General features: G+C 37.4%; 3 protein-coding genes and 1 long non-coding RNA gene across 4 annotated transcripts; 1 reads left to right on the plus strand and 3 right to left on the minus strand.

Moving 5' to 3' along the window:
• Window positions 1-5,399: 5,399 nt before the first annotated feature.
• LOC110940335 lies at window positions 5,400-8,006 on the plus strand. The gene is made up of 3 exons (XR_002593010.2): window positions 5,400-5,534; window positions 6,400-6,490; window positions 7,776-8,006. It is a non-coding gene; the product is annotated as an uncharacterized LOC110940335 (long non-coding RNA).
• Window positions 8,007-11,565: 3,559 nt separating this feature from the next.
• On the minus strand, window positions 11,566-12,885 carry LOC110880536 (dehydrin HIRD11). The gene is made up of 2 exons (XM_022129048.2): window positions 12,422-12,885; window positions 11,566-11,760 (listed from the first exon to the last, which is right to left on the minus strand). Exon 1 carries the CDS (start codon window positions 12,778-12,780, stop codon window positions 12,445-12,447), a length of 336 nt encoding a protein of 111 aa, XP_021984740.1. The 5' UTR covers window positions 12,781-12,885; the 3' UTR covers window positions 11,566-11,760; window positions 12,422-12,444.
• A 3,905-nt stretch (window positions 12,886-16,790) lies between these two features.
• Window positions 16,791-20,497, minus strand: LOC110880544 (FH protein interacting protein FIP2). Its single transcript, XM_022129053.2, has 11 exons — window positions 20,346-20,497; window positions 19,789-19,898; window positions 19,309-19,443; window positions 18,920-19,075; window positions 18,589-18,672; window positions 18,392-18,438; window positions 18,155-18,228; window positions 17,957-18,015; window positions 17,393-17,452; window positions 17,176-17,256; window positions 16,791-17,040 (listed from the first exon to the last, which is right to left on the minus strand). Exons 1-11 carry the CDS (start codon window positions 20,386-20,388, stop codon window positions 16,987-16,989), a joined length of 903 nt encoding a protein of 300 aa, XP_021984745.1. The 5' UTR covers window positions 20,389-20,497; the 3' UTR covers window positions 16,791-16,986.
• Window positions 20,498-28,073: 7,576 nt separating this feature from the next.
• Window positions 28,074-34,654, minus strand: LOC110880551 (co-chaperone protein p23-2). Its single transcript, XM_022129060.2, has 6 exons — window positions 34,498-34,654; window positions 31,617-31,797; window positions 30,337-30,496; window positions 30,210-30,232; window positions 28,626-28,671; window positions 28,074-28,448 (listed from the first exon to the last, which is right to left on the minus strand). Exons 1-6 carry the CDS (start codon window positions 34,518-34,520, stop codon window positions 28,417-28,419), a joined length of 465 nt encoding a protein of 154 aa, XP_021984752.1. The 5' UTR covers window positions 34,521-34,654; the 3' UTR covers window positions 28,074-28,416.
• Window positions 34,655-72,089: the final 37,435 nt, after the last annotated feature.

Raw genomic sequence — 72,089 nt, forward strand, 5'->3', positions numbered from 1 at the left:
CTTGATCTCTACGCTTCCACTTCGATCCGATGATTTTTCGTCTAGCTGATGTCCTTTTTTCGTCTGATATGTCCCTTCTGTCGTATATGTCTCTTTCTGCGTCTGATCTCCTCTTTTTCTATTTCATAGGGCAGCCTCCAAATTGATGTATATAAATGTCTTCTCCCCTCAAAAGATATATATTCGTAACATAATAAATCCATCTCCCTGGCCATGCGATATGCACATCAATGAAAACAAGAAGTGAGTCGGCCTCATGTGGTGTATGGTTCTCCAAACAACAGCTCAATAGCCTAGTTCAATGAAGATGATGGCAACTTGGTAATATAGTAAATTCATAAGGGCTCAATTGGTATTTCACATCTAAAACAATCTCAAGCCTTTTCTTTACTTTTGTCGTGACATCCTAACTTCAACAGTAACATCATGGCAACACACTAATATTTGAGGTTTATTTGTTACTTTCCACTTTGTGCCTCAAATAATATACTGTATCCTTTTTTTAATGATAATGATATTGGCAGCCTTTTCGTCCGTCTATTTCCTCAATTCAGAAAATAGCTGCAATTATACTTTGGTTCCTGACGCCCTATTCTGCTCAACTGGTTAATTATTTTTTTATTACTCGTTTTCGCTTTATTTGCACCCGGATCTGGCAAATAGGGTTGTTCAGGAGCCGAGCCGAACCGAGCGGACCTTTGCTCGTGCTTGGTTTGTTTTCAAACCGAACCGAGCGGAGCGGCTCATTTAAAACCGAGCATCAAATCAAGCGAGCATTTTTCGAGCAGTAAAAATTCCGAGCGAACGTCGAGCGAAGTTCGAGCGATTTGGACAACCGCGTCGCCCAATTTAAATTTGCTGAGAGAGATAGTGACAATGTTGGGTTTCAAATTTTTCTGTCTTTAAAAACATGCACATTTCATGGCATAATATTTTTCTTATAAATAACATTGTTGTGGCTGACGAGGCGATTATCATATTGCACGAACAATTCCGTTGAGAGCAGGAGACGATCGACTTAGGGTAACAACATGAAACATTGAGGCGATGAACAGACTGTCGTTTATCGGTTTAGGGTTTAGCTTTTAGTTTTGATTTTAAATTTTTATTGGCGTGATTGGGCTAGTACGTATAGATATAGTTGTAAATTTGTATATAGTTGACCAAAATCTAATAGACTGGTACATATAAAACTATAAATTTAATTTATATTTAAGTATATATGTATGTGTAAGTATGTGTATATATAGGTGTATGTGTGTATATATATGTATAATTTATATTTGTGTATATACATGTTTATAGATGTATGTATATATGTATATGTATATATATACTAATTAAAATTATAATTCGAACCGAACCGAGCCGAGCGGACCTTTGCTCATGCTTGGCTCGTTTACAAACTGAACCGAGCAGAGCGGCTCGTTTACAACCGAGCGTCAAATCGAACGAGCATTTTCCGATCAATTTCCGAACGAGCGTCGAGCGAGCGACGAGTGGCGAGCGATTTGAACGGCCCTACTGGCAAAACACAAAAGAATATATAACAACACTAAAAACTCAAAAGAATAAAATAAAAACTATACAATAAGAATACATTTTACATGGGACAAATATGTGTATTTTACCCCACATCAGCATGCAATTATACAAGTCAGTCATCTGATTAGCGCATGAATTAAAGACTTAGCATGACCACAAGACTACGGGTGCAGCGCTACTCCTATAACGCTATACATGTTAAGGGGATGCTCGTACGAAGTTAATGACAAGTGAATCACATAAGAATGTTCCAAGAATACAAATCAAGTATCACGTATAGTATTTGATGCATGAAGATCTCAAGTACAAGTAAAGAATACACAATAGATATTTCAAAGAGCAATACGACTATATGAATAAATGTTCAAACTTGATTGGTTTTTTGGTTTTAGATATAAAGTATTAAATGTTAAGAAAAATAACTAACATGTGATAGGAAACTTGATAGGTACTTATGGATTGATATATATGTGATAGGAATCACAAGTAGGAAAGTTATGACGTGACTTAAGGGGAAAGGGGTTGAACCGTTTTTTTATCTTTTAATAAAAGACCAAGGTGTGTTTTAGATAAATTTTTTTTGTTGTTTTATTTAAGAGTAAATTACAAGTTTTGTCCTTTATGTTTACACTCTTTTGCAGACGGTGTCCTTTAGCGTAAAATTTAACAAGTTCTGTACTTAATGTTCTAAAATCTTGTATGTTCTGTCCTTTAGGCAAAATCTAGATAGATTTTTTGGTTAAGTATGGTCATGTGCCTTGTATATAAGGGCATTATTGACATTTTTCCCTTCCAAGGGCTATTTTGTAAAAGAATTTTATTTGGGGACTATTTTATACCAAACTTAAAAAAATAAACTCTCTCTCTCTCTCTCTCTCTCTCTTCTCTCTCTTTACCACACATAAATTTAGGGTTCATACAATGATATTTTCAGTAAAACAACGATTCATTTATTTGTTGTTGAGAGCAAACCTGAAAGGGAACAAAAAATGAAACAATTTATGACTCTGCACAACAACTATGAAGATAATCTTCAAATCTCCACAAAAATAGGTAGCTTTTCTGCTGATACAGGGCATTCAGAAACCATAGTACCAACTAAAAGATTAGTAACATTTTCATCTTCATTCGAAAAAGAAGTATAGATCAAGACCAAACACCAAAAACAAATTAATTAAAATACTCCAAATTGTAAAGCACCTCATCATATACAGATTCCACCAGTTCATAAACCTAATTAACCAACTAACACCTGATTGAAAAAATAAAACACCAAACCTGAATCAACTTTCAATAATTTCTTACAACAGGACCTAAAACAAATTGCAATACATAATATAATTCTCAGAACAATATGTCCAGATTCAAATCTAATTAGTTAATAAAGAACAAATTAGGGATAAAACTTTTAAAAAAGTAACAAAGCACATAATAACCTAATGAATCCACAACTTTTTGTCACCACTGGAAATGAATCGGAACCCTCCACCTGCGTGTAATGGTCACAACTTTGTCGTCACTTCAAATTCCACGAAATTCAATCAGCAACACAAAACTTTGACGGATCAATAAAAATCGGGCAAGGTGGTTTTGGGAGGTGGTGGCAGGTAGGGGCAATGGGCAAGGTGGTTTTGGGAGGGTGGTGGCGGTGGTAAAGAGAAAGTGGTAAAGAGAAAGAGGGAGAGAGGAGGTTCAGTTATAGAAGAAAGAGAGTTTATATTTTTGTTTTTTGTTTTTAAGTTTGTTACAAAACAGTCTCCAAATAAAATTCTTTTATAAAATAGCCCTTGGAAGGGTAAAATGTCAAGAATGCCCTCATGTGCAAGGCACATGACCATACTTAACCAAAAAATCTAACAAGGTTCGGCCTAAAGGACAGAACGTGCAAGATTTTAGAACATTAAGTACAGAACTTGGCAACTTTAGCGCTAAACGACACCTCCTGCAAAAGGGTATAAACATAGAGGACAAAACTTGTAATTTACTCTTTATTTAATGATTAGGAGAAATCGAAATAGGGAGGGTTTGAACTTTGATGGTATTTTGTTATTACTTTAATTACTTATGATGGTTTTTTATGTTGTTTACTTGAAAATTTGTTTGTTAATGTGATAGGAAGTTAGGAACTATGAAATGATTGTTTGAAAACTACAATTGACCTAACCCGATCCGATCTGATCCGACCCGCTACGAAACTTTGTTTGTTTATGTTTACTTGTTTTACATGACACGGCACCATCCGACCCGCTATGAACCGAATTTTTTTATATAGCTAGGGCCTAAAATCTTTAAAAAAAAATTCTGCACCCCATGAAATTTTTTTTGGGTTCGCCATTTGTTGTGGGGTGGAAGGTGGTGGTAAGTGGGAAAGAGAAAGATATGTGAGAAATTATATATTTTTTTATTTTTTATTTTTTTAAATGGTTGTATATTAATGTTATTTACACAATTAGTCTCTGGAAAAGTAAATTGACGAAAATTCCCTCATGGATAAGGCACATTACCGAATTTAACAAAAAAAAAATAATTGGGTTAGGCGCAAACGACATAACGTGTAAGATTTTTAAACATTAAATACAAAACTCATCAATTTTAAAGACAAAAGGCACCGCTTGAAATTTGATATAAAGATAAAGGATAAAACTTGCAATTCACTCTTAATCCAACTTAGAGGGTGTTTGATGTTGAGTTTTGAAAATAGATTATGCGTTTTGAATAATTAGACTCAGATAATTAGTTGTAACAAAACGTGCTACAGAAAGATAGTGTTTGGATTTGATTATGTTGTTTGATATCACAATAATCAGATAATCAACTATTTGATTGTTTGAAAAATATATATATTTTGATCTCTACAAAACGTAAAAAATCAGTTTTTGGATTATCACGTTTTCCTACAGTAAGTGGTGACCTACTTTTGGATTATCACATTTTGATCTCTACAAAACGTATAAATCAGTTCTTATTAATGTTTTACCAAACACTCAAAATAGATTTTTTGCGATTTCAAAACATAAGAGCAGGCGGGGTGGTGCGTGATACCACCCCATCACGCGTTAATCCATCACGGAACACCGTCGCTGCCCCTATCATCACGCGTGGAAAACTTAACGCGTTGAATGTGAAACGCGTTGGAAATTCAAAAAATGACCGTTGATGGGTGACCGTTGGGGGGTAAAAATGAACCGTTGGGTTTTTTTTTTTTTTTTGAATGTTATATAAATCTAGTTTAACCCAATACATTTCATATCAAAATTTATCCAACTCACTTCAAAAAATCATAAAATTCTCCAATTGATTTCAAGAAATATTTTTACAAGAAACATGGAAGGTTCAAGCAAGAGAGGTGGAGGTTCGAAAAAAAGAGGTTCGGGTACGAAGAAAAATCCCGTAAGACCCAAGGTTCGAGCGAAACTTGGCGAGCCGACGCGCTTTAGGTTGCAAGACGAACCCGACCAAGTCCCACCCTTTCAAACCCAACAATATCCACCCTTTCAATCGCAAACGTATCAAAACCAACCGTTCGTCCCACCGTTTCAACCTCACCAATTTCAACCCCAAACGTATCAAACCCAACCCCACCAACTCGACCCACTACTAGAAACCAACACCGTCATCCATCATTGTAACACCCCAAAATTCGAATTATTAAATTCGTTAGCATGTTGCCATGTTTAATAAAATGAGATACAATAACTAAGTTAATAAACCTAGTTAAATGCCTATTAGATAAGCTCAATGATGAAACTTGTGGCATTTATGATAGTAAGTTAAACTTGAGGGACTTAGAGTGCCAAACTTGGAAGTTTAATTTATTAAAACAAAAATCACACACACACCCACACAAGGTGTGCGTGTGATCGAGCAGTAGAAAAGGGGAAGGGGTGTAAACCCTAACCCACATGAAATCATCAAATTGGAAATGGATTTGAGGGTTAATTGGATGCATGAACCAAGATTTATGATCACTCAAGCGTTCTTGACACCAAGTAAGTCGAATTTTGCATATTGGTGATGTTTGATTTAGTGGGTTTAGTGTAATTCGTGAATGTAATGCTAAATCTAGTATGAATGATGGTTGCTATGGCTGTGTAGACATCAAGATATGTTAAATTTTGAATATGAACATGGATTAGGCAAAACCCACTTGCATGTCAAGGAATGGCTAGAAATTTTGAGGTTTCTACATGTTAATTTGGTTGTTGTTGATGATCTTGTTATGAATAATTGATGTCACAACCATATGTTCATAGTTAGGATGAAATATTGTTATGAACTTGATTGATTGTTAATAAGCTATGTGAAGAATTAGTAGGAATCACGCTTTAAAAGCTTGTACATAATGTGTTACAAATGCGAAACCCGCCAAGTGTTCGATGAAATGCCTAAGAGAACAAATTGTGAAATTATATGAAAGTTGTGGGTAAGTATGTATAGAAAGTGTTTGTAGTCGTTAGCAAAATAATATGTTAAGTGTGCTTACGACGGAGTTCATATGAGAATTCGGATTGAATGTATGGTTTGGTAAAATTATGCATTAGGAACTTGTACCTTATGCTTCAATGGTGTGATGCTCGCCATGTATTTGATGCGCTAGATTTATGGTAATTAAAAGTGAATGCGTATGAGTGTGAAATGAATAGCTTATTGGTAAACGATAATGTTGGAGTTATGTCGTGAACGTATGTAAGATAATAACTTTGATTAAGTGAATGTTGAACAATGTGGTTGTTAGTTCATGTTTATCTATGATAAAGTTCGACTATTAAGAGTCTATGTAGTTAAAAGTTGGAAATGGATGTGATATGAATGAACATGCGGACTAACTATGATATGGGCATAATGACTTGAAAGGATAGGAATCCCAAATTGACATGGACTCAAGTATGGAAAGCTAACGGGTCAAGCGGAGGTGAGGAAGCTAGCATGAACACTAACGCTTAAGGTAAGTGATTCCGTAATCACTTCTTAGTTGTTTATGTAATGTTATATGCAATTTAATTATATGTGATAATTGAGGTCGAATAGGAATGAATTGTATGATGTCAATGAAGTATTAAACGGATCTTAGTTTTGATCCGAGCAAGGTAGGTGTGATTAAGAAATTGTAGCTAAGTAGTGGAATTGGTTACTTATGTAAGGAATTCCTTTGTTATTAAGGATAGAGCATAGTTGACTAAAATGCCCTTGATAGGTATATCGGGCAAACGACCTTAGAAGTCGTTTGGAAACGAGCTATTCGATTAGAGTAATGTCTTGGACAAGTATGAAAGCGAAGTATAGGGTTTGGTATGTCATAGTCCACTTAATGCGCAAATACCCATAACGGGTCAAAAATAAGCCTTTGAGCGAAAATGGGTTAAGAGGATGCAAGACGTCTGAGAATTTAATCTTTTATGATAGGTGCCGATGAAATTATTAAAGTTCATATGAGATTGAGGTCAAATAAACAGATTATGTTGATAAATGCACGAACGGGTCAAATAGTTAGAAGATGATAATATGTCGAATGCACGTAAGTTAAGAATTTCCTTAATCCGGAGGTAGGATTTTAAGTTAATATGATAGAATGTGAATTTACAAGCATGTAGGAAGAAACGGGAGGTTAAACGGGTAAACGGTTCAAAAGTTATGCGAGTTTTAGTGCGTTCGAACGACGAAAACAACACAGCAGGAAAACTGATTTTCGAGAGGCCGTAGCCTACGCCCAAGTAGGCCGTCGCCTACGACCCCTGGAAAGTCAGTTTTTGCTGACGGGTTATTTTGCTGCCTACGGAGGTTTTTGGCTACGTGTAAATGCAAGGGCCGTCGCCTACGACCCCTAGGGCCGTCGCCGACGCCCTCCCCATGTCCAAAAAGCTGAAATTTAGTTATTTATGTTAATTATGCATCGTAGGCTTCGGTATATTACCCATGGTTTATGGCGAGCCTTCCAATCATGATTTCGAGTGTTCCCTTGACGCTTATGAGTTGTAAACCTAAGTCTAAGACCCATGTAAATATTGTATGATTATGTAAAGATGTAGGAAAGGTATGTACGTATGTAGTTGTGTATGTATGTATGTGTAAAGACATGTATGAGTGTATGCATGTAAGTAAGGTTGTAGGAAAGGTATGTATGTATGCAGATGTGTATGTATGTTTGTATGTAAGTACGTATGTATGCATGAATTGATATGTTAGAATTTTAACGTTACTAATTATGCGTTTGAGGTTGGTATGTAATGCAGGAATGAGTACATCGGATTCTTATGAAATTTAAGCCGAATCCGGAACAAGAGAAGGAGAAGGGTTATTCGAATGGATCAAGTTACATTATCGAACGTTATTCAATCTTTAATTATTTGAGATTAATGTTATATGATGTTGTCATTGACTAATGGCTAAGTTGTATGTGATGCCCACAGGTACTACACGGACTTCTTCTGCTGCTAAGGAAGTGAAGCGGACGTAGATCGAGTCAAGAGCAAGGATTGTACGGATAGATCAGTCACATAGTTGAAGTATATAATGTCTAGAAATCTAAATTTTAGTATGAATGTTGTGAATTCTTTTATAGAACGTTTAACATTTTTAGAATTTGGAACCTTCGTGAAAGTAATGTCGTTAATAAGGAAAGAAATTTTAAAGCTTTTTTTCCGCTGCGTCATTTTTAAGGTTAAACGTGTTAGGGTGTAAGAATCATTTTGCAAACGCGTATCGTGAACCACAACAAAGTCTTGACGACGATGAAGATGATGATTACGTTCAAGAACAACAACAATAACAAGAGGAAGAAGAAGAAAATGATGACGTTCAAGAAATCGTCCCAACCGTCCGACAACAATGGACGAGCGAGGAGGAGGTGTCCTTGGTGCAGGCGTATTTGCACATCTCGGAGAGCAGGAAACATGCCAACGAGCAAAGAAAGGATGCGTTTTGGAGCCGGGTCATTAATCATTTTAGGCAACTTCCCGGTGCAAGGATACGAAACATGGACCAAATGACGTCGAAGTGGACGGATTTGAACGGGAAAATTAGTAAGTTCAACTCGTGTTTCATTCAAAAGGTATGTTTTTTATTAAAGTTTAAATCTTTTAAAAAACAGTTTTTATTTTTTAAAAAAACAAAACAGTTTAAAAAAAAACAGAAACAATTTTTAAAAAAATAAACAAAACAGTTTTATAAAAAAAATAACAGAAACACTTTTAAAAAAACAGAACAGTTTTATAAAAAAAAAGAAACAGTTTAAAAATAAAATAAAACAGAAACAGTTAAAAAAACAGAACAGTTTTTTTTTAAATAACATAAAACTGTTTTTTTTATAAAAAACAGTAAAGTGTTTATTTTTTTAAAAACAGAATTTTTTTTGTAGAACCGAAACCCACAAAGTGGAGCGAGCGAGGCGACAATCATGCGACAAGCCACCGAAATGTATTGCGATGTCTATAAAAAGAGGAGTTTTCCACACATGGCGGCGGCATGGGAAGTTGCGAGAAATCACCCGAAGTGGGTCCCCGTTGAGTTGGTTGACATGCGTGGTCCTACGGCTAAAAAAAACGAGGAGGTTCGAAAAGATCAAAGACATCCGATTCGGGGAACTACACGACTTTCGCGTCGGATAACTTGCCCGAAATGAACTTAAACGACGACCCCCTTGACGAACCCGATCAACCCGTTGACGAGCCCGTTGAAGAAGATACACTTACAAGGCCACGCCGCAGGAGAGGTGGTGAATCGTCAAGCAAAGGGAAGGAAGCGGTGGCGGAGTCGATCTTTAGAATCGAAGAGGAGTAAATGACCCGATACAAGAAGGCCGAAGAAAGAAAAGATATAATTATGTCCGCAAAAGTTGAACGCGAGCAGGCGTACAAGGAACACTTGAAAACGGTTGAAAGACAAAATGATTTAAAAATCTTGTGTGAAAAGCACAACCATCTCGACGAACCGTTTAAGTCAATTGTCATTCAACAAAAGCGCGAGATTTGCGCAAAGTGGGGTTGGGAGATGCCATCCGTTTAGTTTTTTTTTTTTTTTTCCAATGTTTAGTTGTTTTTTTATTTTGCTATGTAATTTATTTTTTAAATTTAATGAAATTTTTAATTTTAGTGTTTTATTATTTAATTTCTAATTTTAAAATGAAAATTCAAAAAATTGGGAGTGATAGAATTCCATCACTACTGATACCACTCCCCTACATTTCTATCACTAGTGATAGAATATTGGGTGATGACATGGCATAATTTGATTAGATAGTGGAAGTGATAGAAATCTATCACTAGTAACCACCCCTCCTCCCCTAATAATCAAAAAATCATGTTGAAATAGCAATCCCAAACACACCCTTATTTATATTTCGATTATTCACATTTTCTTTAAATTACATGTCAGCATCTGTAGAATATCATATTCGAAAATGATTGATGCGATCTCGGTTGTGTTTCTAAAAATCATGTCCCCCGCTTTTATTTCTTTAAAGATTCTTAATCATGCAGCCTTTTATATTAATTAGTGGGATTTTCCTGTAATTCGGTTTATGGTAGTTAGCGGCGGATCTAGAAATCATTATAGGGACAACGTTTCAAAAAAGTTTCTAAAGGGTAACGAAATTGAAAAATGTCAAATTTTTCCAAAATTTACACTAGTACTGGAGCGTCAAGGGGCAACAGGAGTTACCCCTTGTTACTAGCTATATCCGCCCCTCACAGCAGTCCATTTCATTATTTTACCAGCATTAATTATAGCCAAAAAAAGAGAAAACCCAAAAAATAAGGTTGATATACGTCCAAAATAATATCAACACGTTTTTATAACGAATGAAAATCATAAAAACCGAAGTTTGCTAATAAAGTGATTACATGAAGTGTTGTTTGTAGAAACCGGACACATATTAGACACGTCCTTTCTCTCTTCTCCCCTCTTACGACTCCTCTAGGTTTTTTTTTTTTTTTTTGAAAGGAAAACTTCATTAACACCGGCCGGCCTGACAAAAAAACGCAGGACCGCACCAAACACCACTTACAACATATACAGGGGGCATTTACACAATTCTTTCCAATCTAAATTAGAAAATCTAAACATATTTTTAATCCAACAAAAGCTAAGAGACTTCACCACCCCTAAAATTTCCTCCCAATTACCACTACCATTAGAAAATCTTCAAGTTCCTTGATCCCCATAAGCACCAACATGTCACTAACACTAAGTAACGAAAAACTTCCTTATTCTATATTTATCTCCCATTAAATCACTAATTCTTATAATTCTCTGCTGACTATTTGAAATTTGCTATTTATATCATTCTCTCATTTACTGTTTTACATTTTATTTTATGTTTGTATTTTCTTATTTCCAAAATGATATTACACTGTAGCACTTGTCACATCTTGTTTTTTTCTTTCTTTCTTGCCTGCTTATGTTTTTTTTTTTCTTTTTTTTCTACTCTCAACTTTCAACACTGTCAATTACACCTTTTAAGCTTTAAAAAATTATAAAATGTTATTTTGACCTCTTGAGTTTTACATGTTTATTTTTGTGTACGTGCCTACGTGGGTCAAATATAATACGTATTATTTGCTTATTTATATGTATGTTTTTGGTACGTCTACATTTTGTCAATATATTTTCATGTTTTCAATTAGTCTACGTTTTGTTAAAAGCAAGGCTGTTCAAATATAATACGTTTTCACTAGACGCTATAAACTCGAGTTACTTTACATTTCAACGTCGCCGCAATGCACGGTACTAATCTTTAACTTAAAAAAGGTAAGTTTTCATCCATGTTTTTTTAACCACATTAGGTATAGATCAAAGTTATATTACGTTTTGTCATAGATTGTGTTCGAAATTGAGTCAGATCAAATATAATACGTTTTTGCTAGGCAGTATAAGTTGTATCATTCTTTAATTTTAAAAAATAATATTTTCTTACGTGCTTTTTTAGTACGTTTCGGTATAAATCTAAGTCGTTTTATGTTTTGATGTAATTTTTTCTTATGGCAGGTCTTAATAAAAGTTTAAACTAAAGATGTAAAATACACATACAAATATTAAAACTTAATTTACCATTGAGCATCAATTACACACATTAATTACGATTTAAGCAACAATCCATAACTCTTTTTTTCTTCTTTCTTAAAAACTTTTATTACATTTCATAACTCTTTTTTTCTTCTTTCTTGAAAACTTTTATTACATCTCATAAAAGCGTTGTCTCAATGTATATGACTCCAATCTCTGCAAAAAAATATCAAAAGTAATTAATATTTTAACTAACCATGAATACATCCTGCAAAAAAAGTATTCATATCATATGATCATGCTCATCTCATGAATCTATGATGTGCTAAATTATGTGTATGAAAATAGAAACCGTGACCTAATTTTCAACGATCGTTTGTGTAAAATATCACGTGTATGCAAATCAAAAAGCCAGTATGTGTGAAATCGAATAGATCTGAAAATATACGCATACGGATTAATCAGTTTCTACATATAACTTTTGTACTTCGTAATTCAGTTGCTTTGAAACACGATCAACATATATTACGTGTACGAAAATTATAATTCAAGTGTGTGTGAAGTGAAATCATCTAGATCTAAAACTAAACGGATTAATCAGTTTCTACAGATAATTTCTGTCAAGTTTTTATGCAAATTAGCTATTCAGTTGAAGGAAATTTGAATACGTGTGGGACATCGAATGGATCTGAAACTAAACACATACCGATTAATCACTTTCTACAGATAATCTGCGTCTAATTCCTACGCAAATTAGCGATTCAGCTGCTTTCAGCAGATAATATGTGTACGCCAATTGAAGCGAGTACGTACGTATGTATGTATATATGTGTGAAATGAAATCAATTAGATCTGGAAATAATAAATAAACGCGTACCGATTCGCGACAGTTGAATAGATTTAATCGCTATCGCTGCTGCTACTGCTGCCGTCGTCGTGGTGACCTTCCTTCTTCTCCTTCTTCTTCTTCTTTTCCTTCTTCTTCTTCTTCTCACCTTCACCACACTCGCCCTTACTTCCGCTATCTTCGCCGTGGATTTTGTCCTTGATCTTATCAATTATTCCTTCCTTATGCTCCTCCGGCTTGTGATCGGACTTCGATTCGCCGTCGTGTTTCTTGTGGTCCGGCGCACAGTCGGCGTCGTGCTTCTGGTGGTCGCCTTCGTGCTTCTTTTCGTCGTCCTTGTTGCCGCCGATGTGGAGAGCGTCGCCGATCTTGTTGATGATTCCGGCCATTTTGATTGCTTGTGTAAGAAGATTGGTGTGAAATTGGTTTAGAGTAGAGTTGGTTTATATAGGGGAGATGAGAATCCTACGTGGCAGGTGTCTCAAGAAATATCTAATATGGAGGATTATTTTTTTATTTCCACTATTTAAGCATATCTGTTTCAATACTTTATAAAACCGTCCAAATTAGATTCGTTGAATTTATATTCGGTGAAAACGCAAAATTTATTTTACTTATTATTTTTTAAATGTTACACTCTGTTCATTAGCATAACTTTATTTACAAATGAGTTTATTACTGTTTTCGTCTCTGTGGTTTGTCAAAAATCACTATTTCAGTCCATTAGTTTAAAAATTGCAATTTCAGTCCCTGTGGTTTCACTTTCGTAACCATTTCAGTCCACCTCGTAACCATTTCAGTCCCTGTACTTACAGAATAAATGGATTAGAATGGTTACGAAAGTGAAACCACAGGAACTTAAATGGTTATGAAAGTGAAACCACAGGGACTGAAATCGCAATTTTTAAACTAATGGACTGAAATAATGATTTTTGACAAACCACAGGGACGAAAACAGTAATTAACTCTTTACAAATTAAGGATAGCAAATTCTTTGCTTCGAAATTCAAAGACCCGCTCTCGCCTCGGCCGGGTTTTCTGTGATTGCGGAATTTTCAATGGAGGAAATTAAGGTTGCGGTGTGGGACTATGATGGAGACTGTGCTCCGGGTCCAGACGTATATACCCAAAAATTTCTATAGAACTGGGGGTCGAAAAAGTATATACCCGAGAATTTCTATACAAAAACTACACATATAACAGTATAACACTACTGAGCGAAAAACTCGGGGAGTCGAGCGCTCCCGCCCCCTCTGTACTTTGCTCCTGAACACGGGTGTGACGCGGCAACATAAAAAACAAGAGGTGTCGGTAAGGAAAGTGGGTTCCACCAGGCACTTTAGGCTCTACTCGTTACCAATTATCACGCTGACTCCTTAACGTAGGGACCGCTAATTAACTACTTTATCCAGTTATCTCAGCCTTTTCTTTTGTTATGGCTCTCCACTCTCATTACTTTAGCTTAAAGAATTTATATTTTAGAATGAAAAGATGATACATATCAATATATCATAGAAATAAAACTAAAATGTATAAAAAGTAAATGTTTGAAATAGTATTAGGTGAGATTTGAAATATGCTAAACACTTCCATCATCTGACATAATACTATTCGTTGCGGTACATGAGCCAGCCCTCTAAAGGGTGACTCATGTATGAACATTGTGTCGCCCCTTTCATACCGCCCGTGAACACACCCGTGAGCACATTCATAGCTTGAGAGATCGTAAAAAGTTTGATTTTAATTTCTAATATATTTTATTAGAAGAACAATATAACTTTTCACCAATAACTTATACTATTTAACTATAAAAAACCAATTATATATTTTAACTTTTTCTAAAATTCGATATAACTTTTAACAAAAATTATAACACATCACATATTCTCCTATATATTAAAAAACAAATGTTTTGAGCAGTGTTTTGGAAAAAGTTATAATAATTGACTTAAATTAGCGTACCAATAATTGATATAAATGATTGACTTAAAATATTCCCAATAATTGATTGGGATATTGGCCTATAATAATCTCTACTAGACATCATTGGTCATTGACGGTCATACATTATTTTATTCCCCCTGACAGTCTCACATTTCAACTCTTTTTCCTCCACCGGTTCTCAGTTAAAAAAACTTAACGTAGTTAAGTTAAAAAAACTTAACGTAGTTAGTTTTTTCGAATTACAAACTGACGTTTTAGGGCTTTTGATTAGAAGATGATATAAGACCAGTGACGTGAGAGGGAATAAAAAAAGATATGGCTGCCAATGGACAATAACATCTAGTAGAGATTATTAGAGGTCAATATCCCTAATTAATTTAAATTAGTAGGTATCGTATCCTTGCTTGAATAGTAAATTATCACGAAATAGTTTAAAGACGCCCAAGACAATTCATAATATTTTTTTCATCTTATATATGTATGTAAGATGTAAATGTAGGGGGGATTCACTAAAAAGTGAGTTTTAGCTAAGCAGGCTAAGAAATATTGTAAAGAAAATATGTGATATTCCTTATAGGTAGGATGTAATGGTATTTTGGTCCTACAACACAAACTCTCACCTTTTCCCAACTTATATATAATACAAAAAATCTTTTACAAAAAAAATAGCACAAAAAATCTAGTTCAAAATTATTTTATAGGTTACTGAAAACATTGTAAAACATTATAAACACCGGATGTTCTTTGCTATGGAATAACTTATCAAATAAGGATTAGCAGCGTCATTGTTAGACTACACGGAATGGGTGTGGGATTATGACGTGGTGGCCTCTTCACACCGTGCACACCGGCACGCCAACGGCGTGGAGGACGGCGTGGGGTTGGAGGCGGGGTAATTTTCACCGGCATGGAGGCACTTGGGAATACGACGTAGCACGTTGCCCCCTAACGGTTAATTTTTTTTTTAAATTACTTTTAAAAAAAATAACTTCTCATATATAACCAACCCAATTCTACCATTTCATCTCATTTTCTTCACATATTCTCTCAACTTTCTTCATATATTCTCTTAAAAAAAATAGAAAAAAATGCAACAATTTCATAGGAAATCGCGTTCTGTGAATCTTGGGTCGAAGCGCCTACCCCCATACGCCTCATGATCACTCAAGTCCGTTTTAGGGACATATTTTCCAACAATTTTGTATTCCTATAGGTGACACCACCCGAACCGTGGATGCACTTTCTTCGCGTTTTAGGACTATTCGTTTGGATAGTGAAAGATTTGAGTCGGTGCACAATGCTTTGCAAAATGACGTTGGTGACCTTTCGGAAGACGACGTCATACAAGTCGCTCTAATCAACTGCAGACACGCGTTCAACCGTGACTTCAAAACACGTTTCAGTAAGACAGATAATTAGATTTTTTAGGTGAATATGTTTAGATTAACATTTAATTTTAATTATGTAATTTTTTTAGATTATATTGTGTGTTTTTTATTAGTTTCGTTTTTTTTAAGTTATGTGATGTTTTTATTTTTTAAATTATGCAATGTTTTTTTATTAATGTTATTTGTTTAATTAGTATTAATGTTTTTTTAATTAAATAGATTTGTTATAACTTTAAATATAAAATAATAATAAAAAGTGTGTGCTACGTGTCGAATAACGCTACTCTTTTACGCACCGTCCCACTCCTTTTTTTGCACCACACCACGTCATGCTGACGTGGTTGTCACATGTCGCATAGCACCCCTTTTCAAGCCCTTACACTCCGTATGGTTTTGGATTATGTTAATAGTAATTGCTGGTAGTAGTTTAAGAGCTTCTAGGCTCTAGCAACTAACATCAGTTGCAAATTTGCAAATTGTAATGAACAGGAGCCACATATTGCATGTACTCTAGACATGGTTGTAAAACAAGGTCTCCAAGGCCGAGTAGTCGCTACAAGGTACGCTGCCAAGGCGACTTTCTTCAACTCCGACTAATTGCTCGGAATCAATCAAATGCGGTCAACATCAGCCAAAATCGGATCTAGTAGGTTAACTCAGGCCGAGTTTGACTTAAAATAAAATAAACCATAATTTCTATGCCAATAATATTAAAGAATTAATATAAATTTCATGTATTTTGTTATAAATATTAGTAAATTTATGTTATTTGACATATATTTAATTTCCGAAAACTAATTCTTTATAATTTGGCATGTCCGAGTACTCCCCGTGTACTCTCCGCCTAGGCCGAGTACTCTCAACTCCCCGGTCGACCGACTAGGGAGCGCCTAGCGACTTTTACAACCATGACTCTAGATAACGTTGTTGATCGAAGCAACTCGGTTTTTTTACAGATCGTTCCAGTATATTTGTCTTTTCATAAAACTTAACAGCGTTTAGTCATCAGCATGATTTTTCTTACAAATTTGGTATAAACCGAACCGGATGGTCTATAAAGCAGCATGTACACAAACATACAATAGCCTATTTTACTTGCATATCACAAGTCAACAATCGTTAAGTTTATACGAAAAGTGATACGAAAGTAACTACAAATTACTTGTATCAAGTAATGCATAAAAACATCAAGTAACAAAGATTATAATTAAGCACATAAAAATCATGGAAAACAAAAGATACGAATACCTCCATTCTTCATAGTCATCTAATTGCTCCAAGCAAATTCGCCCCGTCCAGCTTTGCGCCTTCCAAATGCTATACAAGATTATAACTAATGTTACGATAATTGAACCTTTGACAGGTTGTATTGTATAACCAAATTTGTCATTATTAAAGGGTAATCAAGACATTTGACTAATGATTTTACTTTTATAAACTAGTGGTACTTACTGTATCGCGAAGATTCACATGACGAAGATAAGCGCGTTGAAGATTCGCACCCTTTAAATTGGCATTATGCAATTTGGCACCCTAAAGGAGACCAAATACAGTGAAACAATAACCAATGTGAATTTATCAAGAATATGAATAATAGAAATATTAAATAAACTTTAGCAAAACAAATTTATAATTATACATATTGCAGAACTCAAATAGCTATAGAGACCTTTAAATTGGCTCCTTCTAAGTTGGCTCCCTCCAAATTTGCATTTGTAAGATCAGCGGTCTGACGATACAGAATTAGACATTAAAATTTTTATACTTATTATTTAAAAAATGCCATTTTCGTCCCTAAGGTTTAGCCAGTTTTGCGACTTTCGTCCAGAGGTTTGTTTTTCCGCATCTGAATCCCAAAGGTTTGAAATCTTGCCATTTTCATCCGGCTCGTTAACTCTATCCATTTTTCTCCGTTAAGTCAGGGGTATTTCCATCTTTTTTGTTAACTTAAAGGGCAATTCGGTCTTTTTCAGGGGTATTCGGTCTTTTTACATAAAGTAAAAAAGATCGAATTTCCCATTAAGTTAGCAAAAAAGACAGAAATACCTCTGACTTAACGGAGAAAATGGATGGAGTCGACGAGCCGGATGAAAATGACAAAATTTCAAACCTTTTGGATCCAGATGCGGAAAAACAAACCTTTAGACAAAAGTTGCAAAACTGGCCAAACCTCAGGGACGAATATGGCATTTTACTCTTTAAAAATAATCCCGAGTTATAGTGTTAAACATACTTGGAGATGTGCAGATCGCAGGTCTGCACCACAGAAGCTACAATCTATCAAGCAAGCATCTGCAAATTTTAAAATAATTATCAAAACAACTACTGTTAAATTAATTATCAAGCATTGCATTCTCACTACTAACTAGTACACAGAAAAAAGATTTTTAAAAGTTATTTTTAATCGATAAAAATAGAACAGCTCTTTTGCCTTGTAAGTTTGCACTTTGAAGATTAGCTCCAGCTAGCAATGCGCCACGGAGATTAGCTCCTGTGAACTCACATCTTCCCTAGGCAAGAAAAAATCAATTGAGTTACAGAATCTTATTCACGCAATATTAACTTAAACTTGTCTCATTTTGCAAATATATGCGTGTGCGCGCAAGCGTGATGACTGGAAACTTAGGGCATGGCAACAAGAAAATATAATAGAGTAGCAGAATCTTACTCACGCAATATTGCATTGTGAAATATGGTATTTTCAGCATCAACATCCTAAAGAAACAGAAAGGATAATTGTAGATTATTTTGATGAATAAAAAGATCAATTAAAAGACAGTTATAAAGCAACGATGCACCCAACAGATAACATTGGATACAAATCGTTTAGATGAAAGAAGACAAATAAAAAGTAACACAAATTACCCGAAATTTAGCACACTGAAGATTAGCACGTGAGAAGAAAACGTTTTTCAAGCATGCAAAGCTGAAGTCCACATAGGACAAGTCCTGCATAAGTTAAAAAGGGAAGAATTGATCAATATAAGTGAATCTTTGTTTTATTATGCAAATATTTTGTGTTTTAGCAGTTAAAAGCATTTCAGCACACAATATATCGATGTTATATTGTGAGCTGAAAACCTACAAAATAAATACACCTAGACGATTTTTTATAACTTTATGTCCTGCAATACTATTCATGACATGATACATCAAGTATCTTGCAATTATATATGATAAATGTATTTGATCATACCAGTTTTGAAAGATCAAGGCCAGATAGATTTACTCCTCTTAATCTGACCTTTTCAGATTGTGCACATTTGATAATATCAGTGCGCGTTAATTCAGTATCCATTTCTTCACCATCCTTCTTTCTATTCAAGAACTCAGTTATCCCGTCCACTAAGCCCTAAAATATTGAAATTTAATAACCAACAAAAAAGGATTATTTATAAATAACAATGCAAAATTTAGTTTTAAGCAGGATTACTTTTTGTGGATATCAAAAGAAGGCTCATCAAGCAACTTTACAAAATACAAATAAAAATAAAAGTATCGGGACCATGCAAACAGCAGCTTACACTCGGCAGGTGGCCTTCAAGGGGGTTAAAGGAAACTTAGAATGTGAAAAAAATGTCTTACAAGAAGCTGATAGTATTCTGCTTCCCGCATAAGCTCTGAACACTCTGAATCACTCAAGCTCGCAACCACACCGTCTCTCAACCAGTTTAAGATGTGCCGAAAGTGTTTTCCATCCCTGTCTACAAACACGTATCCCTGCAAAAAAGACATATTGGCCAAACTTCAAAGCATGTTCAAGAACTTTCGAGGACCTAAGAAAACTGAACCAATAATTTAATACCAAAGTATTAGACAGTTATTTTCCATAGTTAGTTAACAGTTAAAGCTGAACAGTTAGTTAGTTAGTTAGTTAGTTACTTTCATCATGTATGTATACTTGTAAGTATTTTCCTTTAGGCTTATTATATATACAGAGGGTGAGAGGGAGGCCGTGTATTGTACATTTTACCAATTCATTCACTAATACACACATACCTTTACCTTCTAACAAAATCAAAGGCAAATATGCTTATCAACAATATGATTACCAAACATGATTACCTTATCAGAATCCTTGCAAACTGTATGGCGACCGCTGAACATAGCAGCAAGCATCGATTGAGGCTCCCTGTGCGTTAACGTATCAACAGTTGTGCAAAACTTCTTTCCACCTGTTTCCATAACAACATTCAATCAACTCACTCACAACTGGAATCAACAGTCCAATCTTCACATTATACCTAGCAAATTACACTCAGATCTACATTTCCACAGGTTCAAAACAGACCTAAATCAGTCTAATTCAAACAAACTCAACTCCTAAACCTAAATCTCGCCTTAATTTCGACAATCATGCTCAATAGATGTCCTAAACCTAAATTTCGCCTAAAATTCGATAATCATGTTCAATTGATGACCTAAACTTATGGAAAATACTCTAATCTGCTATCGCAATGAATATAGTGATACAAACACACGTAATTGACGATCCGACGGTTAGAACGGTTAATTTAGGACGTTTTTGGTGATAATTAGATGAAATGATCAATTTAGAGGCAAATTACAGAGAATTATAAGTGAAATTATGAATTGAAAAGCGAGAGATATGAGAATTGAACCTATATTGAGACGAACAACCGATGAACTGACGTCGGAGTACATGATCGTCTGAGATGTTTGTTGTTCAGTGCACCGATGAAAATATTGACAGTTTCACACGCATTCTAAAACCACTAAGAAATGTGTTACAGCTGGTCCATATGACTCCCTTTACTTTCATCTTAATCTAAATGCATCCCTCTACTTTTCTTTTTGTTATAGATTCATCTGGATTGTATTGTTTACCGTGAAATTGCACAAACTGGTCGTTAGTTTGGTTTTACGGTTATCTCTAATAGAAAAGTATAGTCGGGGGCTTGGGAGAGTTCACGGGCGTGGAGGCAGAGGGGCTTGTGAGGTGGATGGAGGTGATTTGATTGATGGGAAAAGGAAGGTGTTGATTGGTTGGTTTGGGGTGTTGAAGATTTCCACGTCGCCTCCACTTTGCCACCACTCCATGGTTTTGGGCTTTTGAAGGGCAAAGCCCACTCTGTTGACGTGGCAGACACGTAACGCTCAACGCCCCCATCACCTTTACAACCGCATCGTGTAGTCTTGATTCTTAAATACTCATATTACGAAAAAGGCAATTAAGATTCGTTTTTTCCTTTTATCATAATGTGTTTAAAGTGAATTATTTCCTTCTGGTGTTCAGATAATGAATTAATTATTAATATATGTTAATACGAGAATGGAATGAACAGTAGGAGGTAGGTGATTCACCTACCTGCCTTCCTGCTTCACCATCTTGGTTTTCTTATGTTTGCCATGTTGTAAAAGGGTTTCACACCTGTTCATCATCTCATCCCTTTGTTTATGTGTGGGTTTAGAATTTTGAACTTTAAACACACTGCATTCGGTCGGTTTCTCTACTTGCTTCATTCTCCGGCAAGTTTGAATTAATACTCAAAAATATTATGAACTTGATTCTAATCTTTAAGTACGTTATCATACATGAAATTCCTAGTAACATATGTAAAATTACTTGTTAAATTGATGTGAATAACAACACAAAAAAATTACTATATGAAAAAAAAAATGTAAAAGAACCCAATGTCTCTAAACCTCATCGCCTTCTTTTTCTTCTTTGTGCCTTTCATGATAAACATTTCAATCTCCACCTTTACGATTGTGTAAAGTGTGATCGGCTCTTCGTTGACCACCATTCCGCTATTATTCATCATCTCCACTTGCGTATTCGACAACCACACCTCCTTTAGCCAAGGTGTTCATTAATGTGTTCCTATATCTCATAATCGCCATGGAGTTGTAACCAAAATACCACAATGGTGATACCAATTTGTGTCTCAAATTCGTGTATGTTATTATTTGTTTGCTTGGTGATGCATATAATAATGCAACGTGTATAGCTGAATATATTTTCACAAACCACCCCCATATTATACACCCAAACAATACAAATAGCGCTCACAAAACAAATAATAATCATTTAGAAATATAATATTTAGGTTTTTAATATCGAGTCAACCGTTTATCTCAGTATATAGAAAAGTTATTGTACAAGAGAAAAGAAGTATACGAAGTGTAAGAGAAAAGTTTGACCCTTGATTTGCAAGATGGTTGAGATTAAGTGGTCCCCATATATAGAATTCACATAACTAAAACAAGGAACAAGTGGGAAAAGAGGTAAAATAGAAAAGCTCAATATTATTAGACTCATAAACCCATTTCTCCTTGATTTTCAAACAGCTATAATTTTTTCATACGTTAATATTTTTTTTTATAACAGTTACACCGTATTAACGAGCATTTCATTCTCTTTAATTCGAGCAATCTATTTCTATATTTTTCTTTAAAAAAATTTGCAGGATTTTGAATACCCATTAGGTGATTTTTGAATATCCAGTAACTACGTGGTTTTAAATACTCATTACGTGATTACTTGATTTCATTGTGGTATTTTATGTGAAACCCCACTAAGTGATTACGGAATTACGTAACAATAGTTGACTATGTATTATTACATGACGACATGATTTTAAATACCCATTTCGTGATTACGTGATTTCATTATAGTATTTATGTGAAATCCTACTGAATGATTACGTTATTACGTATAAACAAAACATGTAATACATAATATTTCAAATGGAATACTATTTCATGTATAATCACGTATTAAGGATAAATTACATACAAAACATTAGCCAAACCAACCTATAATAGCAACATAATGTCGTATATTAGAGATTTAACCACATAATAAAACATAAACAATCAAGTTCTTATTATTGAATGTGTAATCACGTAATAAGCATAATTGTATCAACATTAGTTATAACAAATCATATTGAATGTGTAATCACGTAATTAATTTACATTGAATGCGTAATGATTTATGTTGAATGTCTAGTCACGTAATGGGTATTCAAAAATCACGTAGTCATGTATCGGGTATTCAAAATCACGTAATGTGTATTGGGTATTCAAAATCACGTAATGAGTATTCAAAGTCCTGTAAATTATTTTTAAGAACACTATAGCAATAGACTGCTCGAATTAAAGATAATGAAATGTTCGTTAATACGGTGTAATTTAAATATATATATATATATATATATATAGGGCTTGGTTATATAAGAAACCCCTTCTTTTTAAGAAAACTATGGAAACCCATTCTGAACCATTGATTAGCTTACATCTAGGTTGATCAAAGGCCATGAATATTTTGGTATTAATAAAAATAAAAGGAAATAGAAAAGCCTGCCAATTTGTACCATCCAAGGGCATTTTTGGTATGTAACATACGCATTGGGAAGACAGAAACTTTATTTCTCTTACACACATCAACTTTATTTCTCTTACACACATGTTATCTCTCTCTTCTCTCACCTCTCTCCTCTCTCCTCTCTCTTCAATCAAGAACATGATGAACACCAAACACAAATTTCTATCTTCAAGTTCAGATCTATGTCGTATGAAAGAAAAAATGTTTGAAGATTGTTGTTTTAGAGAGAGAACGACGGCAGGATGAAGGTTTTTAGAGAGATGAATTTTTTTGTTTTAGAGAGAGAAACAACAATCTTCATCATGTTCATCTATAACACCAAGAACACACATACAAGTGTGTGAGAGAGAAGAAGTTTGAAGTATGTTGTTTTAGAGAGAGAACGATGACACACGCACAAGTGTGTGTGTGAGAAGAAGGTTTGAAGATCTTCTTCATGTTCATCGGACGGTTATAGATCCGGTAAGTGTTCTTGAAATATCATTTCACACTTGATTTTTTGTTGAAATGGTTATTAATATGTTTTTGTGTGCTGAAAGTGTTTTAGTAATGGTTGTTAATATGATTTTGTATTTTAAACAAATCAAAAACTTTAGGATGAGATTTTGAACTGGTTTTTTTGTTGGTTTGGTTGCTTGTTAGGGGCTTTTAATCTTAACAGTAGCTGTTTTTTTGTTGGTTTGGGTTGTTTGTTTGGGTTTTTGATCTGAATAGTAAGTGTTTTTTTGTTTGGTTGTTTAATTCACAGACCCAGGCCCATAACATGTGTTAAGCCCCCTGTTAGAATGTTATATAACATGTGTTGATTTACAGAAACAAACCCATAAATATATTCAATTGACAAGCTGGATGGATGTAGGCGAAGTTAATACGTGTTCTAGTAATGGTTAATGTTCATGTATTTTAAATAAATCTAAAACTTTAGGATGAGATTTTGAACGGGTTTTCTTGTTGGTTTGGTTGCTTGTTTGGGGCTTTTGATCTTAACAATAATTGTTTTTTTTTTGTTGGGTTGCTTGAATTACAGAGACAGACACATAACATGTGTTAAGCACCTGTTAGAATGATATATAACGTGTGTTGATTTACAGAAACAGATCCATAAAAGATATTCAATTGACAAGCTGGATGGATGAAGGCGACGTTAATGCGAGGACATTGAATAAGTCACATCATTTGGAAAAAGAAGTCTTCGTTCATTTATAATATGTGTTGGTGGTTCATGCTGTAATAGAACACCATGATGTAACGTGTAATATGAAACGAGCCATTTATGGTAACACATGTACCGGTAATTTTGGAATATATAATATTGTATTCATGTATAAGCTAGTGGTTTACAAAACACCATGATGTGTATATACTGATCTAACATGTGTTACAATTTGTCTGTTCGGAACATATAATTGCTTAACATGTGACAAGGGTGAAAACAGTCGACGGGGGCGATGAGTTTAATGGGGAGCTTAGTTAATATCGTAATCTTGTTGTAACCCCACTTGTATACCTGAATAAAATGTGTTAATATCGTAACACCGTATACCTGAATAAAATGTGTTAAGCCTCTGTTATACCTGAATACATGAGTATAAGCTAGTGGTTTCCAAAACACCATATGTATATACATACTGTAACATGTGTTAAAGTGACTGAAAATGTATAACGTGTGTTAAGCATCTATTATAACGTGTGTTAAGACTTCCATAATAGATGAATAAACTACAATAGTAACTTAACAACAACAGAGTAAACATGATATAACGTGTTTTAAGCCTCTATTATAACATGTTCCAGAATGGATGCATAAACTTCAATAGTAACTGTAACAGTAGAGGTACAAATACGGGCGCCTCCACCATTATAATCTTGTTGTAACCCGACTTGTATTCATGTATATGAAAGTGGTTTGCAAAACACTATGATGTGCATATACTGATAGTAAAAACGTGTACAAGTTAATATGGAACATATAAGTTAATATCGTAACACCGTATACCTGGGATAAAATGTGTTAACCCTCTGTTATAATCTTGGTTTAACCTAACATGGTGTCATGTATAAGCTATTAGTTTCCAAAACACCATGATGTGTATATACATACTGTAACATGTGTTAAGCGACTGAAATGTATAACGTGTGTTAAGCATCTATTATAACGTGTGTAAAGACTTCCACAGTGGATGAATAAACTCCAATAGTAACTTAATAACAACAGAGTAAACATGATATAACGTGGGTTAAGCCTCTATTATAACATGTGTTGAGACTTCTATAATGGATGCATAAACTTCAATAGTAACTGTAACAGTAAAGGTACAAATACGGGCGCCTCCAACAGAAAATGTGTTAAGTCTAGACCGTTTTAACATCGTGTACTAGAGAAAACAAGAAGAGTCTCACATTACATATTACTAGTAAACAAAAATACATAGCACTAATACGTGTTACGTTGTACATGGGTTTCATGTCCCATGTAACACATGCATGTAATGAAGTTCAAACTATAACACGTGTTAGTTGTGTTGTGCTGTAACATAAACATGGTCATGATCCTTAAGCATCTGATCCACGTTTGACAAAACCAACGGTCCCGAGAATTGGATCTTGTTTCCCTTGTATCCATCACCATCCTAATAACAAAAAGATAAGATAACCGTTAAGTCGTTAACCACACATAACTATTAACACATTCATAGCCAGAAAAATCTTTTTTCTCAAACAACATCACAACTTTTTAGCTAAATTGCAATCTTTTTCTCAAATAAAATCACAACACAACCAAAAATCAGTTCTTATGCAAACCAAGCATAACTTTTTAACACAAAAATAAAAACCTGTAAATTACATAAACATTTACCCCTTTTAAGAACCATGTTAACACAAAAAAAAAAAAAAAACATGTTTCATCTCTAAAACAACCATTACACAAAAACCTATTAACATCCAGGTTTTATGAATAATTTTTGATATTTTTTCGTCTTTTTTTTTTGAAAATTGTGAAAAGCAAGGAAAAAAGATTAAATATTTCAGAGATTTAAACCTGGGTTGCCTAGAACACTTCTTTTTCAATAACACTGAAATATTATTACATATAAACGTCCTTCTTTCTTTTGAAACAAAAATCAATGGTATTGAAAATTAAAAATCTTTTGGCAACATTCTTAATTCTGGAAAAAATAAAACCAATTGTGAAGAACGAAAATCAAAGTAAATGGCAGTTAATCATCAAAACCAACTTATTATTGAAAGGAAACTAAAACCAAAATGAAAATATTTTGACAGCATCTTGATTCTTTGATTTCTTTCATGAAAATAACAACATCAACGACATAATCGTTGTACAAACCTGAAACATTTTCTTCATTGTCGTTGTCAAACTTGATGCCAAACTCTGGTAACATTAATTCAAGCATTTTGACAGCATCTTGATTCTTTGATTTCTTTCATGAAAATAAAAACACCAAAACCTCATCGTTTTGGAAGTCGCTGCAAAAGAACAGGTTTGGGAAACTACGGACCGGCGACATTAATTCAGAGGTTGGTGGATTTGTCTCCATTGATATTAATGGAGATGCTTGCTACTTTGGTGTAAGTATGAAGATTGAAAATTCTCTGATGAGTGAGGAAGAAGAGATAAAAGGCAAAAGGGAAATATGGAAAATAAATATGGGGGATTGTGAATGTACGATCTGATGGGCATTAAATGAAGAGGTCATCTCATAATTCTTAGGGGGGTAAAGAAAATTACTAATATAACCTTCATTTAAAAGTTACACTCATGATATCAGATCAAACGTGGCAACATCATAGCCACAAATATAGTTTGCTAAGTTTCTTAAGAAAGTGGGGTTTTTCACCAAGCATTATCCTATATATATATATATATATATATATATATATATATATATATATATTAATGTATGGAAAACTTATAGCCGTTTGAAAATCAAGTAAGAAACTGGTTAAAGAGAGAAAAGACCATCATACCCTTCTCTTCTGAAATTAAAAAAAAAACAAATGTGTAGTCATGATTGTTTTCTACACTTCGTATAAAATTCCTCTCTTGTACATAATCTCTCATCTCTCTATGTGTTCCCTATTAAGGTTACCATATAAGATGGTAAAACAGATTGATTGCATTCCATTCCTCAAGGTTACAATATAGAGATAATCCAGTCCCGTAGGCTCGACACTAAAACCTTAAATACAATATATATTTTTTTAAAAGAAAAAAAAAACTTAACTACTATATTCCATTAAGAAACAACGAACAGCTTTAATAATTGTTGTCAAATAACCTTGAAGGGCGTTTTGAGTCATGGAAAGGGACTTGAGGAATTGAGAGTTGTTAAAAGAAATTGAAATAGATATAGCAATAGAACTATATTTATAAGTGAAAGAATTTGTAATGCATTTGAACCCCTTTACGATTTAGACGAAATTTGAGTATCCCAATTGCATTTCAACTAAACATATTCCATTTCCATTGAATTTCACAAACCAAACACACTCTTACCTGATTTTGTAAGCCAGCATTGGTGATTAGCACATGACATAATTAGTACAATACCACTGATACAATTTGAATGCATAAAACACTCAATGACTTAGGGGCTGTTTATTTACCTCTTAATGAGATTCTTAATGATTTTGACCTCTTACTGATTCAGCACTTAATGGTTCAGACTGTTTGTTTCACGAACAGATGTCTGAATGGTTCAGACATTTGCCTCTGAATGGTTAAGCCTTATACAGAGCCTGAATGGTTAAGACCTCTAATCTGAATTGGTCAGACATTTGTCTCTAAACGGTTAAACATTATACAAGCTCTTAATGGTTCAAACCTCTTACTGGTTCAGCACTTAACCATTCAGATGTTGCCAAACAGCCCCTTAGATTAGCAGCAACCAACAAGCGAGCCGACAAGGAGAAGAGAGCAATGTTCAGAGCTACGACAACGGTCTAATGGAATATGCAAAACCAAAATGGTTGACATGAGTTTGAAGTTGTTAAGGATCTTTTTAGTGATTTCACCAACCACGAGTAAAAGCGACCTTGATGTCACACATTTACTACTACGTGTTTGTTTATTTACTTTTGACTTAACACCATAATCGCCATGTCTGGTTATGACGGTAATAAACTAGTACCAACTACTAAACCATAATATTATAATATAATATATAGTCTAAGAACATGACCCTAGTCATTACAAAGTGGGCCGAGTTAAAGCTCAGGCTACAAAAGGGAGCCACGGCTCTTACCATTTAGTCAACAAAAAGTGGTTGATACGCGCTGAGTTTTGACCATCGGCTTGCTTTGTAAGCTGCAATCTGTCTTCTCTACTTTATCGCCTTTTCCAGGTCAGGGAGATCTGCAAAAAGAAGATCCACATGGCAATCACCAAATTAGCACACCCGCCGTTCAAGGTCAGACGTAAAAGATACCAAATTCAACATTATTTAAGAATTCAAAAATAGATTTTGTATTCATATTTAGTCACAGCAGAGTTAAAAACAACAGAAAAACAAATAAAAATATTAGAACTCACATAGCATGCCATCGTCACTACCGCTCCCATCATCATCACTAGTGTACTGCAGTTGAAGATGATTATGAGATGATTAGGTTGGGTACAATTTTTATATTAAATGACTCATTCTTGTATATAAAAACGAGGTTATAACCCCGTGTATTACACGTGTCGAATAAATGAATTTTATATACTAAATACTAAAACAATATATTTTTAAAAACCTCCTTTATTGCACAGGTTGAATAAATATAATTTTGTATATTAAATAATAAAAAGTTAATGAAGTCTCAATAAATTTAACCCTTTATTAAAACTTGTAAATCTAAAGAAGTCTCAATAAATTTAACCATTTATTTAAAACTTGTAAATGTAGAAATGATAACATATCTTCTTGAATAACATATCTTCTTTTCAAGAACCGTATTCACAATCACCATATCTATCGCGTATCGAGTATTATCCATTAGTATATTGAAATATATAATTTTTTTATTACTGGTATATAAAATTAGATTTATTAAACCGGTGTAATACACGAGGTTTTTTAAAGATATACCTTTTTTATTAGAGTGAATTGCAAGTTTTGTCCTTTATCTTTAGGCCATTTTGCAAGTTTTGTCCTTTATGTTTAAATTTGACGAGTCTTGTCCTTTATGTTTGAAAATCAAGCACGTTTTACCCTTTGGGGCAAAACGTGCTTGATTTTTAAGGACAAAACGTGCTTGATTTTTTAAACATAAAGGACAAAACGTGCTTGATTTTTAAACATAAAGGACAAAACGTGCTTGATTTTTAAGGCCCAAAGGGTAAAACGTGCTTGATTTTTAAACATAAAGGACAAAACTCGTCAAATTTAAACATAAAGGACAAAACTTGCAAAATGGCCTAAAGATAAAGGACAAAATTTGCAATTCACTCTTTTTATTATTTACTATACAAAATTACATTTATTCGACCCGTGTAATACATGAGGTTTTTTAAGATATAACTTTTTATTATTTGATATACAAAATTAGATTTATTCAATTCATACAATATTAGTTAATTTTATTTTAAGTTTCGTAAAATCTATTTGATACCAAACTAAACAAATCATTCAAATCCATTTACTTTTAGGGGTCAAAATGGTAAGAAAAAAAGACATTAGGGTCCAGAAGGGTTAGAAAAAAAGACGTTGAGGGCTCAGATGTTAAAAAATTTCTTTTTGGTCTAAAAGGATAAAAGTGATATAACCACAAGGGCCAAAATCGTAATTTACTCTAATATCAAATTAGATAACTAAGTTTGAATTTGAAGTAAATAGATAAATATAAAAGTAATAATTAAACTAAATAATATTTAGTAGGAGAATTATCTATAATTAATTAAAAGATATTAAACTAAAATAATAATTATCTCTAAGACATGGCCTAATATGATGACACGTGTCCCCAAAGTGGTTTCTTTTATTATATAGATAGATAAAAGAATATTATCTTGATCGAAGATTAAAGAAGCATATGGTACAGTTAAATCACACAACCTGTCATAGCAATAAAAAAAACCTGAAATAAAAGTTTAAGTTTAGGGAATAAACATTAACGAGTGAGATGATAATACCTTCAAGTCATCATCATCAGTACCTGAAAAACCAAACGAATATAACCATAGATAAGAAACAAGAACACGGATTTTTTTAAAATAAAAAATATACAAGTTCTGCTGATGTCATGGTGACTGAATTTACCGTTATCTGGTTCTTCATCTTCATCACACCATCTGTTCCAGTCAACCTTTATATATGGAGCGGGTTTTGCCTCAGATTTCAAGAGGCGTTTCCACCAACCTTTTTCCTCTTTCTGAACAGTGCACAGTATATTCCTCAAACCCATTTGGGTTTTGCAGCTCTATATTATAAAAAGTATGCAAAATAAGTAAAATTGAGTATACAGAAAATTATTCGTGATATGAAATTATGAACTTAAACACTAGTGTGGATGTCACTAAACAGTAATCAAGTTTCACATGGCATGTTAGGCCGCCCGGGGCGGTTCGTTAAACTATCACGGAAAGCATAAATAACGCGTTATTTCCCACCCCGCTCCAAACGTCCACGCGTGATAGTTTAACGAAATCAGATTTTCGTGATTTTTTCAACGCGTTATGGTTTTTTTTTTTTTTTTTTTTTTGCGAGTGTAATTGTTGGTTGGGGGAAAATTGTTGGGTGTGGTGATGAGTGATGACCACCCCCACTAAGGCCATGTGTAGTCGTAAAGCCCTTTTGTGGGCGTTATGCGACACGTGTCGTGCCACGTCACACAGGGGCTTTATGGGGCGTTATGTCACTAGAGCCCGTAGTCATAAAGCCCCTACCTCATCATAACCAAAGTGTAAAATGCAGGGACCAAAGTGTAAAATGCAGGGACCAAAGTGTTTTAATGCAGGGACCAAAGTGTAAAATGCAGGGACCAAAGTGGAAAATGGAAACAATCAAAACGCCGTGAAAAAACTCGCGCCCTCCCCCCATTTTCATTTATAGCGCCCTCATAAAGCCCCCCGTAATGGTGTTCAAGGGCCTTATGGGGCTTTATGAGGTGAGATGGCGCCCCACTACACAAGGCCTAAAAAAGGTTGTGAGTGATGGAAAAATGGTTGCTGACATGGCGGAACTTGATTGGTGCTTGTGAGTGATAGAATTCTATCACTAGTGACCACCCCCCTCCCCTTAGCAGGTATAATTGATCATTTATGCCTATCATCAATTTTAAACAATTGACACGGCACCGGCCCTACTAGCATATAGGTCAAACTTTGAGAGGGAAAAAAAACTCGCAACATTGAAACAAAACTGAAAATTACATCGTGGTTTAACGTAAAAAAGTACCGAGTAACCTAGGTGGAACAACTGTGAAACTTTGTTACTGCTTAGTGATATTCTCCTTATAACCGTAACAAATTTGGAAAATATAAATATGAAATTCAAAATCAGAACGGAAATAATGAAAAAACACAGAGCTTAATGCTGACCTCTGGTAGAATTTTCCCATAAAGTTCCAAACTGAAGTCAACGTTTTCGTCTTTTGGCCCAACAGCAGAGAAGTTAAATGAGCCTTGGGGCTCACATTTAACTGAAATGTCTTTTGCATTCGTTAGGGCAAGCGTCAAGTAAACCTTATCTGCACGTTGAGCCCAAAGTACCTCTGGATGACTTCAAAACACAACAACTAAAGGTTTTAAACAATCAACGAAGTTTGATAACGATTATAGAATCGACTAAAAAAATTACAAAAGTAAAGCAATATAAACATGCACTTTCTGCACAATCAACTCCTTATATATTGTTTCTATACATAAAGAACCTTTTAAACAAGTTAAGGGTTTAAACATTTATCAACAATGTGTTGATAATGATTATAGAATGGGCTAAAAACATTAAAAAAATATAAAAATATAAACGTGCACTTTTTGCGCGATCAACTCCTTATATATTGTTTTTAAACATAAATAACCCTTTTAACAAGTTATGGGATTTAATCATGCAAAATAAAGGGTTTCATTTATTGCATAAGGTAGGTGATATAATCATTGTTGCAGAAATCGGCCTAGGCGGTCACTTACTGCCTAATTTTGAGCTAGGCGGTCAATTAATCGGTCATGGTCAAAAATCGGTCCTAGGCGGTCAAAAATCGGATTAATCGGACAATATTAGTCGGTCAAAATCAGTCAAAATCGGTCCTAGGCGGTCAAAATTGGTCAAAATCGGTCAAAATCGAACCATACTATCTGAAACTTGAAGTATTTATGTGAATTTTGAAGTATTATTTTTATATTATTGGGTATATATATAATTTTGAAAAAATACATACAAAAATCCCATTCCGATTAATCCCGATTAATCCCTAGGCTGTACCTCACCGCCCGACTAGCGCCTAGCGCCTTCTACAACATTGGATATAATCATGCAAAAACCATGTTTAGAGAATTAATCAGGAAAAAAGCGTGAAAAGTCCAAAGGGTTTTTTTAATTTTTTTTAATTATTTTTTTATTTTTTATTTTTTTATTTTTTGCAATTTTTGTTGTTACAGAAACTATATTATTACAATAGTAACTTATCCAAAAAGCTATCTATAGATAATACACTTTATGCAACTTCTGGTTTATCCAAAACGATTAATCATACATAACACACAACTCAAGTAATGCCAAGAGTAATAAAATTACATTTTTCACCCTTAAACTTTTATACATGTACATAAACACCCCTCTAAGTTGTATCTGCTGCTATGATTTCCCCGACAAATTACTTTTCAATAAACAGAACCCAAAATCAACCTGTTCATAACCAAATTGCACCACCACTAGGGCCCTCTACGAGTTCAAGTTTATGCTAAATGCTAGCTAACACAACCTAGGAGAGTTGCAGTAAAACTAAGGATTAATTTCATATGTACCCTTACAAACTTGAAAATTTTAATATATATCAAACCAAAACTAAAATATCATACATGCCCTTACAAAGTAGTTAAAATATCAAATATACCCAATTTATTAAAACCAATCTATTAAATGATCATTTTACCCTTATTTTTTTAACTTCAAGTTTCCATATATGCTCATCTTTTAACTTCATATTTTTATATAACATATTTTTAGCTTAAATTTATTTTTACCCATTTTTATTTCTATTTATTTTTTACCCATAAACAATAGTATACTCCATATATTATATTTAAGCTAAATAAATTAATCCAGAAATGAGTAAATATAATATTTGAAGTTAAAGGTCATATATATGAGATTTTGAAGTTTTAGAAAATAAGGGTAAAATTGTCATTTATGAAATTGTTTTGAATGAATTGGGTATATATATGATATTTCAACTACTTTATAAGGATATATATGATATTTATAATTTTGCATGGGTATATATGATATTTTGCAAGTTTGTAGGGGTATATGAAATTATAGGGATGAGCAAATCCCAATCCCGTCCCGATCCCGAATTTCGCCAAAATTGGGTACCGATACCGAAATATGTCGGTACGATATGATATCGGTACGGTATCGGTGCGGTAGCGGTATTTGAAGGTAAAATTCGGTATTTTACCGGTACCGTACCGAACCGGTACCGATACCGAAAATGCCAAAAAGTGGATACCGTTTCCGGTACCGAAAAAATTCGGTACGGTATTTTCGGGATTGGGATCGGGACGGGATCGGGATTTAATACCAAATGCTCGTCCCTATGAAATTACCCCTAAAACTAAAATCCAGAGATTTGCTAGCTAGGGATGAGCATTTTTTTTACCGAGCACAAGTACTGTACTGTACTGATGTTATACCGAGTACAAGTACTGTACCGATGCTGACATAACAAAATCAGTACCGATATTCATTTTTATGGTTTTTGGTTTCGGTATTTTGATCTAAAGCCTAAAGGTACGGTACCGCCATAATCTATACGCAGTATCGGTACTTTCCGGTACAATACCGGTCTCATACCTAGTTCTGACTCAAACATCAAGTAATCTCAGGTTCAAGTTCGCCTAAAAACATCAACTACAGATACAAAACCCTAATCTCCTAACTTTGCAGCTACATATGAACTGAATATAGCCGCTTAAACTTCCTCTAGATTTGCAACTACGTGTTAACCTAATCTTACTTTTTCGTCAAATTAACGAATCATAAACAACAATTATTGATGTACGATCTTCAAAACCACTGTGATAACTGCAAATACGAGTTAGGTAGTTCTAAACTCCTGCAAAAAGGTTTCATTGACAGATTCGACTGAAACATAACCTTGTTTTTTGAAATTTGTAGAGAAGTATCATCTTCTAATGATCGATAAAACAAAAAGTTGTGTTATGGCTCTGGAAGAACAAATTCGTTAAAGAATTTTACCTGATTTTGGAGAAATTTGACATTTTTCGGTGAATTGAGTGACGAGGCTCGCAAAACCCTACCGGGAACCGATACGAGAAGAAAGCCCAAAACGCTGTATGCAAAGGTGTGGTTGATGCTTTTCACACGAGGCAATTGGAATCTTTTTTTTTTTAACGGCGGCAAGGAACGATATGCTAACTAGGGTGTTGTGACCAAGTTCGACTACTCGACCATCGACAGCTCCTTGGCTCTCACAGATGCGCGGAAACCCGACCATCACCCACCTGAAGGCACGACAGTGGAATAATCGGTAAAACACCGCCTCCATCCAAGATGAATCGGCGACACACGTATTCGCCCTTCATCTGGATGCCGCATAAAATAATGGGGAGAGTGGGAGTCGAACCTAGGTCACAAGTAACGTCAAGTCTTTCCCCAACCACTAACTCATTGGCGTAGCAATTGGGATCTTATTCCGGGTAAAAAACCTTAATGGAGTTTGGAACAGTATAGTGGAGACACTTGCTAGAACTATCATAGATGGAATTCTACTTCGAAGTTTTTTTAAAGGCGAGCTGGGTAACAGGTATGACATCTTGTTTTGGATTGATCCTTGGCTTACGAGCGAACCTCTGAAATGCAACGTCTTCGCGTGAAGGGCCGACATGGGAAGAATTCTTGCGACGATGGCCTTGAAGAACCGAAATATCGATATAGAAGAGGTGAATTGCTCGACGTGTAACTCGGAGGACAAAACGGTAAGTCACCTTTTCTCGTTTTGTACTGTTGCGAATCAGGTTTGGTACCATGTAAGTAGATGGTGCAAAGTTGCTCCGTTTAATACGGTTTCGTTTAGAGAGTTGTTGGAGCTTCACAAAAAGTCGGTGTAAAAGGGATGGCGAAGAAAGTTTTCCATGGGATAGTGTTGGTGAGGTGTTGGAGCATATGGCACGCTAGGAATAAACTAAAGTTCGAAAACAAGCAAGTTCGAGTAGAAGACATTATAAGTGAAATTAAAACGATGGGTTATCTTTGGATTAATAGTAGAGATAAAAAATGGTCCTTTACTTGGATTGAGTGGTGTAACTTTGTAATTATGTAAGTATTTTGGTATGGCTTACCCGTTTTGTGGGTTGGTTGGCTTCTAATGACATTCATGTTTCAGAAATAAAAAAACTCTCTATTATTTCTTTCTCTTTCCTACACACTCACAACAAAAATATGGAGACTTGGATATAAAGCCTCTAAATATAGAGGTTTACTTCAATATCTATAAACCTTTCTCTACTATATAGATTCCAATGTAGTAGTGTTTTTGTTGTTTTCTCTATTTCTTCCTCTAAACTATATAGAATGTATTAATTTTAGAGGCTCCAATGTGAGTGCTCTTAGTTTAGCATCACTATCGACGTAGGAGAGGTGGTTGAGTAGAATGTTAAAAATCCAGTTTGGACCCGTTTAGGGCTCTCGAAAAAGCTCGCGGCTCGGAGTTCGTTTGAAGTTGGCCCGGATTTATCTCTGAGAAGGCTCACTCGATATGGCTCGGTTTGAAATTGAGCCGAGCCGGCTCGGTTAGAAAGTGAGCCTAGCTCGGCCCGACTCGTAATGAGCCAGGTTAGCTTGATTAAGCTCGCTTGGTAGCTCGGTTCGGCTTAGCTCGGATTATTTTACTTTAAATATACTTTATTTTTACATATTATAATATATATTAAAAAAACTGATTATTATTTACATGTACTTAGATTCTAATTTGATATCTATGACATATCTAAAGGTTGATTATCATGCTACCGAACTTATATTGTATTTTAGTGAAATTTAAAACTTATTTGTGGTGTGGAACTTAAGTATTAGTTTGACTTTTTTTAGATATTTTTTGTTGAATTATTGAATAATATTCTAAACTACTGAATTTTGAGAGTTGTATATTAGTTTTTATTTTAAAACTCAAGCCAAACCAAGCTAAGCTCGAGCTTTGATTTTCAGCTCGATTTCAAATCCAAGCCGAGCCAGCTCGATTCCAGCTCGGTTTATAATCGAGCTGAGCCTAAGCTTACCCTGGCTCGGCTCGGCACGGTTCTACTTATGAACAATCCTAGTCTTGTTCCATGAACCAATTTGAATTCGACCCGATTTGAAAAACATGTTAAAAAGCCAACTTTTTTTTGGTCTTGAACCTGTTTGAACTTGACCCAATCGATTTGATAGGTTCAACTATTTTCCATCCTAAACCAACCGATATTTTTTACCAACCCGAATCGGTTTTCAAAAAACGAAAAACGGATTTGTGCCCATCTGGTTGAGAGGGGTGTTTGGGAATACCAATAGTTTATGTATGGAGTGAAACTAGTTGAGTATTTTGTGTTAAAGTTGAAGACAAATGAATGTTGGATTATATGGTTTAAGTGCAATGGGCTTATAGACATTTGTGTTTTGGGGCATATAGGTTCGTTAAGGAGAATTCTCAAAAAGAAAAAAAAGTCCCGGGACGAATAGAAAAAAACGGAGCCCTATTAGGCTAACTTTACTAATGGTATTGATGAGTGAAAGAGTAAATGGCTTGAAATGAATAAAATGTTAATGGGTTTCAATGTTTAACAAAGTATATATATTTTTCTTATATATAAAATTTAAAAAATTTCCGGCCCTAGGGAGATCGGGCCTTGGGCTGTCACCCACCCCGCTCCTCTTAAGGGCTGAGACTGGCCTTAGGGGTATACATTGTAGTTCAGAGTAAATAGTACATGCAATAACTCGTAATTACACGAGTGATGTTAAGGTTAAGGTTAATTTGTGTAAAAAAAAATTTGAAATTTCTCTCTTGTTTGTATAAATTGATTTATTTATTATTCCTACACTATTACATAATTTGATTTATTTTCATATTGAAGACTTACTTTTGAAATCTTGTTCAAAGTTTCCGTTGAACTTTTAACAACTACAGTTTACAACTTAGCGCTTTAAACAAAGTTTCCATTGAACTTTCAACAACTATAGTTTACAAGTTAGCGCTTTAACCATGAAGTAAAGTTATTATTTTCATATTTTTCCTTATAAATGCCACAATCAAAATAAGTAATTTTTTAACAATTTATAGTTGAATAAACTAGTTAACCTTTTCCTAATCGCTAGGGGTGCAAACGAGCCGAGTTACTCGAGCTCGGCTCGAAAAAAAGCTCGAACGAGTCGAGCTTAAACGAGCTCGAGCTCAAGCCCGAGCCTAAAAACAAATTGGTTTAGTAAAATTACCTACAAGCCAAGCTCGAGCTTTAGAAACAAAGCTCGAATCGAGCCGAGCTCGAGCTTTCATATGTTAAACGAGTTCGAGCCTGATCGAGCTCGGGCTCGGCTCGTTTGCACCCCAATCGCCTGTTGTCTTCTTATACATTTATTCCAACTTTTTGGCTCGCAAGTATAGATTTCCATCGGTTTTTGTTGCACGCGATGTTTCAAATTTTGCATTTTATCGTGTTCATCTTTAGCCTTTAGGTATTTGGTTTATGCATGCAGTTAAGTATATACATGTTTTATCATATATGTTGTTCTTTGTATGAAATCGAATACTTTACCATATATGTTGTTCTTTGGATGAAATCGAACTTCATGTATAAGGTTATCACACTCTCCAAATCGGAGAGCCCCGTATTGCTCCACTTTGGACATTACTATGTTGTCTTAACCGTCCCCACGCTGGCTTCAAAGTTTGGCTTTTTTGGGCGTTTTCCCAGGAAACCATACCGCCGGCTGCCACTTGACAGTCGTTATGCCAGCACAAGAGCAGAACTTTCTGACGTAACACACGGTGGGACGAAAACATGGTTGGGCACGGGAATCGAACTGACAACCCCACACAAGGAGTAGTCCAAATCTTTCATTGTCTATATCCACCCCAATATGACATAAGTGTGAATTGAACTTGAGTCTTCATTGGAAAACCCAAGTTTCCTAACACTAGTTTGAAAATAGAATTCGTTTTTAAAAAAAATAATTATAAAAGTTAAATGTTAATATGATTGTTATTTGTCAGCATCATAGATGTTGCTTGATGGTACACAGATGACCCAACAACGAAGACATTGCACGATAAGTCCCACTAGAAACAATTATGTTTCAAGGTGTGTAATGCATGTACGACTTTTTAGATGATTATTGTCACACACGTATAATGTATTCCTTTTAAAAATATGATTCTAACGCACATGTTATGTCAAAAATTGTACTATGAAGTATAAACTAAGAATATAAATAACTTCATATGAACAAATCATCATCTTACTCATTAAATTTCATCAATTGCAAAGCTAAAGTATAGTCTAAGGAGGGTAAGATGTAAACAGTCTTACCTCTACCTTGTAGGAATAGAGAAGCTGCTTCCAGTGAGCAGTGGCGAAACTTGAAATTTTTGACCGGGGGGTCGAAAACGTACACACCTCAAAATTTCTATAAAACGGGGGTCGAAAATGTCTATACCCAAAAATTTTTATACGAAAACTACATACTCTCCACTAGAGCGAAAAGTTCGGGGGGTCGGCCGCCCTCTCCCGCCCCCACTATCCTACGCCCTTGCCAATGAGACCCTCCGGCTCGAATGCTCGATAATAGGTTTGCATTAAGCCTTGGATATAAGACACACAACACTCAACAATCGGGACAAAGGCCGATTAATGCATGTACCCTTTTGTCTTTCGGCTATCAACGTCACCACATGATGCATGAGTAACCGTCCACCGCTATTAACGTTATTTTCATGAAATTAGTAAAATAACGTTAAAATTAGTGTAGTTTCACTTTTGCTCCCTGAAAACCCACAAATATATACATTATATGTGCATACTGCAAGCAGAGTATATGAACATATCATGAATAACTTCGTTTAAAAAACTAACACCTTATTCTGAAACCATTGATTTGGTCCTTAAAACGGTTATCCCATACAAATAAGGAGAGGAAATATCGTAATGGAAACGTTTTGACATTAATTAACAGGAGTTTCTAATATAAAATTATTTTTTTGTTACGCAACGTACTACGTTAATCTTTAAAACCATCGGGAAGTACATGGTTTTTGAAGTATTTAATTTAACCTCTTGGACAAATTTTTAAAATTTTTAATACAAAAGAAACATGACTTAACATTTTTGATGATTAAAATAGTAACGTTATTTTCAGGAATGACCTTTTGGTGCATTGACAATCCTATAACCTTCTAAAATAAAGCCTATGGATTTGAGTCTCATTTAGTGAAAAAAAAAACCTATGGGTTAAATCAGGGGTTTTACTACAGTGGACCTTTGGACGACGGGTTTTCCCTGAAATAGTGGTGGATCTAGAAATAAAGTTTAGGGGTAGCGGAAAAAAATATGGACCTACGGATGTCCTAATATTTGCTCAACAACATCCCGATTCCCGATACATAAAACTGGAGAAAAAAAAGAAAATTTGCACTAATTTTACACCCCGCAAAAAAAGTTGATGGGTAGCGAGTGCTACCCTAAACCTACCTCTACATCTACCCCTGCTCTCAGAGGCGATGCTTTGAAGGGGCCAGGAGGGGAGCCCGACCCCCCCGAACTTTTCGACAAGTAGTGTTATATATGTAGTTTTCGTATAGAAATTTTTGGGTATATATGTTTTCGACCCCCCGGTTCTATAGAAATTTTGGGGTATATACGTTTTCAACCCCCCGGTAAAAAATTTCAAGCTTCGCCACTTCCTGCTCTGCAATGGTGGTAGGCCTTTTGCCATTGAGTTTACTGGGATGATCAGACCTTGGTTGATCTTTCAAATAAAAATCTATTTAGAGTTTGTTTCATGTTGTTTTTGTAAACCAACGATGTTTATGTAATATATATTGAATTTCTAAGAAATTATAATATAATGCTATTATGTGTTTTAAAATCGTAAAAACTATGTTCATAGTTTAAGATTTTAAGAATGAATTTCAAGATTGTTCTTTATATTTATATTCATTTTCAGACGCTGTCCTTTATCTTCAAAATTCATGAGTTTTGTACTTTATGTTTTAAAATTCATCACGTTTTGTCCTTTAGTCATAAACCAGTTTGTTTTTTCAGTTAAATATGACCATATACATGTCACGTGAGGATAGATATGTCATTTAATGTCTTTTTTATTACCCACCTACCACGTGCATTTCATTTCCCCCTAATATAAAACAGAAGTTATGCAATTTCTCATACTGATAAGTAATAATCAACATTTTACGAATGATCCTTTCACGTGTTTACAAAATGATTAACAAAATGATATGTGATGACGGGGTAGCTCGAGACCAAATAAAATGACCAAGTATGTAAGCGTCCAAAAGGTTAAAAGGTTTAATGGTTGAAAAAGCTGAGGAGATGGAGTAAAGTAACACGGGAACAGTGAACAAGTCACATCCCCAAACAGTCTCACCAACCACAGCCGTAAAAGCAATGCATGTCCACAGAGTACATGCTATTATCCAAGGGTCAAAAGGCTTCAACCCCCGAAAGGGTAAGCTCCTCACTGCAAGCTGGTTCACTAGTCAAATGAATACTTCTTTGGGAGATGTCTTCTCCTATATAATGACACTTCATTCATTAAACAAAGACATCTCAGATCAGATTTGTTCTCTCAAACTCTGGTCCTTCACATCGTACAAGTGTCCCTCACTCACATTGACATTACGCTTATTCTTTCTGTTCCATAATCCTTTTCTGGATAACACTTCAGAATTGGATCTTCAAACAAGAAACGTAAACTAGTGAACCTCCTTCCATGTCTTGCAAACGTGGGGGGACCCCACGACCTGCGTTAGGTAAGGTTAAACCCTTTAACCTTTCTGCCTAACCACCCTTGCTACTATCCTCGGTCTATATTTTGTTGTCTCAACAAGTTGGCGCCCATCGTGGGGCTACGCCGCTATTTCTCCTCAAAAAGACCTAGTAGTGTAGCTCTTCTCTCTCAAAGTTGTCATGTCTGAAAGTGGATCCCCAGGTGAAGTGAACCAGGTACCAAACACTTCAACTCCGGGTAGTAGTCAAGCCCACGTGGCTATCCCAACTTCTTTTTCAACTCCGGGGAGCACACCCGAGTTTCTCACCTTTAACACTCCAACTCCTTCTAGATCTGGAGTTCCTTCCCCTAACGTCGGTGTCACAGACACCCCCACACGTATTGAACTCACCCCCCGAGGGAGTTGCTAATAATTTTCTCGAGTTGAGGACCCTCCTCAACCAGTATGTGAACAAAGAAAAAGACAAGGGAGTGAGGATTCGTCTAGACTACGATGAACCTGAACCAACACTGTCTCCCGGACCTCCCATTCCACCTTTTACAACCAGGAATGAGGCTGGCCCCAATAATCCTTCAAACCCCGCTCCATATTTATCCACCATGGCAAATCCTACAACATATCCCCTCTTTTCATCCCAACCAGTTACAAGTGGTACTCCTCTGGGCCATGAGCTGACTTTGGATCAGCTCCTACATTCCCCAGTATCAAGCTTTCCAGCCTCTACCTCCACTTCGTGGGAACAAGCCCTGTCAGTGCTTCCATTGGCACGGAGTGCGGCAATGAGCACCCCCCTTGGAGTTAGCTGTCCGATCACATCCGGAAGCCTCCAAGGTTTCAACCCTATGTCCCAGATGATGGCCAGTTTCCCATGGCAACACTTCATCAATCAAGTGATAGCCACTCAAGGGAACAACAATGGTAATAATAATATGGGTACAAGGGTCGAAGAAGACTTGGCTAAACCCTACAAGCCGAGTAACCTTTCATGCTTCTCACAACAAATAGCCGATTACGATTTTCAAACAAAGATCAAGATGCCGTCCCACATCAGAACGTACGATGAGTCTGAAGACCCAGAGGACCATCTTCAGATCTTTACCGGTGCAGCAAGGATAGAAAGATGGTCAAACGCTGAATGTTGTTTAATGTTCATGCAAACCCTTATCGGATCTGCCAGGATCTGGTTCAACGATTTACCTGCTCGAAGCATTCGAAGCTTTGACGACCTTAGCAAGGGTTTTTTGGCCAACTTCTCCCAGCAGAGACGATATGTCAAAGATGCAACCGTCATTTTTCAAATAAAACAACGAGACAATGAAAGTCTTCGTGAGTTTATTGAACCATACAAAAAGGAAGGTCTAACCTATGTAGGGGCAGACGAAAAGATGAGGGTAGCCGGTTTCATGAACGCTATCACCTCGAAATACCTCACAAGAGATTTCAACAAGTCCCTGCCTAAGACCTTGGAGGAGGCCCTCGAAAGAGCAGAAGCCCACATTCGGGGAGAGGAAGCAGTTGACATCAAGGAACAGAGGAAAAGAGGGTCTAGCTGGCGAAGTAATAGCCCGGTCAGAAAAAAGAGGGAATTACAACTCCTATGACAGACGGCAAAAGGGTTCAGACCATCGAAGGTCTGAAGGCCGAAACCCTCCAACCAGGGAAAAAGGCATGAGTTTCACACCCCTCATAAAGACCCCTCAAGAAATCCTGGCAACAGAAGAAGTCAAACAGAACTTTAGCCCTCCCAGGCCTCTCCCCAAAAGTAGAAAAAATGAGAACTCCACACAGTTCTGTGAGTTTCATGAAGAAAAGGGCCACCACACCAACGATTGCTTCCAACTAAAGAAAAGAATTGAAGAGGCTGTTAAGTCAGGTGAACTCGCCCATTTGGTAAAAGGGGTTCGAGACAAGATGGCTGAAGGCAAGGGAAAGGAAGTCAATATGGTAAACTCTGATGAAAAGGTTCCTCATAAGAGGCAGCGGTTGGAAGCTTGGGAGCTTCAATGTGTTTGCTTTCCCCCAATAGAAAAAGGCCCTCTTTCAAGCCCTCTTGTCGTGGAAGCTACCATTGGAACATTGGAAACACATAGGGCATACATAGACACTGGGGCAGCCACTGAAATCATGTTCGAGAAATTTTTCAACCGCTTAAACAATGAAGAACGTTCAAGGCTTCAACCCTCTGGAACCTCCATAAAAGGTATTGCCGATATACCCCTCAAGCCTTTAGGGCAACTGACACTAGATGTTTGCTTCAGTGAAGGTCAGAAGAAAAGAATTCAGCCACTTACCTTCGTGGTCCTCAACATACCTTCAAACTATGATGTAATCATTAGAAGGCCAGGGCAATGTGCCTTCTTTATGGCAGTGTCCGTTGGGCATGGCACGGCAAAATTCCCAACCGAAAGGGGGGTAGCAACCTTTCAACCCTCCCAAGAGGCCTACATGATCGAAGGTGAAAGTCCCAGAAGTGAAGAAGACAAGCAAAGGCTTATCATAAATCCTAAGTACCCTGAACAAAGAATAAGGGTCAACCCAAACCTTTCACAAGAAACTCTCTCCTATTTGGAAAAATTGTTGACACATTACAGCGATGTCTTCGCTTGGTGTCCGGAAGATATGACAGGAATCCCCCAAAGCATTGCTGAACATGAGTTGAGGATACCTCCTGATGTTAAACCTGTTGTCCAAAAGAAAAGAAGCTTAGCACCAGAAAGAAGCCTGGCTGCTTGTCAGGAGGTTGAGAAGCTCGTATCAGCTGGTATTCTCCAAGAAGTCAAGTACCAATCATAGGTTGCAAACCCGGTTATGGTCAAGAAACCAGATAACTCCTGGAGAATGTGCATAGACTTCAAAGACCTCAACAAAGCTTGTCCTAAGGACTGCTATCCACTACCAGAAATTGACCTTAAGGTTGACTCGCTCACCGGTTACCCTTTCAAATGCTTTCTTGATGCTTACAAAGGGTATCACCAAATACTCATGAAAGAGGAAGATGAAGAAAAGACGGCGTTTCACACTGATAAAGGAATCTTCCGTTACAAGAAGATGCCTTTTGGGCTAAAGAATGCCGGAGCAACCTACCAACGTCTAGGGGATAAAGCTTTTGCAAGCCAAATTGGCAAAAACATGGAAGCCTATGTCGATGACTTGGTAATCAAAAGCAAGACGGAGCATCAAATGCTTGACGACATCCAAGAAACTTTCAAAAATATCAGAAAGGTTAACATGAAACTTAACCCTGAAAAGTGCTCGTTTGGATTCGAAGAAGGAAAATTCCTGGGCCACATTATCGGAAAACAAAGCATCAAGGCCAACCCAAATAAAGTAAAAGTTGTCCTCGAAGCCAAGCCACCAAAAACCAAAAAAGAGGTTGAAAGCTTAAACGGGAAACTTGCTGCCCTGAAGCGTTTCACTTCCAAGCTGGCTGAAAGGTCCCTACCCTTCTACAAAACACTTAAAAATTGTTCTGATAAGAAGGATTTCAAATGAACCGATGAGGCCGAGGAAGCATTCAACCAGATGAAACAGCACCTGGCCTCCTTGCCAGACATTGCAGCCCCAGAAACGGGAGAATTGATCTCAGTCTATCTATCAGTTGCTGAAGAGGCCATAAGTGCAGTCCTCACAATCGAACGAAACGCGGCTCAGGTACCCGTTTACTTCTTCAGCAAAACTTTAAAATTAGCTGAGACCAAATATCCTCCCCTTGAAAAACTCGCCCTAGCCCTAGTTCAAACAGCTAGAAGGCTTAGGATGTATTTCCAAGCACATCCTATACAAGTGGTCACTGACCAACCTGTTAAAAATGTGCTCGAAAAGCCTGAGAACTCAGGAAGGTTAGCAAAATGGGCAGTGGAACTAGGTGAGCACAACATCACCTATGTCCCACGAAAAGCCATTAAAGCCCAAGTCCTGGCCGACTTCCTTGTGGAAGTCCCAAACCAAACAATTGACGAAGTAAACACTACAACCACTGAACCCTCCAACCTTGAGGCCTGGAAGCTATATACCGACGGAGCTTCAAGCGTTGAAGGGCCAGGGGCTGGGTTAGTTCTAATCAACCCTGAAGGGTTAGAATTCACATATGCTCTTCGTTTTGATTTTCAGACCACTAATAATGAAGCTGAATACGAGGCACTGATCGCCGGCTTAAGACTGGCCAAAGAAATGAAAGTCCAAAAGCTTGAAGTGTTCACAGATTCATTACTAGTCTCAAGCCAAGTCAACGATAACTACGTTGCTAAAGAACCCAATATGAGAAGATATAAAGAAAAATCCAAGGAATTGATGAACACCTTCCAAGCATGCAGTATCAAACAAATTCCAAGGTCCCAAAACAAAAAGGCTGATGCCTTAAGTAAGCTAGCATCCCTCACCTTTGCCCACCTCACCAAGAAGGTGTTGGTTGAAGTGTTGAAGGCTCCATCGATCGATGAAGTAGAGGTCCAAGATGTGGTCACCGAGGAAGATCCAAACTGGATGACTCCCATCAAAAAATTCCTTCGAAATGGTGAACTACCCGATGATCAAGTAGAAGCCGAAAAGGTTAAAATCAAAGCAAGACAATATGTGTTGCAAGGAGAAACCCTCTACAAAAAGGGTTACCTTGCCCCCTTGCTAAGATGTGTTGGTCCCGAGCAAAGTAAGTATTTGATCAAAGAAATTCACGAAGGTGTATGTGGAGTAGGGCTGTTCATGAGCCGAGCCGAGCCGAGCCAGGCCAAGCTCGGGCTCGGCTCGATTATAAACCGAGCTGGCTCGGCTCGGCTCGGATTTGAAACCGAGCTGAAAATCTAAGCTCGGGCTCGGCTTGGTTTTAAACCGAGCTAGCTCGGCTCGGCTTGGTTTGGATCGATTTTATAAAAAAACTAATATATACCTCTTAAAATTTAATAGCCTAAAATATTATTCAATAATTTAAAAGAATATATTCAAAATAAGTTCAACCTAATAGAATTCAAACCAAAATCAAGTTTAACAACGCAAAATAATTTTTAATTTCAACAAAATACAATATTAGTTCATTAGTATGGTAATCAATCTTCAAATATGTCATAAATATCAAATTACAAATCTATATACATGTAAATAATAATCAATTTTTTTTGTAATATATTATAATGTATTTAAAATTAAAATTTATTATAAGTAAAATAATTCGAGCTAAACCGAGCCGAGCTACAAAGCGAGCCGAACCGAGCCAGCTCGGCTCGTAGCTAGGCTCACTTTCTAACCGAGCCAAGCCGGCTCGGCTCACTTTTAAACCGAGCCAAATCGAGCGAGCTTTTTCCGAGCTAAATCCGAGCGAGCTTCGAGCGAGCTCCGAGCCGCGAGCTTTTTGAACAGCCCTAATGTGGAGCCCATTTTGGAGCTAGGTCGGTGGTTGCAAAACTCATGAACCTTGGATATTTCTGGCCCTCGATGCATCGTGACACCACCGAGCAATTGAAGAAATGTGATGCTTGTCAGATTCATGCTCCAATCCCAAAAAGTCCCAAACATGATCTTGTCCCAATAACCTCGGCATGGCCATTCCATAAGTGGGGAATGGACATTGTTGGGCCATTCCCTACAAGCAAAGGAGGAGTAAAATTCTTGCTAGTAGCAATAGACTATTTCACCAAATGGCCCGAGGTTAAACCCCTCGCAAAGATCACAGGGAAACAGGTCATCGACTTCGTTTGGGAAAACATCATCTGCCGCTATGGGCTGCCGGGAGTGATTGTCACCGACAATGGAAAGCAATTTGCTGAAAAGCCTTTCAGCCTTTGGTGTAAAGAGTACAGGATCAACCAGATCTTCAGCTCAGTGGCTTACCCGCAATCAAATGGCTAGGTTGAAAGGGCAAACCGAAGCATAGTGGAAGGCATCAAAACAAGATTAGGAAGATATGAAAGCAACTGGCTCGAAGAATTGCCTAGTGTTCTATGGGCAATTAGAACAACCGAAAAAACAAGCCACAAGAAAACACCTTATAGCTTGGTATTTGGATCCGAGGCTGTAATCCCTGCTGAAATAGGAGTTGTAACCCAACGAATCGTCAACATGGATCCCGAAACAAACCAACAAGAGACCATGTTGAATTTACAACTCCTAGAGGAAGCCCGAGATCAAGCCGCAATCCAAGAAGCCAAATATAAGCAGAAAATGGAAGCCTACTACAACACGAAGGTTAAGAATGAACGATTCAAGCCGGGGGACCTAGTCCTCAGAAACAATGAAGCTAGCAAAAAGGAAAATCAAGGAAAGCTGGGCCCAAAATGGGAAGGTCCATACACTATCCTCGAAGCACACAAGGGTGGATCCTACAAGCTAGCAGATTTAGAAGGCAAAAGGCTTCCAAGGCATTGGAACGGCAAAACCCTGAGAAGATTCCATGTTTAGACAGGAAAGTTTGGTTTGTATCAAAATGTACCTCGAACAACACTATGAAAACTTTTGTAAAAAAGCAAGTACTGCTTGAATGAATAAACTTGTTTTATCAAACTTGTCTTTCTATCCCAATATCAGGTTGAGAACCTAGCAAAAAACTCCATGGCAAGGGTCATGTAAGGGGATGAGCTCCTAGGCCACATCGCTCAATAGGTTCAAGGGTTGAATGAACCTATATAAGGGGTGAGTTCCTAAATCAATACAACTCCATGAGACTTATTAAGCCAAAGCAAAAGTGTCTCATAGACAGGTCTGAACAACCTACACCAATCGTTCCTTAAGCCTTAGAAATATAACCAACAAACAGGCTTACGAAGTCAAATAAATCACATAGAAATAATAAAGAGGATAGGTGCTATGTCTTTTTGTTAAAAAAATACCAAGGCTAACTGTCTGCAGTACTGATCCCTTTAAGGTGTAAAAAACATAAAGACAGCGTAAATTCAACAAAGACAATGTTAAAAGAGAAAAAATTATCCAAGAAAAAATACAAGCAAAAATCCATCGGCAAAATATACAAACCAAATCAAAAGCTATCAAGGCTCCAAGCTACCCACAAGCTTGAAACGCTGAAGGCTCCAACCCACCTACGATCAGCCAAGTGCTTGAAGGGTTAAAGCCTACCAAACAAACTCAGCAAAACAGGCATAAAAACACAACACAAGTAATGTAATTAACCATCATACCATAGTAAAGAAAGTCATGAAAGACTTTCAAATAAAAGTTACAGCAAGTTCTAGTAACTTGCAAGTTAAACTATTGTTCAAATGGCCACAAAGGCCCAACACACCACCAACAGGAACCTTAAGGGTTCCTGGAAACCTAATATTGTTCAAAATAACATTACAAACCATAAATTGTTTTGCTAAGAAAGCTACGAATAATCATCAGATGGCAGAAGGCTTGGAGACACCAGAACCTTCAGCTTTGGCCTTCTTAGCTTTCTTGGGTTTCTTAACCTTTGCACCACCATCACCACCAACCGCTGAGGTCTCCAAACCAGCATCCTTCGAAGCATCCGGCACACTCGAGAGGGTATCATCACTATCTCCGGAATAAGATCTTTTCTTCGAAAGTGAGCCCAAGACCTCAGTGCAAACCTTTTCATTTAGACCCTCCGGTTTCAAATCCTGTAAAACAGACAAAGGCTTACCAAAGCAAGAGGAAACCTGATGAACATAAGGATAGGTTAGCCTCTCCATTTGTTCAACTGAGCCTTTGAAAACATCAGAAGCGTCGGGACGAAATAAGGGGGACTTTTCCAGAGAATGCCCAGCTTCATGCAACTTGTAACAAGCAATGAGACCTTGGTGTTTTCCCAAATTTAGCAACTTTGTATAAACATCACCAAGAGCGGAATTAAACTCGGCAGAATGAAGCAGGTAGGTGACAACCTGTTGAAAGCCCTGCTCAATCAACCACTGGTTATCACTAGTTGCACGAGAAACCGAAGCCTTCAGGCTCTCCTTCTCTTCATCAAAGGCTTTCTGAGCAACAGATAAAGCCTCCCTGTCTGCCTTTAGCTTCAACCGATCAGCCTCAAAACTCTTCTTAAAGTCGATCATCTCAATCTCATGCTGCCTTGACAAGCCTTCAACCTTCTTCGACCAAGCTTCCTCCTTCTCAGCAAAGCTGCTTATCTCCTTTTTCATTGCTGCCATCGAAGACTTCATCTTATCTTTCTTCTTGGAAAACTCTTCATACTCTTGCATCCTCTGATGAAAACGGGCAACGCCCTGAGGAAGCATGGCAGCAAGGTTGCAAGTACTGAGAATCATACGAGACAACATCACATCATCATCCATTTCGGAGATAGTCTTGTGAACCGAATGGGGAGAAATATGACTCAAGGCTTCTTCACAAACAGCAGCATCTTTAAAGCTATCATCAACTTTCACCGACCAACATGGCACATAAACCGCATTCGGATCCAACCCTTCAACGTCCATATTCGACGGACCCTGAACAGGTGTAGTAGCAACCTTCTTGGCCGAACTCTTTTTGCCATGAACAACTAACTTCTTCTCCCTTTCAGAACCCGCTTCAACACCTTGATCCCCAGACTCTTTGACATCATCACTCAACTCCACCGGTTCAGTAGAAGTGGATTGAGGAGCGGCTTTCAAACGACGAGTAGATTGCCGGGTTGAAGTCTTGGGGGCAAGAGGTTTAGAAAAACCCTTAACATTCGAAACACTAACATACCTAACACCTTCAAACCTTTGTTCCGCACCTTTAACCACAACATTCTCATCAGGGATAACAGGAACATCCCCAAAAACCACATCCGAAGTATCATCACTTTTAATGAAATCCAAGGCAGACATAACTGCAAGCAACAAGCAGACAGAACATGAGACACAAATTACGAAAAATACAAGAAAGGAGGAAAAGAAAATGCATACCCGTGCCATCTCTCATCAGAACCGGATCCCGATTAGTTTTTTCCCATAACTTACTAACCCCAAATAAAACTAGCAAATGCTCAGGAAAGGGACAAACCCTTGGAGGGCATTCACGAATGGCTTTCAGAAAAGCATCATTCAAGTCAGATGCAAGGGGTTCCGGTTCATTGAGAACAGCATCCGGGTGTCGCCATACCATTTTAAATGGAACAATAGCGTCGGAAACCCAGAAAAAACAATTCTTCCAAGTCCCAAGTGTGGTAACCATAGATGAAATAAGGCCAGAATCAACCTTGGATGCTTCAAAAGTAAACCAATCGCCATTTTTGGCCAAACGGAAAAAATGGCGAAAAAGCAATAGTGAAGGATCATATCCGAGGGCACGGCACAAAACCTCAAAATGTAAAACCCTATCCATGCCCTTCGGATGAATCTGACCGAAAGAAACCCGGTAATATTCCAACAAGTTCAAAACAAACAGAGAAAATGGATAACAAAGGTTTGAAAACTCGAAATGACGACAATAAAGAGCGACGAAACCATTCGGACATTTGTCAATCGAAGCATCACACGCAGAGGCAGTAGGTTTAAACTCAGTCCCAATACCGTATTCCTTACAAAACAACTCTACTTCCTCTTGGGTTAATCGGGAAAAGGATTTTGCTAAATCCTTAAGGGCACCCATTTTTTGCAAAAAAAAACTATGAAAAAATAAAACAAAGGAAACCGGTACTAACCTTGAAGAAAAGGGGAAGAGTTGCAGAGAAAACTTGAGGGAATAATGAAAAGGCAAATGAGAAAACATAAGGTAATAAGTTAATATAGGGGCAATAATGTAAAACAGTGCACCCTGCAAAACCGCCACCCTACGAACCGCTGCACATCAATCAAATCAGTTGTCAGAAATTCAAAATTCAAAAATTAACTGCCGACAACCTTCCAAGCCTTCAAGCGTTGAACCCTTGAAACCTTCAGGGAACAAAATAGATGCTTAAAAAGTCAGAAGTCTTTGAGCTACTCCCAAAAACCTCTGACTTGGGGGGCTGATGACGGGGATAGCCCGAGACCAAATAAAATGACCAAGTATGTAAGCGCCCAAAAGGTTAAAAGGTTCAATGGTTGAAAAAGCTGAGGAGATGGAGTAAAGTAACACGGGAACAGTGAACAAGTCACATCCCCAAACAGTCTCACCAGCCACAGCCGTAAAAGCAATGCAGGTCCACAGAGTACATGCTATTATCCAGGGGTCAAAAGGCTTTAACCCCCGAAAGGGTAAGCTCCTCACTGCAAGCTGGTTCACTAGTCAAATGAATACTTCTTTGGGAGATGTCTTCTCCTATATAATGACACTTCATTCATTAAACAAAGACATCTCAGATCAGATTTGTTCTCTCAAACTCTGGTTCTTCACATCGTACAAGTGTCCCTCACTCACATTGACATTACGCTTATTCTTTCTGTTCCTCAATCCTTTTCTGGATAACACTTCAGAATTGGATCTTCAAACAAGAAACATAAACTAGTGAACCTCCTTCCACGTCTTGCAAACGTGGGGGGACCCCACGACCTACGTTAGGCAAGGTTAAACCCTTTAACCTTTCTGCCTAACCACCCTTGCTACTATCCTCGGTCTATATTTTGTTGTCTCAACAATATGGTTGAGATAAAACATAATCATCGACTTAATATTACCACTTCTCTTAGGGTGAAGGGAGTGGTTACCTAATGGAATAAGTAAACTCCCAATTCACCCAATCACATAGCGTCATTGATGTGTGTAAAATGCAACATATAAATCACATCAATTAAGGCATAAAACTAACCCTTTTTAAGTACTAATGTTGGAAAAAGAGTGTTTTTGTCTTTCTTTTGTATTTTCAGGATGAAATGAGCTCAAAATCACAAAAGAAGCAAAAAGACAACTAATTCTAGCATAAATACAAGAAAAGGAATAAAAGTAGACTGCCCGGACCCTCAACGGCACCCCCAAGGCAAAGAAGAGAAAACAGAAGACTGAACACGCCCCGTGTCCAGCGAACACGGGGCCGTGCCCAAGAAGCAGCAGAAAAGACAAACTAGTAGAAGCTTCCATTGCCCACCACGGGGCCGTGTCCAGCGGGCACGGGGGCGTGGTGAAAGTACAGCAGGCGCATTAATTGTAATTGTGAATTACAATTAATGAAGAGAGAGAGTGTCAGACGGGCACGGGGGCGTGTCCAGCGGACACGGGGCCGTGCCCGGGCTTCTTTTCAGCCTATAAATAGGGGTGCTTGGTTTCATTCCATCTGATCCCTTGGCACACCACCTCTCTCACACTTCATCCACCACCCACCACCACCATAACACCATCATCCACCACCATCATCCATTGTCCATCGTAGAGTGTGTGAGTCGTCTCGGGATCCAAGATTGATTGTAAGAGTTCTTGATAATCAAGGCCATGTTTGCCTAAGTCTCTTACATCACTTGGTGAAGACAAGTGTTTAGTATAATACTTTTTATTTTTAATCTTTTGCACTTTTTATTTGGTTTTGTATTAATGACTTTAATAACTAGTTACTTATGTTGAAGGTGATCTTTCCTTATCGTTTGTCCGTGATGTCTTGGCGTTATTTTACTGTCTATATAAAATAAAAGATTTTCACCATTCATATCTCCACCGTCTATATGGAGGTATGTTGGCTACCTGGTCGGGGGTTAAGGGAACGGTTTGGTAAGGGTCTTGCCCTTGTTCAGCGTTTAGAGGTCCTGCTTGGGACCTGGGTCAATTTTAGTAGGATCTCCTTCAATGCCCATAGGTATTGGATGGCGGGGATCCAAACTCTTTGAACCCCTCATAAGTTAACTACTATTAATACTATAACCCGGCTATTTAGGACTGTATCCCTGCTGACTCAGACTACTTAGCCGAGGGTAACATCACCGCCGAAAGCGGGGCCTACCACAATTTGCATTAATAACTTAATTCATTATCTTTCAATAATCCGACCCTTTAGGATTGTATCCTTGCTGACTCAAACTACTGGGTTGAGGGTAACGTCGCCTTCAAAAGAGGGGCCTACTACAATAACTAAGATAATCTCTTAAACAAGTGCAAAAGTGCAAAAATAATCAAAGGTTATACTAACACACGTGTCGGATCCAAGTGATTCGTCTTGTCTATCTGTTTTTATTTTATTTTATTTTTCAGCATTTAGTTAGTTTTTATTTTTCTTAGTTTAAAACATTTTTTCTCACTTTTTGATTTGATTAGACGTTGAGGATAAACCGGTATTAAAAGCTCTTGTGTCCTTGGACGACCTCGGTATCTTACCAACACTATACTACGTCCACGATGGGTGCACTTGCCCATATGTGTGTTTAGTGTTAGTAAATATCGTGTTTTATAAATTTAAAATTTGGCTAAAAGTGTAAAAAGGGCTTAAATATACATCTAAAATATAACACACTTCACGCACATCAAGTTTTTGGCGCCGCTGCCGGGGACACACGGATTTTAAGAAAGCTTAAAATCGACGGCCTAATCAATTTTTCAAAACATTTTCAAAACGCGCGCAAATTTTTCTGCATTTTAGTTTAGTTTGCATTTACAGTAGCCTGAACACGGGGCCGTGCTCGCTGAACACGCCTCCGTGCTGCATATTTTTAGTTAGATACCCAGATACAGAGTCTGAACACGGGGTTGTAAGTCCCGTATTACCGGATCTTTTAATGATATCAAACAACACCAAGTTTGTGCGGAATCCAAACTTGATGTGATTCAAGAACGAATCGAAAAATATGAAACTACGAACCGAAAATATGGAAACGAAGAACAAACCGAATCACCTTTAAACTTGCACACGATTCTATTACTTTGACAAGCAAAATCGTCTGGTACAAGTTCACCACCAATTGCCTCTCTCTAACTAGAGAAATTGTAACTATGAATGTCCAACCCTAAAACAAGCTAGAAACTTGTTTATATACTAACTTAAGCCCAAGTCCCTACATGGGCTCCCCTTGGGCCTGCTTGGCCCACATGGCCTAAAGCTTGGCCCAAGTGACCTGTAAAGGTCCAAAACCTAATACTAACTAACCCGGTACGACCCAGTTCGTAACCATAGCCCGTTGGATTAATTTGATGCGTCAGTCTCACACTTTAGGGCCTAACAATCTCCCCCTAGACTGATGCCATCAAATTGTCTTCATAACTTGAATTCAGCAACGTCTTCAATGAAATCTATGGTTGTCTCTAAGCTGCAGATGTTGTGGAAGTTCTTGACTTCTGAACTCTCAGCACTGGGTCTCTTTCTTCAGATTCTGTGGTTAGCTTCATATCAGGATCTCGATCCGCATTTGCTTGAAAATCTTGTTCAAAAGAATGTGAGAGGAGGATTCTCAGCAGCTCTTTTCTTCTTCAGTCTTTGTCTTTCAAGCAGGTTCACGGTACTTCTTCAAATGCACTTTCATTGTCAGACGGCGTTTCGTATCCGGTTCTTCTGACTCAGGTACATCTTGTTGTTGTGATGCTTTGGGCTTCTTCAGCAACAAACAGCATCTTAATCTTCATCAACCCCTGTTCTTGATTGAAATCAAGTTCTGCACATGCTCACAAACTCATAAGCAAACATTTCTTATGCAACAGGGAGAGTACCACATGAACACTAGGTACATCCAATTTCACAATTTAAATTCTTTTAACTTTTGATGATCAGTCAAATCTTCAAGAACGGTTACATTTTTAATTTTTAAGAGAAACAAAAAAAAAACACACTATTTTTGGATTTTTGAAATTTTTCTATTTTTTTTAACTTTTAATTTTCAAAAACTAAAACAAATAAAAAACTCAAAATATAAACAACTACCATAATATACAATTACAATTGCAAATGGGATCAAAATTCGTTCTCAGGCAGACTAAGGAACACTTTTCTTTCAGTACGAGCCTAATCAAACTAGTCTATGCGATTGCCAATATGTTTGTCCACTTAAACTTTAACGCTCAACTTTCATTTTTTTAACTTCGTGATATGCTTAAGGTAATATTATACTATTATACCCGTGTGTCCCATTCCAAGGCATACCCCCGCGATCAAGGTAAGCACAACAATTCATCGTAGCAGGTGAGTATACTGATGTCATCCTTTAAGATATCCTGACTGTGCAGTCTGCATATAATCTGATTTATCATGTTTTGATTTCTTAACAATGAACACCCAGATAAATACTAATCAAATCCCGGAAATGTAAACAGCACACTCTATCATGCAAGTATCTTCCCTACCACATATTTCACAAGTCCAATCCAGATTTCTGAAATCTTAACTGGGAGTAAGTTGAGAAGAGAACAGAATAGATCTTTTGCAGAGATGGTATAATATACAGATCAAATGAGTTTTTCTCAATTTGATATAGGTTTATTGGGGTTTCTTTTGGGCACTAGAGGGCCTCTTTCGGGTGTATTAGATCTATAGCGCGACAACGTACAGCTAGGTCAGCATGTATTTGGATGCAGCAGAAGCTGACGTTGCCTAGCACCTCCAGGTCAGCATGTATCTGGATGCAGCAGAGGAGGTACACGACTTTTTCAGAGAAGATTTCAGAATTAGATCAAAATTGTGTGTATCGGGAAACATACAGACATTCAAATAGATATGAGCTAATTCCAAGTGACTTTCTTTCCTGGGGTCATGTACAATTTTAGTTCTAAGCAGAAGGACAACCAAGATATCCCCGGATGATTCAACAATATAAAGACCCGAAACCTCAGATGTTGGCTATCTATCAATGCAAGATTTAAGACCATAAAATCATACACCGTTGGTATGTTACCCACATGGTACATAGTTCGTTATGTTTATATCACTTAGTATCTTTTATCATGTTGAGCGTCAAGCCTATCAACATATCGCAGTAGATCCTAGTCTTTTCAGCTATGGCACCTTACATGTGTTAGTCAAACCCTTTAACACGAACATTTATTTCACTTCCCATATCATGCAATTTTTCTTTTTGGTTTTTTTTTTATTTTTCTAATGTTTTTGTATTTTTCTCATTTTCTCCCCCTAAACACTATATATGTCTCTCTCTCCCCCTAAATTTGTGCATAAATCTTGGATTTTTGCGCAAATTTACCATTTACTAGAGGAAGGACACTTTATATACAAAGTTATAAACTAAGAAAAAGAGAAAATATTTTTGTTTAACCGTTCTGTCATCAGATTGAAGACTAATCAAATTCAAATCAAAGTACTGAATTTAAACGGTACCTTTTGCTGATCATTTCTTACTTCTTTTATCTCCTCCAAAGGAAACACATCATCTGTAAAAAAAAATTTAAACTTTTTGCAACAGTGAAATGTTACCCGTTTTTATCTCTGGAACAACCGCTATCAACATTCCAGAGATTGTCAACAGCTCCTCCTTGGTTGTTCCTGAAAAGTAAGGAGATTAGTAAGACATGGGTACCCAGGCCATCGTGGTCCTGGGATTTCCTGAAGCATCAAAATAAGACACTTCTTTTAAACACAAGTCCCCTTTTGTTTCAAGGATTGGAGACGTTGCTGCTTTGAATTTGGGTTTCCAAATTTGTTTCGGCTTAGCAAACGCATTTGTTGCCTTCGGTTGAGCAACTTTAGCTGTTTCAGACTTGTTAGTTTTAGAAAAACGTTTTTGTTCCTGAAAAGCTTGGCGTTTGTTTTTGGCAGCGTTCCAATCCCCATCAGAAGGTTTAACCTTGGGATTCACATTCTTCATTGCCTTAGGTGAAGATACCTTCATCGGCTTAGAATGGTAGTTATCCTTTGATGTAACCCTCTGATTTTGCATATAGTATGGTACATAGGGACGATGTGTGCAATTTCGAGCAATGTGACCAGCAATGCCGCAATTGAAGCATGTTTGTCTCTTTACGTAGAATGCATTCTGATCAGCTGGATTTGCTCTTGAAGACCCTGAAGGACGAACCGGTCCTTTCTGTGCTTGATTTTGTTGCACATTTCTTGCAGACGACGATGAATTTGGATGCCTATACTTGTCGTTTGCAGGGGCCTTCTGTGGTGGAGATTGCTTTTGATTCTTCTTGCTTTGCTTAGACTGCAAGTCTTGTTCAGAAATCTCACCAGTCTTTCCGAAAGCTTTGTTAGCACAGTCAAATGCATATTTATCACATTTGCCATTACTGACTGGCTTAACAAAGAAATTTTTCACATCACGGGCCTTTTGAGAACTAGTGCTGCCCGTTGAGGACTGTGGAGAGCCTGATCGTCTTTGATGTTTAGGCTTCTTATTTCCGCGTCCTTTACCTACTTGTTTTGGCTCTTGTTTCTTGATTTGAACCTTTTCACCACGAACCGAAGGTTCAGATTGTTCAGCTTGCGCATTTGGAGCCTTGTTCACGTCAGTCTTCTCTTCAAAAGCTTTGGTAGGATCCGAGAGTTCTGGTTTGTCGGAAGAAATAACAGAAACTTTAGCAGAATCATTTGACGAGTTATCAGCACATGAACCATTTGTGTCCAAGAATGATTCACTGGCAGCTTTGTTTTTGAAAGAAATCTCCTGATCCGTTTGAGAGTGTGTTTCAGTGGTCCCACATGATACATTATCAGGGACATTTACAGAAACAGTTTCAGAAGAATAATCAGAACATTGTTGATCTTCACTCTCACTTTCATTTGTTTGTTCAGCTTCAGTTGCTGTTGAACAGGAAACATCAGAATTATTATCAACTGAAAAAGAACCAAATAACGACGTAAAAAAGTTTGGTCCAAAAACAGATTCAGAAGTTGTTTCATTTATTGAGTTTTTAGAAAAATCTGAATTTGCATCTGGTTCATTCCCAAACATATCGCCCCACATCACTTCATGTACTTCAGGTACTTCATCTACACATGATGAAGAAACGTTAGAATCAATTGTACCCTTAGCAACAAAATTTATTGGAGGAGTCGGTCGTTTATCAACAGGTCTGCTGTTGATTGATGACTTATCAGTTTTAGGACCGTAAGTCATTTTACTTTCATTCATCAGCTCCTCCTCAGTCATGGGTAAATAAGTATAATTATCATTGTAGGGAGGAGGAGTCTGATTATAACCCAAACCACGTCCTTTCTTTTCCTTGTACGCAAGCTGTTGATCACACAAATTTTTGACTAATTTACTGGAAGAATCAAATTTCTTAATGTTGAGCTCATTAATTTGATATCTCTCTCTGATATCCTCCAGTTCCTTAGTCACATCGCATAGTTTTTCTTTAACCATGAAGAGTTGGGCTGTTTTTACACTAACATCATCCTTAAGTTTGATGATGTCTTTTCGCTGAGCTTCAATTTTATCTTTATAAAGCTTTTCATTCTTTGATAAAGTAAAATTTTTATTTTTTATGTCGTTGTAGTCTTGAACCAACTCAGCGTTGTGTAATCGATATGCCTCATTTCTTTTTCTACACTCAGGAGTGCAAAATACAGAAAGTATCTCTTCACGATCACGAGTAACTTCTTGAGCCATGGGTTTGTTAAACATAGATGCTGAATTTTGTGGTGAGTCAGCATTGCCATAGGATTTGATAAGAGAGATCAGCTCATCTGACTTCATTTTGTAACAGTTGCCGTCGGTTGTCACTATTATCTGATTAACATTCATAAACCAACTACAGTTCGCCTGATTTGGAATCCCTTTTATAGCCTCCAGAAGCTTTCTGTTGCTTATGCGAGTAGACACCACCATTTCTGCCTTCTCCATTTCTGAAAGCAGTTCAACAAACCGGCCAATCACTGCATCTATAGATTCACCGTATGAGTAACTGAATCCTTCGAATTTCTGCTGAAGCATCTCTCTTTTTGAAGACATTTTTTAAAATTTGATCCCCCAAAAATGTGATCCTTTTTAACAATTTCCTCAACACACGCTCAAAGCGAGAACCCGTGTACTCGCTAACTCAAAAACCTTTGCACGCGAATCGAGCCCGCTTTCTGAACCGCACCTCAAAACCTGTCAAACACTTATCAAGCAAACCTTTTTTTTTATTATATATTTTTTATTTATTTATTTATTTTTTTTTTATTTTATGTATTTATTTATTTAGGTTACTTTATTAATAATAAACAAACTATTATTATTATTATTATTATTAATTAACTAATGATTACTAAATGATTGCGCCAATGATTATTAGTATAATAATTAATACTATTATTAAAAACATAAAACCTAAGACAACATGAACGTTCTTCTTCGTTCAATCAACAAACAGCAACCCTAATTTCAATACTCAGCCGCCGGTAACTATTTATGATGACGGTGACAGGAGTGGTGGTCGGAGGTGGTGGTCGCTGGTTGTTGCAGGTAACGGCGATGGTGATCGGAGAACTCGAAATAAGAGATGACGATGAAGAAAGTTGTGACCGGAGTTGATGTTTGGATGGGTTTCGATTGGAGACGATGTTGATGAAGACAGAGTTTATGTTCACTTGACCGGAGGTTGAATGACGATGATGATGAGATGAAGACGATGACCGAAAAATGTGTCTGTTGGAGATGATAGACGATGATGATGGTGGCGTATGAATGATGGAAACCGGAGGTAACAATGGTGATGAAGATGAAGATGGTCGAAGTCGGAGACAACCGTGATGACGGGTTTCACTGTGATGACAACTGATGATAATCTTGACGCGTTTTCAGTGATGATGAGAGGGCCGTTGCAACTGATGATAATAAACTGATGATAGTCGGAGGTCGATAACAAGTGACGGAGGTGGCCGGAGGTTGTCAACAGGTGACAGAACAGCGATAGTGATGATCGGAGTTCGAACGGAGATGGTCGATTGCGACTGAACAGTGACTCGAGATCTGTAGAGATTGCGACTCGAAAACAAAACACGATGAGTCGAGATATCGGTTGCGAGTCGGAACAAAACCGTGAAGAGCCGAAACCTTGATTTCGACTTGATGAAGATGATCAGTGATTGCGACTCGTAACCGTAGATGGTTGTGACTCGTAACCGTAGATGGTTGTGACTCGTAACCGTTCCAAAGTTAACGGAGAAGATGATGTTTTCAGTTGATGATGTTGATGACTTGAAACCAAAGACTTGCTGTTGGTTGCGACAACGTATGAATTCTGATTGCGACTCAAAACATGATGAACCGAAATCGTGTAGGTGGTTGCGACTCGCGATCTTCAATTCTGATAAGTGGTTGCGACTGGATGATAATCAATGGTTGCGACTTTGAATGATAATCAATGGTTGGTTGCGAGTCGGTGGATGCGGTTGCGAGTGTTGAATTTGAAGATGTAACAGATAATTCGAAACCGTGAAGAGCTGTGTTGAATTTAAAATTTGAAAATTATAGAAATCGTTTTTCAAAACACAACCTTTAAAAGTCAAAGAATAATCACGAAAATCTTGGGATTTTGATAACTTTGGAAAGATAATAATGAATCCTTTAAAAATTTCAAAAATTTTCGTTTATCTGATAACAACTTTCAAAACAAATCAACAACCAAAATATGGTGATTTTAGATAAAATTTCGATGAACACTTCAAAGAACACGAAGAACGCGAAGAACGAAAATTCGAAATCTTGAATATTTGATATCACACCGAGCCTAGAAATAGGTTCTAAAGGCTCTGATACCACTTGTAAGTCCCGTATTACCGGATCTTTTAATGATATCAAACAACACCAAGTTTGTGCGGAATCCAAACTTGATGTGATTCAAGAACGAATCGAAAAATATGAAACTACGAACCGAAAATATGGAAACGAAGAACAAACCGAATCACCTTTAAACTTGCACACGATTCTATTACTTTGACAAGCAAAATCGTCTGGTACAAGTTCACCACCAATTGCCTCTCTCTAACTAGAGAAATTGTAACTATGAATGTCCAACCCTAAAACAAGCTAGAAACTTGTTTATATACTAACTTAAGCCCAAGTCCCTACATGGGCTCCCCTTGGGCCTGCTTGGCCCACATGGCCTAAAGCTTGGCCCAAGTGACCTGTAAAGGTCCAAAACCTAATACTAACTAACCCGGTACGACCCAGTTCGTAACCATAGCCCGTTGGATTAATTTGATGCGTCAGTCTCACACTTTAGGGCCTAACAGGGGTCGTGCTCACTCAACACGCCCCCGTGTCCAACGTGACCAGTAACTTTAATTAAAACGCCCAGATACAGACCCTGAACACGGGGCCGTGTCCATTGAACACGGGGCCGTGTCCAGCTTCTGTTTCCGTCTTTATTTTTGTTTTCTGGTCCCGAGACTCAGTTGTGGTCTGTTGAGTGATTCTTATGGATCAATACTCAAGAGGCTACAACTACACCTATGATGAGGATGATTATAGGGGTAATTATTGCACTAATTGTCGTAACACACGCTCGGTTCAATATAATAACTCATATCAACCATCCAATTCATACAACTACTATGAGGAGCCCAGGTACGAGCCATCAACTTCATACACATCCTATGAAGACCCAAGGTATGAACCTCCTCCCTCATACTCATATTTTGATGAACCAAGGTATGAGCCTTCATACTCATACTTTGAAGACTCAAGATATGAGCCACCACCTTCATATTCTTATTATGAGGAACCATGGCGTGAACAACCCACCTCATATGAGTACTATGAAGAACAAAATTTCGACCCTTATCCATCATATACTTACAATGAAGAACAATGGTGTGAGCCATCTACTTCATATGAGAATTATGAAGAGCCAAGGATCGAACAACCGGATTCAAGCTTTGAGGATCCAAATTCTTTTTCTCTCACCGAAGTGACCAATAGGATATTAGAACACATTAAAACTATCAAACGTTACATAAAAGAATCTCGCGCAAGGGAAGAGGAATCCCGTGCAAGAGAAGAATTAAAAAATAATAACGTAGAGATAGTTGAAAATGTAAAAATGGAAGAACAACCAAGTGAAAAACCGACACATGAGTTAAACAACGAAAAAGGTGAGTCCGATAATGTTAAAATTCATGAAGAGTCTAATTTTGAAGAAATTATTCTCTTGTCACCTACTTTCGAAAATCATTGTTTAGTAACCCCTCATGCCAAGTTTTTAAAAGAGTTAAACACTAGTGCTAAAATCAAAGACTTAGTAAGTGTTAAGTTAACTAATGATCAAACCTCGCTAATAAAAGAAGACCCTTTTGAAATTAACATTACACCGGTTCCATGTTTTTTTTTTCAAAATTCATTTATTAGCAATATCACCATTGATAAAGATCTTTGTGTTAACATAATGCCTAACTACATTTTTGAAAAATTAAGTATTAGTGATTTTACTCCACTTCAAATTCCCATTTTTCTATCCAATCGAAAAGTGATAAAATCAATCGGTGTAGTTGAAGATGTTTTGGTTCAAACAAATCAATTGATAGTCCCAACCGACTTCGTCATCCTTGATGACGCCCCACTAGTCTTGGGAAAACCTTTTGTACAAACTCATAAAGCTTTGAAAAACCGGAAATTCAACAATCTACCTCTTCAGTTAGGGGCATTCAAAAGGAGCATAGACCTTGAGCGTTCAATGAAATATCCTTTTGGCAATAATGACCCCCTAATTGAAGATGAAGCTGAACCACCCGATACGACTAACGAAGAAGACCACTTTGTCGAAGAAGAAATAGCCATAGAACAAACCTTTAAGGTTCTTAATTTAGATGAGCCACAAAATAAGGTGTCTTCTAAAGACCCACCCATTGAGCTCAAAGAACTTCCTGAAGGTTTGGAATATGCTTTTCTAGGCAAAGATGGTAGTTTACCTGTAATTATTTCATCTAAATTAAGTAACGTAGAAAAAGAGAAATTAATTAGCCTACTTAAAAAACACAAAAACGCGATCGCTTGGAAGCTTGTAGATATTAAAGTAATAAGCCCTTCCATGTGCACGCACAAAATTTTAATGAATGATGACTACAAAACGGTAATTCAACCACAACGAAGAGTGAACCCCAATGTTCAAGAAGTGGTTAAGAATGAAGTCATCAAACTGCTTGACGCCGGACTAATCTACCCTATCTCCGATAGCCCGTGGGTAAGTCCCGTTCAAGTAGTCCCAAAGAAAGGAGGTATGACGGTAATAACTAATGAGAAAAATGAATTAATACCAACAAGAACCGTCACAGGATGGAGAGTTTGTATAGATTATAGGCGATTAAATGAAGCAACAAGGAAAGACCACTTTCCTTTACCCTTCATTGATCAAATGTTAGAAAGATTATCCGGTCATAAATTTTATTGTTTCTTAGATGGTTTTTCAGGTTACTTTCAAATACCGATAGCACCAGAAGACCAAGAGAAAACGACTTTCACATGTCCCTACGGAACTTTCGCATATCGACGCATGCCATTCGGTCTATGTAATGCGCCTGCAACATTCCAACGTTGTATGGTGGCCATTTTCCATGATATGATAGAAAAGACAATGGAAGTCTTCATGGACGACTTTTCCATCTTTGGAGACTCATATGACCAATGCCTCGATAATCTTGAACGAATGCTATCCCGATGTGAGGAAACTAACCTCGCCCTTAACTGGGAAAAATGCCATTTCATGGTAACAGAGGGAATAGTACTCGGTCACAAAATCTCAAGCGAAGGAATGGAAGTTGATCGAGCAAAAATAGAAACTATTTCTCGATTACCTCCTCCATCCTCCGTACGAGCGATCAGAAGTTTCCTAGGACATGCCGGATTTTATAGAAGGTTTATCAAGGACTTTTCAAAAATTTCAAGGCCTCTAACAAAATTACTTGAAAAAGATGCACCCTTCATCTTTGACAAGGAATGCAATCAAGCATTTCTAACCCTCAAGGAAATGCTAGTCAATGCACCTATCATGATAGCGCCAGATTGGAAATTTCCTTTCGAAATCATGTGTGATGCAAGTGACTTTGCTGTTGGAGCAGTCTTGGGACAAAGAAAAGAAAAGCATTTCCACCCAATTTATTATGCTAGTAAAACTCTTAATGATGCACAAGAAAATTATACAACTACAGAAAAAGAATTACTAGCAGTGGTATTTGCTTTTGATAAATTTCGTTCTTATCTTGTTCTTTCTAAAACAGTAGTCTATACAGACCATGCAGCCATCAGGTACCTCTTCAAGAAACAAGACGCAAAACCCCGTTTGATCAGATGGATTCTACTCCTCCAAGAATTCGACATCGAAATCAAGGACAAAAGAGGAGCAGAAAACACTGCTGCAGATCATCTCTCACGCTTAGAAGACCCAGCTTTGGAAACAACCAGAGACGAGCAAATTAACGAGAAATTTCCCACGGAATCCTTGGAAATGATGGAGAGTAGACAAGAGCCATGGTATGCCGACTACGCTAATTTCCTAGCTAGCGGTATAGTCACCAAAGGATGGCCACATCATCAAAGAAAGAAATTATTTGCTGATGTAAGGCATTACTTTTGGGAAGACCCCTATCTTTTCAAAATGTGTGCCGACCAGCTCATCCGAAGGTGTGTCCATGGTAATGAAGCACGAAGAATTCTCCGTCATTGTCATGAAGGTCCATACGGAGGACATCATGGTGCCGCAAGTACCGCACGAAAGGTATTTGATTCAGGATTTTACTGGCCAACCATTTACAAGGATGCGCAAAACCTTGTAAAGACATGTGATGCCTGCCAGAGATCAGGTAATATTTCTTCCAAAAACGAAATGCCTCAAAATGGCATTCTCGTCTGTGAAATCTTTGATGTGTGGGGACTCGATTTCATGGGACCTTTCCCACCTTCAAAGGGAAACAAATATATACTTGTGGCAGTCGATTACTTGTCTAAATGGGCGGAGGCCGAGGCTCTTCCAACAAATGATGGAAGAGTAGTGGTAAAATTTTTGAAAAAACTGTTTTCTCGCTTCGGGACACCAAAGGCTTTAATAAGTGATAGAGGTACCCATTTTTGCAATCATCAACTCGAAAAAATATTAACAAGGTATGGGGTCTATCACCGGGTCTCAACAGCATATCACCCTCAAACAAATGGGCAAGCCGAAGTGACTAATCGAGGTTTAAAACGAATACTTGAAAAAACCGTAGGAATAAATAAAAAAGAATGGGCCGACAAATTAGACGACGCTTTATGGGCTTTTCGAACTGCTTATAAAACCACTATAGGCACAACCCCATATAAACTTGTCTATGGAAAAAGTTGTCACTTGCCAGTAGAAATAGCTCACAAAGCCTACTGGGCAATAAAAAACGTGAACTTAGATTTAGAAAATGCCGGTAAAAATCGATTTTGTCAAATAAATGAATTAGACGAGCTAAGGAATTATGCATATTCTAACTCCGAAATTTATAAAGAAAGAATGAAAAATCTACATGATAAATATATTTCTAATGAATTTCGGGTAGGAGATCAAGTTCTATTGTTTAATTCACGACTTCGATTATTTCCTGGTAAGCTAAAATCTAGGTGGTCAGGACCTTTTTCCGTCACCCATGTTTTTCCACACGGTGCAGTAGAAATTAAAACTCGAAATGGGATACCATTTAAAGTCAATGGCCAACGGCTAAAACTCTACCGAGGATCCATTGAGGATGAGGAAGAGGAGATCTCACTTCAAACGGTTAACGAATAAACTCATACCCGACATGTTACAGGTAAGTGTACGTTTAAAAACCGGTAATTCTTCTAGCCATTTTCGGAAATAAGGGGCATGCACACAAGCACAAAAAAAAAAATTCAAAAACTTTGCTCGGCACGGGGCCGTGTCCGCTGGACACGGGGCCGTGTCGAGGCAACTGTCGGGATAAAACCCTCTTTTCCTATCAGTTACATCATTCCACACGCCCCATATAGCCGAAAACGCTCTGGTTCCAGGAGATTTTCCGCAGTTTTCCGACGTCACTACCGAGTTTAACAACATCAAGGTATGATTCTATCATCTTTAGTAGTTAGATTAGTTACTTGCATGTAGTAAAACATCAAAAATTGGGGGAAAATCTAGGGTTCTTCATGTTCATCTGGATCGAACTCAAAATTTTTGATGAAATCTGTTAGTAGTAGTTTAGATTAGTATAGTAGGAAGTAAATAAACATGTATTGTTGATAGATTCGTTCGATTTCCAATTAAAACCCCAAACCCTTGTTCTTGAACCGAAAAACACGAAATTGAAAGGGTAAACGGTTTGTTTTGGGAAAAACGACACTTAGGGTTTCATTTTCGGGGGAAACCGCTACTATTGGGCTAAAAATTTTCAGGTTTTCGAAACCGGGACGAAAAATGAACTTTTTGGGTTACAGACACCTGGACACGGGGCCGTGTCCGCTGAACACGGGGCCGTGTCCAGCCCACTGTTTGCAGTTTCACTCCAAATATCCTTGTTTCGTACTAACTTTTGATGTATTCTTTCAGATGTCAAAATTCACGAGGTTCAACGCAAGCGAACTTGACGCTAGGGCACGGTATGAGATACTACAAACAAGACCGAAGGAGTACCCTAGGCGGGCATGTACCGACTTGTTGACCATGGTGAATCAACTTGACCGATTCAACAACATCGTGAGAGGTCCTTTGGCAGTTGCATTGAACACCCGGCTTCGGTCGGTGCATCAATGCACAATGGAGTTTTACAGTACTTTCATTTTCAACTCGAGGTGTGACCCGTTTGACAATGAGGGGGTCACATTCCGATGTGGAGGGACCACGTACTCAATCTCCATGGCACAGTTTGGATCTATCATAGGGCTATATGGTGAAGAGGAATCGGGGAATGAAGAGAATACTGGGGGGCTACGAGACTTGGATGAAACCGAACGCCAAGCCGCATGGGCTCAAATAGGTGAAGGAATCTACAAACCTAGCAGCACCAAAAGCACCAAACTGAGGGACCCGCTATACCGCTACATTCACAGGCTCCTCACTTACTCGCTGAACCAGCGCCACGACAGTAGTGGCGTTGTAGGGTTGAAAGATTTGGTTGTCCTTCACTGCATCCACAACCAAAAGCCTCTCGATGTTCCATACCTCCTACTGCGAAACATGCATCTCAACCGCCTTGTTAGAGCTCCAACACCTATCTTCTTTGGGGGATGGGTGTACCATCTTTTCAAGCACTTCACGAACATCCCAAGGTCCTTTCAAAGAAGTCCATGGTCGGGACGAGTCGATTACCACATTTGCCGAGCCATGAACTTGCTTTATGAGGCGGAAGACGGGACGGTGAGCTTTCAAAGGACGCAAGGCTATGCATGGAACCCGCAGGAGGCTCTAGTTCTTCATGCACCACCTCCCCATTATCAGTACCAACCCCATGGCGATCCGGGTCAATCCTCCTCTCAAAGAGGCGGTTTTCCTAACTTTCAAAGTTTACATGATCTTTTGCAGGAAAACCTCATGTGCACCAGGAACACCTACAATCTCGCCAACAACACATACCACCGGGTTGGAGCTATCGAGCGCAACATTAACGATATACAAGATGATATCGGTAGCATCCGGGAGTACATGGCGGGGCATGGGGGTGGAGGTGATGGTAGCGATGAAGACATGGAGTAGGAGGCTTGAAGGAACAAGGGGCAGGTTGGTGATAAGCCCACAGGTTTAAGTACCCTTCTCTATCGAACAATTTACGGCATGCGTGCCGCTTGTTGAACAATTTACTTTCTTTAACTGTTTTTTTTATCTTCGTTTTATTTTTACTTTATGCTTGGAGACAATTAACGTTGGTAATTTAGGATGGTTTATGTTTGTTTGGTGTGGTATTGAGTGATTAAACAGGTACAATGCAAGGGTTAGAGTGCTAAACATTAGCACTTGCAGCCCCAAAATGGAGAAACCGGGAGACAAAACCTGTTTTTCAGGCTCACAGACTGTCCACACGGGGACGTGTCCAGCCGACACGCCCCCGTGTTCATCTCCCAGACCTGCTGTTTGGTTACTGACCTGCAATTATTTTCCAGACACGAGGCCGTGTTCACCCAACACGCCCCGTGTTCAACTTCTGTAAGTTTTCATTACTGGCAGTTCGCCACGGGGCCGTGTCCAGACTGCCAGTAACACAAATCTTTGCTTTTTAACCTACTTTTACACATTCTAATCAACCAAAAACCTTATTTTTGGACACATTGAGGACAATGTGTAATTTAAGTGTGGGGGGATGCTAAAACCTTGAATTTTGCAAATCCTAAATACAAGCCTTACACAAAACTCTATTGGAACCGCTAAACACCCCAAATTTTTTCAAAAACTTTTTCATTTTTTTTTCATTCACCTGTCTTAGTTTAATTTGGGAATAACAAGTTCTAAAAAGGTTATATTTTTACAAATTTACAACCGATAGCGTCGTGATAACAAAGAACCAACATAAGAAAATTACGAAACGGCATAACAAGTCTAGTTAAAAATTCGATTATATATACTTGGTCACATTAAAAACCCATTCCCACAAAAGTGAGTTTTGAGCCTTTATTGAGCATAAAAATATACATATTTAGACTAAATGCTCATTTTTCGTTTCTTATGTGAATAGCCGCTTGGTTCTTACAACTCTAGAACTTGCCACAACAATACATTCCCGGTCCTTACCAACTTAAACCCAAGTAAGTAAGTGATGGAGGCATTAGGACTAACCATATTTTTCTTTCTAAACCATTATTTTTCATTTTTTTTACCACCTACCCAAAATCCCCCTAGATAGCCCCTTTGAGCCTAAACCTTTCATTTCATTACCCCAAAACTCTTTTTACCCACCGAAAAAAAAAACCCTTTTTTATTTTCACCCTTTATTTTAGTAACAAACTCGGTTTTTCGTAAACTCGCCTTTTTATGTGATGAAAAAAAAAATGATGATGAAGTCAAAAACAAACAAAAGCTATATAAAAGCTTGTTTGGAGAAATACTTCAAAAATTAAAAAAATCACTAAAAACAAGGTATGTCACGGAAACCGACGCTTTTTACGATTTTCGCCCTTTTTTCTAACTAACCCAACCGACCACCTTTAACCCAAGCCTAACCATTCACCCCAAAAGTCCTCTTGATATTTACAAAGGTAAAAAGTTAAAAAGGAGGAGGATTGATTGCTTGGCAAGCCTATGGAAGGCGTAAGTTCCATGCCGCTCACGAGTGATTCACTAAAAAAAAAATTTTTACACCTTCGGCCGAGTGTTGAGTGATCTCCCGCGAGGTATGTGAACTTGTATATAAATGGAATTTTAATAAGGCATGCTATGCCCGAATAAGTAATTTATCTTATGAAACGTTCAAAATAAATCATAACGAATAGGATTGTAAATAAATAAAAATAAAACTTACAAGGACCTTGTATTCCCGACACTCTAGGACAAGCTAAAAACTTTCTTTTCTACCTATTCCATTTGGGAGTGTAAGCCACATTTAAAGAGTTTTGCTTGAGGACAAGCAAAAGTTCAAGTGTGGGGGTATTTGATGTGTGTAAAATGCAACATATAAATCACATCAATTAAGGCATAAAACTAACCCTTTTTAAGTACTAATGTTGGAAAAAGAGTGTTTTTGTCTTTCTTTTGTATTTTCAGGATGAAATGAGCTCAAAATCACAAAAGAAGCAAAAAGACAACTAATTCTAGCATAAATACAAGAAAAGGAATAAAAGTAGACTGCCCGGACCCTCAACGGCACCCCCCAAGGCAAAGAAGAGAAAACAGAAGACTGAACACGCCCCGTGTCCAGCGAACACGGGGCCGTGCCCAAGAAGCAGCAGAAAAGACAAACTAGTAGAAGCTTCCATTGCCCACCACGGGGCCGTGTCCAGCGGGCACGGGGGCGTGGTGAAAGTACAGCAGGCGCATTAATTGTAATTGCGAATTACAATTATTGAAGAGAGAGAGTGTCAGACGGGCACGGGGGCGTGTCCAGCGGACACGGGGCCGTGCCCGGGCTTCTGTTCAGCCTATAAATAGGGGTGCTTGGTTTCATTCCATCTGATCCCTTGGCACACCACCTCTCTCACACTTCATCCACCACCCACCACCACCATAACACCATCATCCACCACCATCATCCATTGTCCATCGTAGAGTGTGTGAGTCGTCTCGGGATCCAAGATTGATTGTAAGAGTTCTTGACAATCAAGGCCATGTTTGCCTAAGTCTCTTACATCACTTGGTGAAGACAAGTGTTTAGTATAATACTTTTTATTTTTAATCTTTTGCACTTTTTATTTGGTTTTGTATTAATGACTTTAATAACTAGTTACTTATGTTGAAGGTGATCTTTCCTTATCGTTTGTCCGTGATGTCTTGGCGTTATTTTACTGTCTATATAAAATAAAAGATTTTCACCATTCATATCTCCACGGTCTATATGGAGGTATGTTGGCTACCTGGTCGGGGGTTAAGGGAACGGTTTGGTAAGGGTCTTGCCCTTGTTCAGCGTTTAGAGGTCCTGCTTGGGACCTGGGTCAATTTTAGTAGGATCTCCTTCAATGCCCATAGGTATTGGATGGCGGGGATCCAAACTCTTTGACCCCCTCATAAGTTAACTACTATTAATACTATAACCCGGCTATTTAGGACTGTATCCCTGCTGACTCAGACTACTTAGCCGAGGGTAACGTCACCGCCGAAAGCGGGGCCTACCACAATTTGCATTAATAACTTAATTCATTATCTTTCAATAATCCGACCCTTTAGGATTGTATCCTTGCTGACTCAAACTACTGGGTTGAGGATAACGTCGCCTTCAAAAGAGGGGCCTACTACAATAACTAAGATAATCTCTTAAACAAGTGCAATAGTGCAAAAATAATCAAAGGTTATACTAACACACGTGTCGGATCCAAGTGATTCATCTTGTCTATCTGTTTTTATTTTATTTTGTTTTTCAGCATTTAGTTAGTTTTTATTTTTATTAGTTTAAAACATTTTTTCTCACTTTTTGATTTGATTAGACGTTGAGGATCAACCGGTATTAAAAGCTCTTGTGTCCTTGGACGACCTCGGTATCTTACCAACACTATACTACGTCCACGATGGGTGCACTTGCCCATATGTGTGTTTAGTGTTAGTAAATATCGTGTTTTATAAATTTAAAACTTGGCTAAAAGTGTAAAAAGGGCTTAAATATACATCTAAAATATAACACACTTCACGCACATCAGTCATGTCAATTGTTTACCTAATGATCAAAAACGTTGGCGGTGGTTGAATGAAATCCTACCCAATAATATTATGCCATGTCAACTCCCCATTCTACTCCTCATTTTACACTCAATCACTAGGTATAGTCAAACACCCCTCAATTAAAAAAAAAAAAAAAAACTTGATTGGTTAGAGATCCTCTCTTCTCTCTCCTCTCCTCTCAATCACTCTCACCCATTTTCGGTAAACACTCACCGAATTCCTCACCCTCTCTCCAACTCAAACACCCAACTCAATCAAGGGGGGTGGTCACCGATCGATGACTCCCACTCAAACACCCCACTCCCCGCTACTATACCCTCCACCCTAATGGGGTTTAGGTAAACTATTTAAAAAATATATATATATGTGATTGGTTGAGAAGAAATGGATCCCACCACACCCTCTCTCTCTCTCCCCCTTTCCCTCCCTCTCACCGAGTCTGTAAACCTTTACCGAATTTCCCTCCAATTTCGGTAACATTGATAGGTAAACAAAGCTGGTGGTGGTCACCGATCGATGCCAAACATGTTTATTGACTCCACACCGTTCACCCTTATGTTTGGAGAGTAATCTGTCTCTCTCTCTCGGTATGTGGTCAGAGTGTGTATATTGCGACTAATTTTATTAACATAACTCTCCTTACCCTAGCTTGCTATTGTTAGAGTGTGCTTGTTTAGTCGGTTAGATCACTCTTTGTAACCTTGAATAATTCTATTAACAATATCTTATTAAGAATATCTACGCCTTGTATACTTATATATATGTTTATGTAAGCTTTAATATGAAAGTGTGATATAAGCAAATACACATCTTGTCATTCTATGTGTAATAACATCTTATGGATTAATGTCATAAGTGTACA

This window comes from Helianthus annuus, chromosome 1 (assembly GCF_002127325.2).
Source record: "Helianthus annuus cultivar XRQ/B chromosome 1, HanXRQr2.0-SUNRISE, whole genome shotgun sequence".
NCBI classification, from domain to species: Eukaryota; Viridiplantae; Streptophyta; class Magnoliopsida; order Asterales; family Asteraceae; genus Helianthus; species Helianthus annuus.

Excerpts from the sequence above, each read along its gene's own strand:
- LOC110880536 (XM_022129048.2), bottom strand. The coding sequence starts at position 12,780 with ATGGCCGGAATCATCAACAAGATCGGCGACGCTCTCCACATCGGCGGC.
- LOC110880544 (XM_022129053.2), bottom strand. The coding sequence starts at position 20,388 with ATGTACTCCGACGTCAGTTCATCGGTTGTTCGTCTCAATATAG. Across the intron at positions 18,439-18,588 it reads TTCAGTGTGCTAAATTTCGG|GATGTTGATGCTGAAAATAC; the intron begins GTAATTTGTGTT and ends CTGTTTCTTTAG. Across the intron at positions 18,229-18,391 it reads CACAATGCAATATTGCGTGA|ATGTGAGTTCACAGGAGCTA; the intron begins GTAAGATTCTGC and ends TGCCTAGGGAAG.
- LOC110880551 (XM_022129060.2), bottom strand. The coding sequence starts at position 34,520 with ATGTCAAATTTCTCCAAAATCAG. Across the intron at positions 31,798-34,497 it reads TCAAATTTCTCCAAAATCAG|TCATCCAGAGGTACTTTGGG; the intron begins GTAAAATTCTTT and ends TGTGTTTTGAAG. Across the intron at positions 28,672-30,209 it reads CTGATGATGATGACTTGAAG|TACACTAGTGATGATGATGG; the intron begins GTATTATCATCT and ends CTTCAACTGCAG.